The sequence below is a fragment of the Brachyistius frenatus genome, unplaced genomic scaffold (assembly GCF_029030835.1).
Source record: "Brachyistius frenatus isolate BFR_SWC_R1_liver_20210118 unplaced genomic scaffold, ASM2903083v1 Contig_214, whole genome shotgun sequence".
NCBI classification, from domain to species: Eukaryota; Metazoa; Chordata; class Actinopteri; family Embiotocidae; genus Brachyistius; species Brachyistius frenatus.
This window is the reverse complement of record NW_027210813.1, coordinates 1-68,288: the sequence shown is the minus strand read 5'-3', so window position 1 is coordinate 68,288 and position 68,288 is coordinate 1. Positions and strand designations below refer to the sequence as shown.

The window sequence follows — 68,288 nt, the reverse complement described above, 5'->3', positions numbered from 1 at the left end:
AGAGGATGTGGAGGGAGGAAGAGGAGGAGGGAAGAAGAAGAGGAGGTGGAGGGAGGAAGAAGAGGAGGTGGAGGGAGGAAGAGGAGGAGGGAAGAAGAAGAAGAGGTGGAGGGAGGAAGAAGAGAATGTGTAGGGAGGAAGAAGAGGAGGTGGAGGGAGGAAGAAGGGGAGGTGGAGGGAGGAAGAAGAGAATGTGTAGGGAGGAAGAAGAGGAGGTGGAGGGAGGAAGAAGAGGAGGTGGAGGGAGGAAGAGGAGGAGGTGGAGGGAGGAAGAGGAGGTGGAGGGAGGAAGAAGAGGAGGTGGAGGGAGGAAGAGGAGGAGGTGGAGGGAGGAAGAGGAGGAGGTGGACAACCTTCATCAAGCTGAAGTGTTGTAATGTTTCTATGATGAAGCTTCCATCCAGAGATGAAGATCATGCCTCGGGGCTGAGAGCTCACCCTGCTGATGCTGATGTTGTTGTCGTCGTGCTGCAGGCGGTACAGACGGACGCTGGACACCGTGGAGTAGGACAGCCAGCCGCCGCATGGAGACACGGCGCTGCAGCAGATGTGGTCCTCGCCCTGCAGGGGGCAGCAGAGAGTCAGCGTCGAACAGGACACTAAGACAGGTGGAGGAGAAGCGGAGGTCTCTGTCGGACCTCCTGGATCCACTGCTGACATCTGAACAATCAGCTGACTGAAGCCGTTTGGATCAGCTGGTAATTAACGGTTCATAAAAGTGTTCGTAGCTTCCAGGTCTGAACAATGAGGTCGTTACACAACATGAACAGTTAAACATGAACACACCTTCCTCTTCAGCTGGATCAGTTTCTCTGGTTTCCTCTTCACAGTCAGAGACTCTCCAGGTTTTCCTGTTGACACAATGAACAGCTGCAGTTAAACTACCATCCCATAATCATCACTCCTCCTGCTGTTTGGTAACTTGAGTGTAGCTGGTTTACAGCGTCTTTGAGTATCCTGGAAATATAAATAAAATCTAGTATTATTATTATTATTACTATTATTATTATTATAATAATGTGACTCTGTCAGTAGTTCTTCTCTCTGTGTCAGTAGTTCCTCTCTCTGTGTCAGTAGTTCCTCTCTCTGTGTCAGTAGTTCTTCTCTGTGTCAGTAGTTCTTCTCTCTGTGTCAGTAGTTCCTCTCTCTGTGTCAGTAGTTCTTCTTCTCTGTGTCAGTAGTTCTTCTTCTCTGTGTCAGTAGTTCTTCTCTCTGTGTCAGTAGTTCTTCTTCTCTGTGTCAGTAGTTCTTCTCTCTGTGTCAGTAGTTCTTCTTCTCTGTGTCAGTAGTTCTTCTTCTCTGTGTCAGTAGTTCTTCTCTCTGTGTCAGTAGTTCTTCTTCTCTGTGTCAGTAGTTCCTCTCTCTGTGTCAGTAGTTCTTCTTCTCTGTGTCAGTAGTTCTTCTTCTCTGTGTCAGTAGTTCTTCTCTCTGTGTCAGTAGTTCTTCTTCTCTGTGTCAGTAGTTCCTCTCTCTGTGTCAGTAGTTCCTCTCTCTGTGTCAGTAGTTCCTCTCTCTGTGTCAGTAGTTCTTCTCTCTGTGTCAGTAGTTCTTCTTCTCTGTGTCAGTAGTTCTTCTTCTCTGTGTCAGTAGTTCTTCTCTCTGTGTCAGTAGTTCTTCTTCTCTGTGTCAGTAGTTCCTCTCTCTGTGTCAGTAGTTCTTCTTCTCTGTGTCAGTAGTTCTTCTTCTCTGTGTCAGTAGTTCTTCTTCTCTGTGTCAGTAGTTCTTCTCTCTGTGTCAGTAGTTCTTCTTCTCTGTGTCAGTAGTTCTTCTCTCTGTGTCAGTAGTTCTTCTTCTCTGTGTCAGTAGTTCTTCTTCTCTGTGTCAGTAGTTCTTCTCTCTGTGTCAGTAGTTCTTCTTCTCTGTGTCAGTAGTTCCTCTCTCTGTGTCAGTAGTTCTTCTTCTCTGTGTCAGTAGTTCTTCTTCTCTGTGTCAGTAGTTCTTCTTCTCTGTGTCAGTAGTTCTTCTTCTCTGTGTCAGTAGTTCCTCTCTCTGTGTCAGTAGTTCCTCTCTCTGTGTCAGTAGTTCCTCTCTCTGTGTCAGTAGTTCTTCTCTCTGTGTCAGTAGTTCTTCTTCTCTGTGTCAGTAGTTCCTCTCTTGTTTTCCTCACCATGTCCGTCACTGTCTCCGAGCCTCCACAGCTCCAGATGTTCGGGGAACTGGAAGAGCAGCAGTCCGGCTTTCTTCGCACAACCGACCAGGCTTCTCTGGAGGGAAGGACGGACAGACGGAGGTGAGCACGTTGCCATGGTAACAGCAACGACCGTACAGGTGATCTCTGACATCAAATAACCGTCTGAAGCGGACTCACGTGTGGGAACGTGATTTTGCGCAGCGCCGCCTCCTGCGTGTTCTTCTCCACTTTGTCCAGCAGGGGGCGCACCACCAGCTGGGTGTCCATCCCTGAAACAACAACACACCCATGAATGACCTGGTTTCATGATCTCACGCCACACGGACGGACACACGGCAGCTTCCTCACTGACCTCCCGACACCACGGCTGTGTCCGTGTGAGCGAGCGCACGCACGTCGTGCGAGTGGTTCTTAAAGGTTCTGGTTCTGACCCAATCCTTCTCCTGCCGGTCCGCCGAGGACGACAGGAACTGGAACTGGACGACGGTTCCCTCCGACGTCCCGGCGATCACGCTGCTCTCGTCCTGTCGAAGAGAGACATCAGTGAGGAGGACAAGACTGGGACCAGGACCTGGAGTCACAACAGAAGCCGGACCTGGAGCCAGACCAGGACCTGAACTAAGGTCCAGACCAGGACCTGCAGCGTCGTGTCTCACCTGCGACACCGACAGAGCCAGGACGTCCCACTTAGTGACCAGGTGAGTTCTGACCAGCGTCCCGGTGAGTCCGTCCCAGACCTGGACCTTCCCCGCCGAGTCGCCGCTGACGACGGTGTGGTCGGACAGGAAGAGGACGCTCCACACCACCACCTCCCGGCTCCGGGACGTCCCGACGCCTCTCTCCACCAGCAGCCGGTGGGTGGCGCGGCCTGAAGGGAAGAGACACACGTCCACATGTTGTCCTCTGGAGTTTCGTCTCAATGCTCTGTCCCGTCAGGACGGACTCACCTGTCTCCACGTCAAAGATCCGGATCATGTCCATCATTCCGGCAGCGATCAGAGAGCCGGAGGGATGCCAGGACAGAGACAGGATCCGACCTGCAGGGACAGAGACGAGAGACCGTCACCGCTGTTCTTCCTGTGACGATAGCCGGGTCGTCCTCAGAACCTCTTCTCACCTTTCTGCCTGTCGAGGTTCTTCTGGAACTGGATCCTGTCCTCCAGGACGTCGAACATCTTCACTGTCCCGTCCTCACAGCCGACCTGATGCAGAAAACAGATTTAAATCACAGCTAAAGGACCGGTTCTGGTTCTGGTTCTAACGCGGCAGACGTCTCTGGACTGACCGCCAACTGCGTCCCCTGGTCGTTGGTGCCGAGGGTCCAGACGGGTCCTCCGTAGGCGTCCACGGTGTAGCGCGGCCGCTGGTTCTCCAGGTCGTACTCCGTGATCTCCCCGTTCAGACCGGCGCTGAAGAGCCGCCGGCCCGCCCAGCACAGAGCCTCCACCGCCCGGCCGGCGCCGCCCGGGATCACCTGGGCAGAAAAACCCAAACGGGTTCGAGGTCAGATCCTCCAGGTCCCCAAAAAAACAACCCGGAGACTCTTAAAGGCTCAGACTGTCACCATGGTAACCAAAGTGTTCTTGATTATCCGATCTGGTTTTTTAATTTAAAGTGACAGAAAATATTTAAAATAAACGTCATCGGGACTTTCTGAAACCACAAACCGACATATTCAAACAGTTTGATCAAATATTCACATTAAAGACGCTGATAAGGAACTTATTTAAATGTCTGTTCCGATTATCAATGATTTCAAGGTTTGTGGGGAAACGAAGGTTCGGCTGTCCGGTGCAGTCGGAGTCGGTTCCGGTTCCGGTTCCTCCTCGCTCACCTTCTCCTGGAAGTAGTTGTCGGAGGAGTTGAGCACCTCCACGGCTCCGTCGGCCCGCGCCGCCGCCAGCCGCTCCGTCCGCCGGCTGAAGGCCACCGCCCGCACGGCGCTGGGCGTGAAGTCGAAGAACCGAACCCGGTGCACCCGGAACTCTCCCATGATCCGCTGACGACCACAAAACACAACATCACCGGGCTGACCGGACCGGCGGCGGCCTCCGGTCACCGGGCCGACCGACCGGCGGCGGCCTCCGGTCACCGGGCCGACCGACCGACCGGACCGGCGGCGGCCTCCGGTCACCGGGCTGACCGGCGGCGGCCTCCGGTCACCGGGCCGACCGACCGACCGGACCGGCGGCGGCCTCCGGTCACCGGGCCGACCGCCCGGTTCCCTCACCGGAAACTCACCGGGAACGTTTGGACCAACCGGCAGGTCGATTCATAAAAACTACCGTTGTTCCGGAAGTACCGATGAAGCCCGTAAAGACTCGTCTACCGATGAAGATGAAGATGAAGATGAACTGAAACATTTTTAAGGCGCGACACCATTGAGCCGGCGGGCCGCCATCTTTGTTTTGATCCAGAAACGGAGGCGCATCTTTTGGGAAACGAGTTCAAAATGTTTAAATACTCAATGAAGTGACAATTTTTTCACGCGGATAGTTTGATAAGTCTTTGGATATTCTGAAAAAACAGTCAGGAAACCGCTGCTTGTTTTAAAAAGCTTCCTGTCGGTTAACTAAGTTTTAGAAACCTGCAGGTTTAGCTCAGTGACCGGAACTAACTGAACTAACTGAACTAACTGAACTAACTAAACTAACTAAACTAACTGATACAACAGTCCACGAACAAACCAGAACTCCGCCCACTTCAGTAACATCCGGTCATCGATATTAAACCGTATTTACCGTCGCGTTTCTTCACAGTCGCTCAACTTTCTTCTGTTTTACCGACACGCTTGAAAACAACGGGACCCACGTTGATGACCCTTGAACCGGAACTGAAACTGACTAAGAGCAACGGAAGTACGTCATCACGTTGAGCGTACGCACAAGCAGGCGGGAAATAAATCCGGAATGTAAAACTCGGTGCTGGTTTGTGTCGAAGCTGCTCGTTTGGAGCATTTTAACGTTAATATTCTGATAAATAATCGATTTATTCACGTTAATGTTACCGGACACTGTTTGTTTTCTGACGGGACGATGGTTCAAATAGTCATCAGGTGAGAACCGTAAACTTGACCTGTTATTACCCGATAATAAATGTGTTGTTAGCAGTTCATACGCAGAAGTTAGTGAGTTTAATACAAGAATCAAAAGGTAAAACCTCAAGTTGTATTTATGAAGTGCGTGAGTGGAAGTTGGTGCATGCCGAACTGAAAAGCAACACGATTGGTATTAAACATGTTCCTATGTTTTACATCATGTCTACTTTCACTCAGTGTCCGTGTAAACGGAGGAAGTTCACGATATTTGAATGGAGTTTGGTGCGTTGACGGAATGAAGGTGTTTACAGTCTTAAAGTCTGGAAAAACTTTGATTTCAGTTTCCTCAGAAGTTATTAAAAAGTCTCACATTTCACATATAAAGGTCTTAAACATATTTCCAGCCTGCTGGAGGCAAAACATGAATTATACAAAGTTTTAAATGATGTGATTTAACAAATAAACCTGACTTGACTTTAAAATATACTCAGCGTTTTTAATATTTTAAATTTTCTTCTGATAAATTGTTGTCAGGGCTGATGATAATTTGCATAGTTTGGTCAGAACACCTGTCGTACTTACAGTACAAATAAAATACAGGAAAACATCTTCTGTCCGACTAACTTATCAATAACACTGTTTGTTGTTGTTTGTTTAATTTGTTGCACTGTTTTGTTTTGTTTAATTTAATGTTATGATTTTTTTTATATTGTATATTGTACATTTTTTTAATATTTAATATTTTTGACTACCCCTATCTTTTATTCTGTTATTTGTATTGATTTTCCCTGTATCCCAAAATATTAAATTAATTATGAGTTGTCACAGTTAAGTAAACTTTATGGTCGGAAACCTGCAGAAACTCTTCCTGCCTGTTTCTCCTGCAGAGGCAGCGTGGACGGCTGCAGTCCTCCGGAGTGGCTGCAGGTGGAGCTGCAGGGAGAGATCATGTCCAGACACAACTCTGGTCTGGCAGGAAACGTGATGGGAGACCTGCTCTACACCAAAGAGGTGCACGACAGACAGAAAAATATCATTTAGATATTTGATGGAAGAATCCTGGACTGGAACCGGACTGAATCTAATCTGTGTACAAATGAAACGGTCCAAAAATGAACCCACTGCTCCGTCCCGTTCTGTAGCTCAAACAAAAGTCATTTTTTCAAGTTTTTAAGTTCACTCAGTGTAACTGCTCTTCTTACTCCCTCCACCAGGGGGTGCCGGTGCTGATCGTCGGTCATCACATTCTCTACGGGAAGCAGGTCAAACTGGAGAAGCCCTTCGCAGTCCTCACCAAGCAATCGAGCCGATCGCAGGATGGCGACGATGCCACGCAGGTCGCCATGGAGACGGACCAGCAAGGACTCGCCTCCACGTCGTACTCCGTGTACGCGCTCATTAAACGGAAGCTGATCTTCAAGACGCGCCCCAAACCCATCATCACTAACGTACCAAAGAAGGTGTAGCGGAGCTCCGCCTCTTTAACGACTGCACGACGACCCCGAGAATCAAACTGTTTGAGATGAGTAATAAAAGCTGGGATGTCAGTTTGATGTCTCAGCGACAGGAAATGGAAAACAGAGACTCGTCATCAGCTCGAGTGTTTTGAAAATGCAGATCGTTGGTTTGTTGACTTTGTTCCTGGATTTTTCTGCCGGCAGTTTTTTGTTGCCAACACTTCAAATGAGGCATCAGTGGGCGGGGCTTAATGGCTGCATTCAACACCCAAATTGGAACTTAATTTCAAAAATATCTGCAAAAGAGGGAGGAGGTCGGGGCGGACAGATGGATCGACACAACGTGTATTTAAAGTTCAAGCTCTTCATCAATAACAATTAAAGATGTTTTTGTAACGCTGGTTGTTGCTTTTTCTGTCAGGAATATTGAATATCGTAAAGAAATAGTTCCGATTTAAAGTGACAGAAATATTCTGCAACCTATGTGTGTGGGTTGCCGTGGTGACATCTTGCCGCAAAATAAAAAATGTTGATCACAACAATCAAGGACCTGACTAGCTGGCACCGCTCGGTACTCCAATCAATAGTTAGTTCATGTTTCTGAGCCCAAGCGCTGAACGATTTCTACTTTTTAACCTGCTTATTCTCAGTAAAGTTAGAAAACCACGACTTTTCCACTCGGACGCGGTGAATAAATGTGAATTAAAATTACACAACATGAATCCGTTTTAAACTTCAGAAATTAAAAGTTTACTGAAACAACTGTCAAATATTCATTAGAAACAGCTGAAGGTATTTAAATATCTGATATAAGAGTTGGAGTTAACAACACTTCAACATGTCGCCAGAATATTTACAGAGTGTGTGTTTGATGAAGGAGTTTCCCAGCAGTAAAAAGTTGGAGTGAAGAGAGCGATTCATTGAGCTGTGGTAAACCTGCAGCTCCTTTTACACACACACACACACACACACACACACACACACACACACACACACACACACACACACACACACACACACACACACACACACACACACCCTCTCATACACACACTTACACACACCCTCTCATACACACTCACACATGTTTGTAAAGCGGTACGTAGAGCCGTGTGGTTAAAGTCGGCTCAGTCACTTTAATCAGTGACTTCAGCAGTGAAACTCTTCATCTGTTCAGATCAAATAAACTGAAGCGCTTCAATAATGCAGCTTTTCATTGACAGATTCTGTGAAGACGTTCGTATTCACAGGAAACTTTAAAAACGATTAACTATCCTTTACAGAGATCTTAAATATCCTGTAAACAGACAAGTTATGATGTCAATCACAAGTCTTGGATGTTGGAAAACAGTTTGGAAGGTCAAAACGGTCAAAATGGTAAATTTTTTGAAAAAACTAAACACTTATTTATAGAATATCTATATTCTTTAATCAGTAGTTTTGCAGATTTTTTTTTTTTTTTGCACGCGTTGGAAATCCATCCCGCCGGCGTAGCTACGTCGTTACCACGGCAACTCTTGCAGATAGGTCGTTGATTTCTGGACAGCAACAATTCGGATTAGCCTGCAGTCAGAACAAAGCCTGAACACACCGGGGAGAGGAGGACAACGAGGGACAGACCATAACTAATAACTAAATCCTCTGGAGAAATAAACGTCTTTGAGGATCCTGAAAAGTGCAATGTAGATCAAATTTATTATTATTATTATTATTATTATTAGATAGAAAATGTCTGGGTGGATAAAGTCGTCTCCTGATAAATCAAACAGTAATGTGTCTCTTCCATCTCATCATCAGAAAGCTAAATTACCTGAGCAGGTATTTCCACATCCCAAATATCATTTAAAATGTCGAATAAGCTGATGTCCACAAACATGAATTCTTCAAACTGTATTTTTCTCTTTAACTGAACGTACAAACACAGAAAACCAAAGACTGAACCAGAACATCGTGAAGGAAAAAGTCCACGTTTAACTCACGGAGAGGTTCAGTGTTCACGATCAATGGGACGATTGTTTTCAGGACAGGAAGCATGTTTCATGATGGTGGACAAATTCCAGCATCCTGTGATGCCCAGAGACAGAAACAGCAGAAGAAGAGGAAGAAGAAGAAGAAGAAGCAGAAGAAGAAGAAGCAGAAGAAGAAGAAGAAGAAGAAGAAGAAGAAGAAGAAGAAGAAGAAAACAACATGATAGGAAGTTAAAGAGGAAACGTCCACCACTGAAACACTGAAACAGACGAAGAAGAAATCTCTTTGGTGTTCAGTCTTTACTCTAAACAGACCGACATCTGGCGTAGAAACGTTAAGAGAACGGCATCCGGTAGGAAAACATCCGCTACGACAAAATCAAGTTTTGGCACCTTTACGACATTAAAAAAAAAAGTCTGTGAATGAAAGAACGACTCACTGGAGGCTGTCAACGGAGAGTTGGACCGACAATAAGTTAACGACGCTCAACAGTACCACGGATACACTGCGTGGTCGGAGAGTTCGTAGAGTTCGTAGAGTTTGTAGAGTTCGGAGAGTTTGTAGAGTTCGTAGAGTTCGTAGAGTTTGTAGAGTTCGTAGAGTTCGTAGAGTTTGTAGAGTTCGTAGAGTTTGTAGAGTTCATAGAGTTCGTAGAGTTTGTAGAGTTCATAGAGTTCGTAGAGTTTGTAGAGTTCATAGAGTTCGTAGAGTTTGTAGAGTTCATAGAGTTCGGATTGTCTGTAGACGGAACAGAAGCAGCTGATTGTGCTGAAAACACTCGAGGACAGACTCCTGAAAAACATCCACACGAGTCCTCTCAACGTTCCCTGAGGAGTTTCAGGTCACTGCGATGCCTCCCGTCTCCACCGGGGGAGCAGCAACACCTTCCTCACATCACGGATTCAGACCGTTCGTCAGACACCTCATCAAATGTGCATTGAAATCGATATAGATATTAATATGGATTTGTTTCCTGTGCTGATGAATCCCAAAAAGAAAACACAACTGTAGCTAACGTACGTTACTTGTATTTGTGTATTATCTCCAGTCCTTTTTGTTGTTTTCCTTCTTCTTTCATTTTTGTACTCAAACCAACGAGATCCGGTTTTCGAGTCTTTCTGACGCGACAGTTCCTGTTCAGTTTTCTTTGCGTCCGTTTGAACACTTCAGCATCTCTTATTTCGGTTAATTCTCTTGAACATAAAGAAACTGACTTTGTTTCTTTTCTTGCTTTATAATCATTTAAAGAACCACAGTTTCACCACCGACCTGTGGCCATCGGCTACCTGACGTGGTTCTGGGCGGGTGGAGGACCCCCTCCGGCCCGGTTCAGGTTGGGTTTGTTCAGTGTGAAGCACCATTGATGTAATCGGAGAGCTGCGTGGATCCGGTCGTCTTTGAGTCTCAGATTCACACCTTTGTAGCACCAGTGATGAAGACGTGTTCCCGGTTCTTCCCTGCAGCAGTTCACCGGGTCAACACGGACCTCGCTGAGTCCAACTCAGACGTCCCAGCAGCCTCTCTGGGTTTACGCCTCTGCGTACGGCAGGTGATACCGCTCCTCCCTCTTGTTGCACCGCTTGGCGACGATAGCCAAGTAGAGCACCAGCAGGATGAGCCAGTAGCAGGCGTAGAGTATCGTCCCCGCGATCAGCAGGGCTTTCTCCGTCTCACTGAACGGCTCCTGCGTCTCGCAGTAGACCGTGTAGGCCACGCCCCCCAGCAGCAGCACCGCCCACACCGTGACGGGCACGGCGCCGATGAGGTTGACGACGATCTTCCTGCGGCCCGAGGTGCCCCATCCGGCCTTGTTGATGGTGAGCAGGGCGAAGATCTTAGCGGGCAGCAGACTGGACATGTAGAGCAGAGAGTAGAGCGACATGAAGATCATCACCAGGCTGCCGCGCAGGAAGCAGGCGTAGGTGGCCTTCACCATCCCGACCAGCTGCACGGTCAGCAGGAAGAGCAGGATGTTCCACAGTCGGCCGCGGTAGAACAGGTGGATGACGGTGGCCACCAGGAAGAAGGGGAAGAAGCCGGTGACCACGGACTCGTAGGTCATCCAGAGACTGTGCTTGTGGAACCACAGGGCGTTGTAGAGCCACTCGCGGAAGTACGACTTGCTCCATCGAGTCTGCTGGTTGAGCCAACGCAGGTACTGGGTCGGCGTCTCCGTCTGGCACTGCGACCGCGCCGTGAATTTGGTCTTGTAGCCGAAGCTGAGCACGCGGTTGGTGAGGTGCCGGTCGTCGCCGAAGCTGCACTTAGAGCCCAGGAAGGTCTGGTGGTACCAGGGCTCCAGGAAGCGCTGCAGCAGCGAGTTCCTGTACATGCCCAGTGGGCCGCTGATGCACTGGACGCAGCCGAAGTAGGACTGGCAGGCTCGCTCGATGTTGAAGGCCATCCAGTACCGCACGCTGCTGAGGAAGGAGATCCACGAGTCGTACTTGTTGAGGATCTGGAGGAGGTGCAAAGAAATGCGTTAAAGATGGAAAGAAAAAGGAAAATCTTACATCGACTGCAATGGTTTGTCATTTTTAGCTCCAGGGACCAATGAAACTAAAAGGTTCCTTCAACTCTGGGGTCTAAAATCCCGTAAAGATCAGTAGAACTAGTCACCAGATGTTTCAGAAAAGAAAGTCCGGATAGTTCTGTAGAGTTTCAGGGTTTTGGGTGATGAAGTCCTTCCTGACGGAGATCCCTGATGCTGTGAGCTAAAAGTCCTTCTGGGCGGACGATTCCTGAGACTGACTCAACGTTTAAAGGTGATTCCTGTAAAAACCCGGTTTGTCGAACCCTCGTCTCCGGGCGATGAACCCAACCTCCCTGACCGACCGCCGGACTTCGTCACGACTTACACGCCGTCTTTCAAACGTTTTTTTATGACTGACAGAACTTTACCTGCACGTCTCCACCGACTCCGCCCACCATCGGATCATCCTCCAGGATCTTCAGCATTTCGATGGTACAAGCTGGGTCCAGAACCGTGTCCGAGTCACACACCTGAGACACACACACACACACACACACACACACACACACACACACACACACACACACACACACACACACACAGGTTAGAGTTAACGGGTCGGACACACTGAAGCAGCGGTCGGAGAGACTGCAGGTGTTGCAGAACATCCAGGAGAGAAATGAGAGGCTGCTGACGGAGATCCCAGCTGCTCCACAGCCTCGGGTCAGCTGTGGACATGACCTTTGACCTCCTCCCTGCAGGGACACGGAGGGAGTGCAACAGCTGCTATGAAGAGCGAGGTCATCGTCTGACCTTTGGAATGCAGGTTCATAAACTCTGATGGACTTTCAGTCTGAAGATTTACATTTCCTGATTTAAGGTGCTGATTTACGGCGAGGTGAGATACCCAACGACGCCCCCTGATGGTGGTCACGGTGGTGTCCGCAGATCATCGAGCCCTCAATCAACCTTCAAAATGACTTTTTAAGGCCTTAAATCCACCTTTCAAAGGTCTTAAAACCACAGCAGCCATAGTAGATGAGCTTTAGGTTTCGTTTTCTCATTTTAAAATCTTGGTCAGATAAGGAGACGTAGCGCCACCTCAGGCTGGTTGCAGCAGTAAAAACAAAAGATGAATTTGAAGACTTCTTTCAAAACGTTCTTGGCAAAGGTAGCTTCCTAACGAGTCAGCTGTTTATCTGGGGTAACGACTTTTTGGGCAAATTTAGCAGCTGATTATAAAGTTATCGATAACAAAACTTTAAGGACCTTCTGATTCCTGTAAATGTCTCATTCCATTTGGTTTAATCACTCGTCTAACATTACTCAGTGCTACTTATTGTACTAGTACATGACCTTTTTACTTTATCCTCATTTTTACTAAGAAAGGAAGCATTTCGCTCATTGGACAAAAAATATGAGGCATAAAAGAAGAAACTAGCGTTCTGCCATGTACGAACCAGGAAGTGTTGCCGCAGTGTTGTTGGCATCTTAAAATGATTAACGCCGTTTGATTCGTGAGGTTTCGTGCTCTCACACGTTGTGTAGTTGGACTCAGACAGAGTCGATGCAAACAGGGTTCAGTGTCCAGTTTTAAACGTGTTCGTTCACTGACATCACATCAGACCCAGCTGGCTGAAAGACGTCCGGTTGCAGCGAGCAGCTGGAGGTCGACGGGCTTCGTGTGATGTGATTAAACAGTTCACAGCTTCACTGGTGGATCAAGAGGTTTTTTTAAGTTTTAATTCGGAGGCTGCAGCCGAGATCCTCCGTTAATTTAACGTGAAAACTCTCTGAAGGACGGACGCTCGTTCAGCAGCAACTACAAAGTAAAAGTTAAACTGTTCCAGGTCTCGGCTGACAAATGCTGCATCCTACATTTCCCATAATGCAACACAAACACCTGTGTGTTTTAAACACAGGCTTTCCTTTAAAGAGTGAAGTCCTTTCACATCATTGGGGTTATTTTCTCCATCTGTTACCGGGGGCGACGTGGCCCTATAACCTGAACAGATCTTGTTTTTTACATGCGTATTGATATCTGTGTGGGCGTGGCCTCACCTGCACGTAGTCCACGCTGTCCCCCAGCGCTTTAAAGGCCGTGTACATCACCTCCCTCTTGCCCCCCCACTCCTGCATGATGCAGGAGTAGCGGCAGCCTCTGACCAGCCGTGCCGCCCGAGCCGCCTCCTCCATGTGCACCGTGCTCCGCCCACCGCCTCCGACTCCTCCTCCTCCACCACCGTCGCTGTGGTAGTTCCCCTTCCACACCATGCTGCCGGCCTGGTCGGCCCCGCCCATCACCTCCTGGAAAATGTCCATCATGTAGCGGTCCTCGGGCCGGTTCCCGTCCACCACCAGCACCACCTTCAGGCCCGGGAAGGAGATGCGGCGGATGCTGCGCAGGCACTTCCTCAGGTAGTCCGGGTCCTCCTGGTAGGCGGCGATGCAGAGGGCGGCGGAGCGGCGGAGGTGCTGCGGCCGGGCGGGGCTCCTCATCCGCCGATGCTCCAGGAAGGCGAAGAGGCTCTGCAGGAAGAGGTGGAGGGAGAGGAAGGCACCATAGAGGCCGAAGGAGAGGTGGTGCTGCTCGGTGTGGATGAACTGGTAACCTTCATCACAGACAAACTCAGATTAGAAAAACAAGCGCGTTCACCTTCATGCAGGTGTTTCTGTGTGTGATGGAAGTTAACCTGTGACGTAGGCCAGCAGGATGGTGAACAGGACCACCGCTGCAAAAAGGGTGGTGACCACGATGTTCAGCGCATTCCTGCAGCGAGAGGGCATCTGGGGGCGGAGCAGGAAGTGAGGTGGCCGCAGAGGTGAGAACCAGGAAGTGAAGGGAGCAGGAGGCGGGATGCGAGGAGGGAAGATGAGGTGAGTAAATGGAGGACACAAACTCAAACCTAATTTTGAGAGGTTAAGATTCCACCTATGGGATTAAATGAGTCATAATATTCTCATCTTTCCTTCACTGATTAAACTTTCTCTTCTGCTGCAAATCTTTCTTGTTTCAGTTTTGAATTCATATAAACTATATAAAAGTGCTCGTAGCTTCGGTTAGCGTCAGACATGTTGAGGAAGTCGTCATACGTAGCGAGAAAAGGTACAAAAAACCTCCACGTGGTCAGAAAAGTCCAAATTAATCTGATTCCACTGAAATTTAGTTTCCGTTCTCTCACAACGTTTGTCGTCAATTTACTTTCAGAAGAAGTTATTTATTGCAAATTCCTCAAGTATTCCACACCAGTAGCTTCTGAAACGGCTGCACACACAACAAACCAATATGTTGTTCTGCACACGTGTCAGGCGTGTTGTTCTGCACACGTGTCAGGCGTGTTGTAGGAGGTCTGCAGGGCCTCTGGACTCTCACAGAGTCATTTCCTTTTTCCTTCCATCTTTACTGTCGCTATGGTTACAGCCTCTGTGCTCCTACTGGTCGAATAAAGAAAACTGTCAGTAGCATCCATTGTCGTCCACTATGATCAGCAACACGGGATTAAACCATCAGCTCATCTTCAAACCACTTCGGGATATTTTTGATGGATTCCGATACTTCGAGAGTACGTGTTATTCTTTGTTTCCGTTTCCATCATTACTTTTAGCTATTTACTTTTCGATAACCATTTAACCCATTACTTTGTGGATATTTATATTTACAGCTAACTTTAATCCAGTACTTTTACCTAACATGTTTCCTTTGGCTAACTATTTACTTTTTCCCATAAATATTTAATCCATTACTTTTGAGTAACTATTTTTAACGAACCTTTCAATCGACTGCTTCCAGCGAACTACTTGGATTTTGCTGCTCTTGTGACACCTTTAGGTGTATTTTCATGGACCAGGCTGCAGACCTTTTTAAAAATTCTATATTAATCCCTATTGTTGTTTTTTCCCCAAATTAGTTGATAAATGTCGGCTACATCCAGTAAAAGTAAAAGTCGCCGCTATGGTTCCTGTAGCTCCTGTTCTGATGTCTCTCTGGGATTTTGTACATTATTATTCAGTTATTGTTCTCCTACTAATACAGCTGTTGTTGTTGTTACTACTGATGCTAACAGTACTACTATAACTACTCCTACCGCGATCAGTACGACTCCACAACAACCACCGGGACCCCTGCTGCCATACAACTGTCCTCCCATCAGCCCCCTGCTGCTCCTTCTTGCCTCTCTGGGTTAATAGCTTTAATTAAAGGCCAGGCGGGGTTTGGCCAGCGCTCAGGATCAGTCCTAACGAACAATTCTGTCCTTTCATTCATGAAATTACCTCCTGCCCCCCCTCCCCCAACCACTCCTCCACCCCACCTGGCCCACGCTGGAGGCACAAACTCATATTTATATTTTGCATTCAGCTCTGTGGGACTGACAGATTTATCTGACTGGACGTACAGATTTACATCCTGGCAGCGAGTTGTTTGTTCACCACGGACCTGAACTCTTCGGGGGAAACCGTCTGTGGGACATTCGAGGTCCTGACAAAAAGGGGAATTTTGCGAGTAGAGGTTTTGGATCACATACAAAACATTTTTCCTCTCAAGCTTTGTTTTCGTGTGTCATCACGGCCATTTAGAGGTTCTTCACAATCTTTTCCAAACCAGAACTTTGTACTTGTCCCAGTTTCTCTAAAATCAGACTCTCCTTTTCTATGTAGCTTTTTCTTTCCAAGTTGTGTCTCCTGCCTGAATAATCTGGTGACACTGCTGCTGTAATTTGGAGCATCAGTCAGAATCATGAAGTCAATTTAAGAAGAAATGTGAAATGTCTGAGTTGGTTTACCCAAATTACAAATGAAATGAGTGTTATTTGTTTTCAAATCGATTTCTTGTTTTTTTTCCATCCTTTATATTAAGATAACTATATGGGACCTGTTGTCTCGTACCTGAAGACACTTCCATTATTCATCCATCAGTTTAGCTGACCAACTTTAACTTTTTAACCAACAGCTCTATTTATCTGTCACTTTGAACTAATCCAAATATATCTATCTCGACCATTAGATTTAGCTAACTATTTACTTTTAGCCAACCAATTAATCCACTACTTTTAGACTATTTATTATTTTTTGCAATGTATTGCAGTGACCTCTTCTGTTTCTCGTAGCTGAATGTTTAGATTTCTCTACTTTTTTTTTTTTTTATTAAACTGGGTCGAAGACGTTTTCTTTTGGTTCCAGTTCCCCCGGTTGGTTGGGAATCACCGGTGTCCCCCTGGGATCTGTGTATGGATCCCTTTTTGTGGGGTGGGAGGGGGGGGGGGCATAGAGGGCCAAAGAGTAAAGAGCTCCTGCTCAGTATGTGATCCACGGTGGATTATTTAGCAGCAGGACGAGGCAGCGAGGTCGGGACGCCCCGGGGGCCACAGGCCAGATAACAAGCAGCCAGTAACACTGAGCATTTGATTAGAGGGCCGCGGTCACCAGAGGGGGTGTTGGCAGGTCGGGAGCTCGGATTAGGAACCGGGGGGGGACACGACAGGTGCAATTAGCCCCGAGGTTACGTCTGCCGGGCTATCGGGACGGCAGCACAGCGACAAGTCTGTGTTTCATCGGGCGAATTCTGAAGAGTGGAATCAAACTTGAACGCACCGACCGCATCTACCGGCCTATTAAACCAGTTTATGATTCATAACCTTTCTGGACATCGAAGCGGCGTTCATTAAAAGGCACGTCATGCTAATTAGAGGCATAATTCAGCTTGACTCTGAGTTTAGAAACTGCCGAGCTGCGGTTGGAAAAACGAACCTTTCACCAACATCTCAGGAGCAAGTTTCTACTTGAACAGAAATCCACAGAAACCAACGCCGTGAAATGACACATCATCAAAACTGTGAAAGAGGAGAGAAGGTAAATAAAAATGTGTCATCACCTTGTCGTCATAAAAAAATAAATCCTGCAATCTTCAGTATGAAATCAATCCCTCTGGGAAAAAGTCACATTTCTGAAGTGAAAAAAGGACATTTCTGAGTCTTGAAGTCCTCACAGACTCTTTATGTTTCACCCACATGTCCAGAGTCACTGATTCACCAGGTCCACCTCCAGATCCACGTTAGGATCCACCAGATCTTCATTTTACAGAGGATTCAGGATGCAGGGAAGTCCAAACTGTTAAATGAGCCACTTTAGGTACAAAAAAAAAAGAATCTAGAATAAAGAAAAATTACACAAATCAGATGAGTAGGAATATTCCCAGTCGGCCACCTGAGAAGGATTTCCTGCTTTCAGGGCCTGAAGCTGGTGGAGTTCAGGTGTCAGAGGTGTGACTGAATGATGGTTTGGCCTCAGCACAGGAACTTTTACGTAGCTGAAGGAGGAGGGAGGGGGGGGGGGGGGCTATGTTTGGCAAAAGAGTATTGGGTGAAGCAGGAGAAGCGGGGGGGGGTAACATGTGATCAATGCCTTATTGTTAACCTCATGAATGACATCATGTTTTCTGATGATTCATGAGTAACTGTAATAACTGAATATTTTTCACACAATGGACAAACTAAACTGTACTCGGTAGCCAGCCCCTAGTGGTCCTCAGTGGTACTACAATCTTAAGGCACTTTCCACATTTCAGACCTGAAGACTACGAATATTTGTATATACAGTGAGTTCATTACTAATTATAATTGTAGTTAAGTTTGGTATTTGAGCCCAAAGATTTATGACAGAACAGCTGCATTACAACCACAGACTGTTTCTAAAAGAGTTCGTAGCTTCAGGTCTGTAAAATGGTTCCGATCCAGAAGTGTCTTCAGCTGCAATACCAGCGAGTGCCACTAGAGGTCGGCTCCAAAAAGCCTCCGGCTCCATAGACTCCCATTCAACTTCTCTCATCAAATCCAAAGTGAATAAAATGTGTCCATCAGTTCTCTCGGTGTTGTTAGCTAAAGTCACTCCTTCTTCTTAGTTTTCTGGAGGTCCATCTGAAAATAATCCCTCATTCATTAGAAAAGAAGATTCAAGAAGACCTGTTTTTGGGGGCGTGTCTGTTTGATTGACAGGCCTGTGGTGCAGTCAGGTTACAGCTATCGGTGGGCGGGACGTAGTATCGTCGGGTTTCCGATCAGATCGGTCCAACGATGACATCACTGATGGTTGATGACGTCACTGCTGATTCTGATTGGTTACAACCTGGAAACTTTTTGAATGGGAGTCAATGGAGCCGGAGGTTTTTTGGAGTCAGCCTCTAGTGGTCCTCGGTGGTATTGCAGATGAAGGCACTTCTGCATTGATCTCACTTGTCAGACCTTTTCTACCCGGTCTGTGGTCGACCGGACCAAATAAGGTTGTAATAACAAAACTACTGAGTGTGTTCAAATGAAAAGTGAGTTTTATTACTTTATTATTTATTATTATTACTAACTGTGGCTATAATCCCAGTTGAGCAGCATGTCTGCTTCACCTCCTCTCTGTCCAGGAGGAGGCTGTCGGACACCAGCAGCTTTGTGTAAAAGGTCCACTGATGTCGTGGAAAATCAAACAGGAGTGCGTTTTCTTTGGAGCCTTCAAACAGGCTGATTCCTAACGGCTCTGGAGGCTCTCCATTCTCTGAGTCACTTTACAGCAGTTAGAGGAGAAAGGAGCTGCAGGACTGGACCTGGACCTCCTTCAGCCCTGTTCAAGACATTATTAGCAACTCTACCTCACACTGCAAACATCCACACAAGCCTCCGCTGTCTGAACGCTCATTATTCCACTTCTTCCTCAAACTTTCCAGCCAGTTTGTGTCCCTGAACACGTTCCTGAATACTTTATTATCCTGCTGAAGCTTCAGTCTGATCACATCTTCATCCGCTGGACTTCTACTAGAAGGTTTAATCTCATCTGTTGGTGGTAGACAAGTGTTGGTAGATTAAATTGAAAGTCTTACCTTCCTGATCCACTGGACCCTCCGTCTCCGTCTCCCCCCCAGATCTGGGTGCGTGCGTCGGGCCGGGACGTCCAGCCCTCTCCTCCCCTCAGACAGCGCTCTCCTTGTTCTGTCCCCCTCCTCCCTCCAGCTCACACTACATCTTTATTTCAGCTTCGCTCGCTTAATTCAGGAGATCCCACATCCAAAAATACAGCAGGCAGCTCAAACCGCCAGCCTCGACCACGTCTGAGAGCCAGCCGCCTCCTCCTCCTCCTCCTCCTCCTCCACCTCCTCCTCCCTGTATCTCCCCGGACTCTCCCAGGGCATGAAGCCCCCCAGCTGAGAGGTGATCAGAGGTGCTCGTCCGGCAGCTGCTGCTGCGGTGTCTGCAGGTTCTGGGTAGCAGCTCGTGTTCCTCCGGTGGGGTCCATCCCACCTCCTGGTTCTGACCGGGAGCCGCGGAGGTCTGAAGGTGACGACGAGGAGCACAGCAGGAGCTCGACCTGACGTCTCCTTCGTCCCCGGTCTCTCTGCTCCTCTTCCTCCTTTGCTCTGCTGCAGTGTCGGCTCCTTCCTGCAGCCTGACTCCTCCGTCCCGCCTGGCCGGCTGGCAGCTCCACACTGCCGAGCGGCTCCTTCACCCCCCCTGTCCCCCTCCCCTCCCCGGACTCCCGAATCTGCTCCTCATCTCTCTGCAATGCAGCCAGCAGCAGCTCCAACAAGCCCGGGGACTGTTAGAGGAGCTGCTCTCCTCTCCTCCTCACTCAAAGCATCCTTTATAGGCTTATTTAACTCCTCTCCTTCCCCTTTTCCTCTCCTCCCCCCTTCCCTCTCCTCTCCCCTCCTCTCCTCTCCTTCCTCTCTTCTCTTCTCCTCTCCTCTCCTCTCCTCTCCTCTCCTCTCCTCTCCTCTCCTCTCCTCTCCTCTCCTCTCCTCTCCTCTCCTCTCTTTCCCCCTTCCCTCTATTCCCCTCTCCCCTCCCTCCTCCTCTCCTCCCGTCTTCCTCTCTCTCTCCTCTCCTCTCCCTCTCCTCTCCTCTCCTCTCCTCTCCTCTCTCTCCTCTCCTCTCCTCTCCTCTCCTCTCCTCTCCTCTCCTCTCCTCTCCTCTCCTCTCCTTCCTCCTCTCCTCCTTTATGGGCTTATTTATCTTCCGTCCCTCCCTCCCTCTCTCCCTCTGCTCCCCTCCTTCCTCCTCTCCTCCTTTATGGGCTTATTTATCTTCCCTCCCTCCCTCCTCTCCCCCTTCCCTCCCCTCCCCTCCTTCCTCCTCTCCTCCTTTATGGGCTTATTTATCTTCCCTCCCTCCCTCCCTCCCTCCCTCCCCTCCTCCCTCCTCCCTCGAGGCTGAGCTGCTGACATCCTGCAGGTTCTGGTTGGACAAAGTGCAGCGTGTCTCTGAGAATCGATGGTCGTCTGTCGGCTGAAACACGGTGAAGTCAGATCATTTAAAATCAAACATTTATGTCCGTCTTCATCGTCTCTGACACACCAGGAGATCTAATGACCGTAAAACACCTCTCAGGGCTTCAGCACCTCCTTCCACACAAGGTGAAGGTTAAACATGGGAAAGAATCAGTAACTCACTGAGTAGAAATGGTGTTCCTCAGGGTGATATCCTGGGTCCACTTCGGTTTTAAATGTACATTATTTTTCCACCTCAGTACTTTTTAATTTTAAAATGTCCCGGGCTCCACTTCAGCTCCGTCTTTGACTAGTCTTCAATCTGCTTTGGGCAATGTCCAAGAACCACTTCTTCAATAATTAAAATCAGAATAAAAAAAAACAAGTGCAAACATTCGCCACCTCTGTTTACTTCCATTAAACCATAAAACTTTTCAGAAATGTCAGTTATGATTTAAATTCAACACTTGACTCAAAAGTAAAAAAACAAGCTTGGTTTTAAGTTTTAAGCCCGACTTTCCTTCTCAAACCGTAAAACTAACATTTGAAACAAACTTTCATGACTGTAAAGAACTAAAAATATGAATCTCCCAACTACTTAATATCTCTTTTACCATTAAAATCTTGCAGCTACACACCCTGGATGTTCCCTTTGTGCCCACCAACCAAGAGTTCATTAACCTTCACATTTATACATGACTGCACTTCTTAAAAGGCAGAATGAGACGTGTATTAAAATCATCTTCCTTGTAACATTTCAGTATCATTAACAACCACAAATAATATATTTTGGAGGAAACGGTTGCTACCTTGTTGGTTTTAGTGTTTGCATATGTGGATGTTGAGGAGGACATGTCCGGCTGCCTGGTTCGGGAGCCCGACTCCTCTACCTGCAGCAATAAGCTTCAAACCTTTTTAATAAAGCATATAAGTAGAAGAAGCTGAAACATCCCTGCTTCTGACTGTTAGCTTGTTAGCAGGGCGCCCAGCTGGTCCAAAGTACCAATGACCTTGGTCAAAATGCTGAGCGGGTTAAAACTCTCTGATCCAATTTAGCATCCCATTTATGGTTTTTAAGCTTTCTATTGTTGCTCTCAGAAAACGAGGCTGATGGTGAAACCTGCCTGAAACGGGGAGCCGTGTTTCATCCCGTTCACAGAGAGGGTCGTCCTCCTCGCAGATGGAGGCGCGGCCGCCATCTTGACCTTGATTGGAAGGAGGATTCGTGGCTGCAGGCAGAAATGATTTTCCACAAACGTCCTCTGGGATTTTCACGTGGATCTTCTGCTGCGTCCTTCAGCTGTCGGCACAGAAAATAATCATCTCAACACCTCAGAGGACAACCACTCCGCCCTGGTAGCAGAAACATGTGATATGTTGCTTTGAGCTATTTATTACGTCTATCTAGTAATACTCAATACTTTTAGATTAGCACTTAATATCATCTTTAACAATTTTTTACAAATCATTAAATCATTAATCTTTTCATCCCATATTTTATTTATTACTTTTAGTTAACTATTACTGAGATAAGTATAGATTACTTCTAACTACTGCTGTTGGCTAACATGCTTATATTTGAACTGTATTACTAACTTTTAGGAGAGAACAGAGTTTTCCTTCTCATCCAGTTTTGTTTTGTGTTCTCCTTCAAAAACAACCGTTGCACAGCCGGACTGTGAAACTGTTTTCAGTCGTCCATCTACGACCAAAATAACCGCAGGAGGCCTCATTCTGAAAACATGAAGCCGTTGGACTGGAAGTGTTTCTGAGCTTCTGATGACTCGGCGGGAAACAGGAAATAAACCACTTGGAAATCTGTAAAGGATCATTTCTGTTTAATCCTTCTGTAAATAAACTTCATAACGAGTTAGAAATAAAAATAGAAATATGGAGTAGATATTTAGTGTGAAACTTCCTTTTGTTGGTGTTCTTCTCCTGCAGCCCTTAAAGGACTTAAAGGATCCGTTCGCTCTTTTTAATGCCTCATAACCAGCGTCTGAGATCAGATCATCCAGCAGTGAGGTGCTGCTAACAGAAACCTTCTCTAGAAGCTGCGTAGCGCCGCCTGCCACGGCGACACCTTGACTCCACGCCGGGGAGAAACATCCACGGACCGCACACATCTCCGCCGCTCCGCCTGTTTGCTGCTGTCGGTTCACACGGGGAGCGGCGTGGAGGTCGCGTGGAGGTCGCGCCTCGGACGCTCCTCCACTCGTCGCCTTAGAGGACCAAACAAAAGAAGGAATGTCTGGTTCCTCCGTCGGCCGTGAACGGTTCAAACCCGCTGAACTCCGCGTGGCCTCGTTCACAGGAAGCAGGACGGTTTATTGTTCCGGCCTCCAGCTCACGTTGAGGTCAGAACCACAGAAGAAGAAATCACGTCGTCGACGGACCGCCGCCGTGTTTTCAAAGACGTAAAGACGAAACTCTGATCGGGTCCGACGGGCTTCAATCAGTTTCTCTACTGACGTCAAGGATGGAGTCTGATGGGGACCATCCACCTCAGCACCACCCGACCTCCATCCACGAGGCTCCTCAGCACCGCCCAACATGTTGGTCAGACACTAAACTGAATGTTATCTAAAAGTCACTATTAGAACAGTATTTTTCAGCAGTTTAATTCATCATTAATAAAAAAAAATTATAATCTAAGAAACAAATCCAGTAAAATATGTTAAAAAGTTTATTTGGGAAAGTTGGTGGGACAGTATGAAACATTGGAGAGTTTCTTCACATTTGTTTCTGTTTATCGACTGCAGCTTTCAAACCTCCGTATTATCGAATTCATTTAATTATTTATTATTATATAAGATCCACGTTCGAGGAGAATCGAGTCCTACGGCAGGACAACAATCTTCTTCTCCAGCTTCTGCTCAGGGAAGATGAACCTCCTCATCACGTCGTCCAGCTCCTCCAGAGCCAGCTGGGCGTGAAGCACGGCGACCTCGTCCGGGTCGGAGCGGACCGCCCACTTCAGAGCCCGGTACAGGTCCAACAGAACGTCTCTGAGAACCTGGAGGAGACAGACAGAGGACACTGGAGCTTCCACGTAGGACTGGATGAATGTTACTTTGTCTAATATTTCTGCTCGAGCTGAATGTATGTACGCTGGTCACTTCCTCAGTGGGCGGAGCCTCCAGTCAGCTGACTGAGTGGCAGCAGCGGGTCAATTCTTCTCTGAATGATTGTCTTTTTGAGCTCATCGTCTGACAGATGTAATTCTTTATTTCTGCAGTAACGACGCCGGAGACTCGATGAACTTAGTTTCATCTGTCCCTCGTTGTCCTCCTCTACCTGGTCTATTTAGACTTTGTCTCTCAGATCAAATCTTTAAGACAGACTGTCTGCACTGTTTTGGATTTTGGTGCGTCCAGATTTAACCAATCTGTCTGCATGGGTTGCCGTGGTAACGACGTAACTACGCTGGTGACACGAAAGCAAAGCGTCAGCAGACAGGTTATTTGTATATCTGTCCAGAAACCATCTGGATGTGACAGGAACCCCCCCTCCCCCATAACCACCATCTCTTTGTCCTCACGGTTGACTCTAACCTCTGTGTGTCCATCCCTCTCCTCTGTTCCCAGGTCCCTGTGTATTATTAGCTCCCCCCCCTCCTCCCCCTTCCAGCTGTTCCAGTAATGACAGGACCTGGACCGGGACCAGCAGCAGAACAGAACCCTACTCGGGACAGCGTCTCAAGAGCCCCCGGAGCCGGCAGGGCGGACGCAGGAGATTATAGAGGTGGTTCATTAATACGGAGATAAATAACTTATCAACGGTTTGTGACTTGAGTTTATGAGACTAAAAATAAGACATTTAATAGTTTGGTCCTTATGATACAAGTGTGATGTTGATGCTCCACTGTTTCTATTTTCAGAGGTCAAAGAGCGGCGACGAGATCAGATGACGTCAGGTCGATGTGGTCGAGGATCTATGAACAGCTGAGCACAGACGGTGAGGAAACTGTGAGAAAGACTGAACCTTAGTGAGACTCAGTCTTTAATCCCAGCGACTGGATTACAGGTCATTTACAGAAGCCACGCCCCCTCAGGAAACACCTTGAATGTCAGGATTCAGTGTTTAAAGTCTGAAGAACAGCTGGATGACGTGGGATTCGTCTGACTCCAGAGGACCACCTGAACACCTGAAGACCTGAACACCACCTGAAAATCACCTGAAGACCACCTGAAGATCACCTGAAGACCACCTGAAGACCTGAACACCACCTGAAGATCACCTGAAGACCACCTGAAGACCTGAAGACCACCTGAAGACCACCTGAAGACCACCTGAAGACCTGAACACCACCTGAACACCACCTGAAGATCACCTGAAGACCACCTGAAGATCACCTGAAGACCACCTGAAGACCTGAACACCACCTGAAGATCACCTGAAGATCACCTGAAGACCACCTGAAGACCTGAACACCACCTGAAGACCACCTGAAGACCACCTGAAGACCACCTGAAGACCACCTGAAGACCTGAACACCACCTGAAGACCACCTGAAGACCACCTGAACACCACCTGAAGACCACCTGAAGACCTGAACACCACCTGAAGAACACCTGAATACCACCTGAAGACCTGAACACCACCTGAAGACCACCTGAAGACCACCTGAAGATCACCTGAAGACCACCTGAAGACCTGAACACCACCTGAAGACCACCTGAAGACCTGAACACCACCTGAAGACCACCTGAACACCACCTGAAGAACACCTGAATACCACCTGAAGACCTGAACACCACCTGGAGACCACCTGAAGACCACCTGAAGACCTGAACACCACCTGGAGACCACCTGAAGACCACCTCATCCTTCCTCCTCCGTCAGTGTTTTTAATTTGAATAATTGTTTTTTCTTAATGGTGGTGAAATCTGTCTAAATTTGAGTCTCTTGTGTAGCTTTGTTTTTTACTCCATAAATAAGATACATAGAGTGTATTATTCCAAAGACACTGAGGTGTCACGACACAGGCAGCAGTTATATATTTAGACTTCAACACCTTTAATTTTTATCTTTTATAATAAATTATATAAATAAACAACCTTCTAAGGAGTCCAATGCTTTATAAGACGTGGAGATACCAGTATGCACGTACATATCGCTGGTTCTACATTATATATTGTACATTTTTATATAAAACGGATGATGCAGCAGCGTGTTGCCATAGTAACGCCTACCTGCGTGCTTTTGTTGCTGAGGCCTCGCAGGAGCAGCGTAACGACGTGGACGGCAGCTCTCCTCACCTCGGCCTCCTTCTCTGTCTTTATCAGAGCCGTCAGACACGAGCTCAGCTGCACACAAACACACACACACACAGTCAGATGAGCTGCGCACACACACACACACACAGTCAGATGAGCTGCACACACACACACACACACACACACACACACACACACACACACACACACACACACAGTCAGATGAGCTGCACACACACACACACACACACACACACACACACACACACACACACACACACACACACACACACACAGATGAGCTGCACACACACACACACACACACACACACACACACACACACACACACACACACACACACACACACACAGTCAGATGAGCTGCACACACACACACACACACACACACACACACACACACACACACACACACACACACACACACACACACACACACACACACACACACACACACACACACAGATCAGAACTCCACAAACACACACAAATGCTTGTGGAGTTCAAAGTTTTCATCACCTTCAACAGTTAAAACATTGAAAACTTTCAGATGAATAAGTGAGACAAACAGAAATCACAACCAGGACCTGTAATAGACTCAATAAGGCTGAAACGTTAAAACATTTAAACTAACTACAACCACTAAAATACCATTTTATTAAAAACAGAGTCCCAACTTTAGAAACAGAAAGTCTGACTTATAATTTAGAAAAAAATTACAACAGTTTTAAGATAAAAAAATGAAGCTTTTCTTCATGTTTCACATTAGCAGTCAGAATTAAACTAAATATTATATCAGTTTTTTCACTGTGTTTGTGGAAGACTCAGTTTGTTGGAGGAAAATCCCTTTTTTTTCTCCACAATTAAACCACAATAACTCACTTAAACCTCCAAAAATTACATCGAAAATTTTGCCGCAAAATCAAACATTTTTGATCCCAAAGAAACTCCTGGAAGGACTGTTTTGACCTTAAATTATTACTGTGTGAACGTTTTCAAAAACTACAGTTGAAACTAAGTTAATTTGATTTAATAATATTTGTAGGTCAAACCCTTCTAAACGAATGAATTATAATGTGTTCTTTAGTCTCTGATGACCTGAGTTGTGCAGCTGCAGTGAACTTATTCCGTGTTTTTAGCGTGGCACACGTTAGAGAGCTGCAGACCTGCTGAGCTCATCACCACGGTTACAGCAGATCGATTGACGTATTGGTCGGACATGAAAACCCAACGCGGGTTCCGTCTGCACGCGCTCAGAGTCGCTCGGCGCGCAGCAGCTTCCTGAATAAGCATCCTGTTCCTCCAGCTGACTCTGCTGCTCCTTCATGCCAGCAGCTTTCCTCCAGCAGCAGGGAGGGAACACGCAACACGCGTGTTGATCACAGTTCAGCAGTATTTCATCACACCTGAATCCACTTCTCTTTTACGCTTTAACTTCTAATCTGATCTATTTGAAGTGAAATGAAGCTGGTGGCTGGTCTCTGAATTTGATATTATTTAATCTATAACATGAGTTCATATTAACTCATCATGTCCTTTGATTTATAAAATCATACTCTGTCTGTTTTTCAGTATTTCTAATGATGAATTGGTTATTGGTTGTTAACATGGCTGAGTCTCTGGAGGAGAACCAGACTTCAGCTCTGCTCTCACCTCCTGAGCCAGCGGTCCCAGAGAGTAGTCCAGTCTCTGACAGAGCTCCCCCAGGTTGGACAGGCTGCTGGCTCGGACACTTCGGTCCAGGTCTCTGGTTCCCTGCAGGAAGACGGCCACCAGAGGACGGCCGAGGTGAGGCGCCAGTTCCCCTGGAGGAGGAGGAGGAGGAGGAGGAGGAGGAAGACAGGTTAGTGCTCAGGATTTAGATATCATAGTCTGTATATAAAAGTGTTGGTAGCTTCCAGTTCTGAAAAATGGTTCCGATGCCTTAAGCTGCAATACCACCGAGTGCCACTAGAGGTCGGCTCCAGCAGTGACGTCACCCATTGGAGTGACTTTATCTAACAACACCGAGATAACTGATGGACACATTTGATTCACTTTGGATTTGATGAGAGAAGTTGAATGGGAGTCTATGGAGCCGGAGGCTTTTTGGAGCCGACCTCTAGTGGCACTCGCTGGTATTGCAGCTGAAGACACTTCTGGATCAGAACCATTTTACAGACCTGAAGCTACAAACTCTTTTATGTCCAGTTAATAATCTACACATACAGCATGATTGTCTTCTCTTCAGTTTATGTAGAGACACAAAAAAAAGTATAAAAAAACATTATAAATTGTATTTCCTTGGCCCCACTGCCCCCCCTCTCTGTGGGACTCAGACCATGTCCTCCTCAAGATGTAGTTGGGAGACAGAGTGCAGCTCAGTAACGCGTCCAAACACTCACAACAAAAAACACGTCTGGACGATGTGAGCGAGTCGAGTAGCGGTCGTAGCTACAGAAAGAGCTTTAATCCGTCACATCTTCACACAACACTAACACTGTTGCTGACGGTGCAGTCGTCCTCTCACACCAGCTGGGTTGTTGTTGTTGATTGTAGGCGACGCAGGAAGACACAAAGAACAGAGCCGGCTCCAGCTGCTCCTGCCAGGCAGCAGCGAGGGGAGCCAGAGGCCGGCCGGCTGCTGGTAGTAAGACCTGCATCACTCCTGTGTGTGTGTGTGTGTGTGTGTGTGTGTGTGTGTGTGTGTGTGTGTGTGTGTGTGTGTGTGTGTGTTAGCATCTTGCATCCAGTCCCCCCTCTCCCCCCTCGTGTTGGTGTGAGTCAGCAGGAGGATCAGCCTGCGTCATTACTGCTCTCATTAACATGCAGCACAGCTGGAAGAGCAGATGTAACAGAGGCTCCGATCCGTCCACACATGGCTTCCTGTACATAAACCCTCTGAACGGGATGAGGTGGTGCAGCGCTGCATCCCTGCACACTGCAGGAGCTCACAACCAACGCAGAGCTGAACACCCACGTACCAAACGTTCAGTCCACCGGGCCAGTCCATTAAGAGAACCTCCTTATTTACTGATGACGGCCTGGCAGAGGACGAGTGTTGGCCGCTCGGAGCTCCACACAAACACAGCAGCTCTCTGGGTGTCTGTGCAGAAAACTCAAGCTCCATCCAATCTCCCAGCGAGGATATAAACCCCCCGATTGTTCCTGGAAGTGGTACGATGGCTGTCTGGCACATTAAAGCAGAGCTGGGGGTGGGGGGCAACAAACCCAAACAGGGGTTTCTATGAGGGACAGGTTCTGACACACAGGGTCCCTTCTGACGGGGGTCTGCAGAGAAAACAAGCCGGCACTGTGGCTTTTGTGCTGCAGTGGTTTTACACTGATAACCGTCCACCGCAGGAACACATGCATGTAATATGTGTTTGAACACAAACAAGCACATATTATGGGTCATACAGACTCAAAGTCCGACTTCGGGACACTTTGATGAGTTGCCTGAGAAAACAACACGCAAACCTGTTTCCAAAAAAAGTTGGGATGATGTGTAAAATGTCAATAAAAACAGAATGGAATCACTTGTAAATCATATAAACCCATATTTAACTGACCAAATACCAAAGACAATATATCAAATGTTGAAACTGAGAATTATTTTTTTGGAAAAATATCTGCTCATTTTGACTTTGATGGCAGAAGACTGGAATAGTTGTGTAGCGCGTTCCACCAGGATTTTTTTTTTTTAAAGCATCACACGTTTCCAGTCTTCTGTCGATCCTGTCCCAACTTTTTAAAGACATGTTGCTGCCATCAAATTCAAAATGAGCAGATATTTTTAATAAAACAATGAAATCTCTCATTTAAAACATTTGATATGTTGTCTTTGGTCTATTTGCAATTAAATATACGTTTATGTGAATTGAAAATCATCACACTCTGTTTTTATTCACTACGGCATCCCAACATAAAGCCGTTGTGGTTAAACAGGCAGACATCAAGCAGACAGTGTTCGTTTACAAGCCGGTTTTTGTCCACATGATGAAGCCAAGTTTAGTTTTCAGCCTCCCTTTAGCTCTATTTTTGGTCTCCACCCGCTCCTGAGAGAAATACCTCCCTCCTTAGAAAGAGATATCAGAAGGGTGTTGATCTTCTTATCTCATTCTTTACATGAAAGCAGACGTATTTCCCTGAAAATGCTGAACTATCCCTTTAAGTAAAAACGACCAGCAGGTGGCGCTCACCCATCGCCCTGCTCGCCCTCATCAGGACCTCTCCCACTTTCAGGCGGGTTTCCAGGGAGTGCTCCTTGTTGGATGAAGGGAGCGAGGGTCCGCCCTGGAAGTCCTGCAGGAGCCTTTCCAGGATCCTGTCGGGGTACGAGTCAGCCAGAGCAGCCAGACCTGAAGACCAAGAGGTGTAGTCAGTCCATCTGCTTCCAATATTATCTGTTTCATCAATGTTAGCCAAGCTGGACGCTTCAGAGATTGATCAATAAGTTCAGAGGGTTCCTGAACGCAGCACGGTGATGCAGCACGGTGATGCACACGGTACAGGAAGTAACGACCTCCATGAGGAAGTATTCAGAGTCGTCTTTTCACCATCATCATCACAGAGTTCCTCACGCTGGTACGAGAACATTAGTGATGTCACCATGGAAACCTGAAACTGGAGCACAGAAACAGCAGATTTTAGGGAACAAAATGTTCAACATGTGTTCCTGAGCCCATGCAGTAATTTCCACAACAGAAACCCAGCTGTTCTGATGACATCACGTTTCAAGAGGGGCGGAGCTTCACTGTCCAAGACCGAAGAAGGATGTCAGGAGACACCAGGTGGGGTTTCTTTGGTTGTGTCACCGTGAATTCGTCCCCCAGAGTCAGACTGTCAACACCGAGTTCCACCGGGACCTTCGGAGCTTCTGTTCTGGTTCTGACTTCTTCACGAAGGTTGTTGCTTCCTGCTGCTCCGTGTGCAGCACCGTGCTGCGTTCAGGAATACTCTCTGAACTCATATTTTACCTTGAATGGCCGACAGGTAGACAAATGGGTCTTCATGTTCCAGGTTTTCTAAGAAGAGCTGAAGAAGACAAAGCGTCAGCACACAGACTGCTGGACGATTATTATAACTTCTGTTTGAAAAACATCAAAACCAAAGAAGATCAATACTGACACAGTCTGTACACATTAAACACAACTATCAAAGGGAATAATCCAAATAAGGATAACAGATGTGAGGGGGGGCGGGGCTTTAGGTTCAGGTGAAATATGGCGGGCTGACAGAACATATGGAAGGTGGGCTGAACAGTGACCAGAAATCAATAAGTGTGTTTTGTGCTGTAACAGCAGGAGGTGTCAGGGAGGCGTCTGATTACAGAGAATACTAAATGAGCTGCCGTGCTTTGTGGTCCGCAGCACCTTAACAAGCCCCGAGAGACCACCAGGTTCCCCGCCGGGTCCCCGGAGGACCCGGTCCAACCGCCTCATTAATCAAACATGTCCCAGGAGACACGGATAAAAACTCACTGATGTCCACATACAGTACATGATGCAATAACACACCGGACCGCGAGCAGAGAACATTCTGGTCCCCACCGTAAGGACTTTCTCCTGGGCCTGGACGGCCTCTGGGTCGCCGTGTTGCACCATCTGGGTCAGGACCCTCAGGGCGAACGCTCTGGTTGGCACTTCCGGGTCACACGCCTCCAGAAGCCAATCAGAAAGAGGCTTGGCAGGAGGACGAGGGTCGCCGGAGGTAAAGGTCCCCCCTCCGCCTCGTGGACTTCCTGAGACTTTGCTGACCGGTGTCTGCGAAACGTTCGCTTCACTGTTGTTCTTTTCTGTTGTTTCAGTGTTTCTAGAGGGCTGAGGAGGACCAGGACCAGAACCAGGACCAGGACCAGGACCATGACCAGGACCAGGACCAGAACTAGGACCAGGACCAGGACCAGGACCACAACCAGGACCAGAACCAGGACCAGCCGAGTGGAGGTTTTCAGGCCGGTAGGCGCCATGAGTGGCGATGACAGCTCTGAGGTTGGACGCCAGCTCCTGGACGTCCCCCTCCGGGTGCTGCTGCGACAGCGTCTCCAGAGGAGGCAGCAGTCTGGACATGGACGAGTAGTCGTCTGCACTGAGCTGAGAAATAAAAACAGAACATGTTTATATCCTGTTAGGATGTTTAACATCTCTTTGTTCGCACATGCTCACAAACAAACCTCTCTGTACACGGACATCTGCAGATCCTTAAAAAGTCTTAACGGGTCTGAATCTTACAATTGAAGGCAATAAAATGTCATAAAAAGCATTTTTGTTGAATGTAATGCACCACAGTGAAGGACAGTAAACTGCATTAAACATTATAATGTTTTAACAGGTGTGACTTTGTTGCTGTTTTAAAGAGAAAAACTGCAGAACATCTCGGGCCTCTGCAGCCTAAAGTTACCCATGATGCCGTTCTCTTTGAATGTCTGCAGAGGCGTTCGCTTTTTTATTTTTTTAATTTTTTTTTAGAAAGGCATATTTCCTCTGTGAGGTTGTTCAGCAGGATGCTGCCATCGTCTACGTCATGTTATGGATCTATTTCAGTCTCAAGTTCACAGGGAAACGTGAAGAAAAAGATCATTGTTGCACGTAGGTGATACAAATTTATTGTCAATTGTAAATTTCACAGGATATATTATATATTGCTAAGAAAATTTCACATCAGTGATATGTATTGCTTTATGAATGATGTGCATAGGTTATATGAATATATAATGTACAGTATAGTAGAGTAAAAATGTACCGAAAAAATAAATATAGTACAAAATAAAATGTATATATTTATATATACTAATAAGTAGTAAGAATATTCTATTAAATATGATATAACCTATAATAGATACAGTACCTGAGGTCCAGACAGCAGAGTGGCCACCAGGCCCATCCCCATACTCAGCGTCTGGCTCTCTATCGGGTTCCCAACATGTGGCCTGGGGCCCCGATCGAGGCCCAGGCAGGCCCTCCGGAGCAGGGCCACCGTGAAGTCCACCACCTGCAAAAGCACACAGAGGTTCAAACATGTCGGATGTGAAACAGAAAGGAGGATGTAGAGTCATTGAATGTAGTTTTAAAAACCGGATCTCACAACTTAAAAATAAGAGTTTATGAGCAGAGAGGAAGCAGCACGCGGGTTATTTTTACCCGCCAGCGTGACTCGGCTCGGCTCGGCTCGGCGTGGCCTGCTTCCATTACAGCGACTCCCCCCGGACCAGCGAGTTTAAAACACACTTCAGGGACGCCGTCGTCCTTCTCGGAGCGTTTTCACAAGTAACGTGCAGTTTTTCTGTCTCGTTAAAAAAATGTCTTGAAACCATAACGAGGTGAATTTGGGACGCAGAGACGGTCAGAACCAGGACAGACGGGCCGAACATGCTGCTGCAGAGTTTAGTTACTCTTTTACTTTTTGTCGTCAGCTTCATGAGGTCGTCGCCAGGAGGGTTTCAGTTCACAGCTGAGTCAGAAGTTACCTGCTGGCACTGTCTTCTTTCTTAATGTCCACACAGATGCTAACACAGATGCTAATACAGATGCTAACACAGATGCTAACAGATGCTAACACAGATGCTAATACAGATGCTAACACAGATGCTAACACAGATGCTAACAGCTGAGTCATAAGTTCAAATAAGTGTTCGATAAGTGGAGTTTTAAATATCACTAAATTAAAAAAGGTTGCAGCACGTAGTTTAGTTCTTCCAGAGATTTAAACCCACTAACTGCCAGATAACAGACTAACTGTTCGCTAACTGAACCAACGGACATTAACATTAGCTTGTTTAGGCTAACGTTAGTGCATTAAGCTAACTTAACACAACAAAAGTTATCCACACGTTAACATTCTCACGTTTAGGCTAATACAGCATCTAACATTGTTTGTTAAAACCACAGACTGTAGATTAAAAAAAAGTTTAGGCTAATGTAGCAGCTAATGTTAGTTTGTTTAAGCTAATGTAGCATGTTAAATGTTAGAAGCTGCCATCATGACCCAGTTTATCAAAACATAAAGTTATGTGCAGCAGTTTTATTGAATTATTCTCTGAAGGAAAAGCTGCTCCACATGTGGAAACTCCTTCAAAATAAAAGCCTCCAGGTGGTGACCTCATGAAGCTGTTATCACAGACAGAGGAACGTTTAAAGCGTTTTTACACAACTTCACGTGTTACCTGACAGCGTTAATCTCTCTGAGTCCAGACCTTCGACTCACCTGTGTGGGTTTTCTCAGCAGCTCCGTGTGCTGCAGAGACTCGACCATCACGGCCAGAACCTGCAGCAGAACCAGTCTCCGGGCTCGGCTCTCCGCTCGACCCAGCACCTGCTGCTCCACCTCCAGGAGCGTCATGGCCGATACGTTCGGCTCGTCTTCGTCCTGCGTCTCTTCGCCTGCCACCCAGCTGGTCAGGTCCTGGAAGAGGAGGAGGAGGAGCGTCAGGTGATAATCTACACATACGACACAATCCTGAGGCAGTCTTGAAGTCTGCTTCATGTGAGTCACTTTTACAAGCACACAAAATTGAGTCCTGGAGTTCCACAGGGTTCCTTACTGGGGCCGACACTTTTCACATTGTACATGCACAAACGTTCACCGCTATGCAGATAACACCCGGTTATATTTATCTATGAAACCAGACTAAATAAATTTCTACCTCAGACAAGTGATTGTATTTGGTTCTTCAACCACATAGTTCTTCTGGAGGATTTTGTTTCGGCCTCCAGCTTCACTGAGGAACCTTCGAGTCTCTTTAAACAGGATTTGTCCTTTAACTGACACAGATCCAGTCTGTCGGTTCTTCCTCTCTGTCCTCCTCTACCTCTACCTCTACCTCTCTGCAGGTATCTGGATCCGCATGGTTCTGATCTGCAGTTTCTGGACCCACCAACCTGCTCAAAAGAAGACCAGCTTGAGTCTGGATTGTATTTAGAAATAACTGAGTAACAGATCAGTTCTAGTCCAGAGATTTTCCAGTTTTAGGTTATCCCATCAGATAACCTGGCGGGATACCCCTCCTGCCCCCCGCCCCTCACAATCTGGTCCGATGCGTCCCCGTCTTTACCTGCAGCAGGTCCAGGAAGAAGTCTCCCGGCAGGTCGCAGTCTGTGAGTCCAGCCAGCAGCTGCATCAGACAGTCCAGCCTCCACTGCTCCGCCGACAGCTTCTCGTACAGCTGGTCGTCTTCATCACTGGGACACATCAGAGAGAGACCAGTTAACCCGACAGTCGGAGGCTCATGTCGGAGGTTCTGTGTGCTCGGTGGCGCCACCTGCAGCTCTCTCTGCAGCTCAGTTGGGCTCCTCCGTCGCTGCCGGGGATGAAGTGGAGGTCTGCCGCCACCTCGTTCGTCCGGCCCTGCAGGCCCGAGAGCCGCCTCAGTGCCGACAGAGCGTCAGACGGCTCGGCGTGGCTCAGGTACCACAGCAGGACCTCCTGACAGGGGGCGCTGTGGAGCACACAGGTACTTTAACCCACAACCAACAAACCATATCTGGAACAAAACATTTTAGTTTACTGAAAACTCAATGACCATCCTGTACTTTAACTAACTTTTCCAGGAACCTGAGAGGTCATAACGGTCTATAAACCAAATCAAACTTTAATTGAAGTAAAATCTGAGTTAACAGCTTTTAAGGTGGAGGAGTTTTTTTTTACCGGAGGTGGGAGACGTTCTTTTTGGTGAAACAGAAGAGCGTGAAGACAACAGGAAGGACGTCTTCCAAAGCTTTGAGGAGAGACGCCGATGGACAGTTTCCAACCACCCAGACCTGACAGGAGACACAACGAGAGCAGCGTGGAGAAGATTATACAGCAGGAAAACTACGGTCCACAAAACCTGCATCTACAGAACCGGGACAGAACGCCTGGTACCGACGGTTCTGGCTCGTTTTCCTGACAGCGGCCTGTTTCTGAAACTTTTTACATTCAATTTAAATCGCTCATGACTCCGCCTACACTGATTGACAGGAGGCGTGGCCCCCAGGCTCACCTCCAGCCAATCAGAATGGGACCGCATTCATAATGAGTACCAGCTGTATCTGTAGACTTCAGGGTGGAGATGAACGTTTAAATGGTTCCCATCCTCACCTTGTAAACGTCCTCGACACACCGCGTCAGCTCTGACTCGTCCACCGCCGCTCGGGAATCACCGTCGACTGGAAAACACAAACGAACACACAAACAGCTTCACACACGCGTGTACGACATGACAACGTCCTTCCAGGAGGAAAAACTAAATCTGGTTTTGCAGATTTACTTCTTTTTTTTTTTTACATTTTAATATTTTTGTCTTATAAAAAACACAAACTTAAAACCCACATTTTTTATCTTGTTTTGTTTACAAACTTTAATGGCCATTTTTTTTTTCTAATCATTTTTATTGTCTTAGCATTTTTTTAATCATTTTTAATACTAATTAAACTCTCCAACTCTCCGTTCTGTAATAAAACCTAACGTGGAGGTGAGGATGGAGGCGTGACCGTCACTGACCGGAGGAGGAGGTGCAGCGGTGCAGTGGAGCCAGCACAGGAGCCAGCAGGTATTGCTGGGCGGAGCCGGGCCTCTCCTGCACCACGGACAGCGCCGCCCTGGTGGCCACGCGCTGGAACTGCTGAGCTGTCAGTTTGTCTTTGAAGTGCAGGAGGTCAAGAATCTAAACAACAACAACAACAACACAATTTCAGATTATTTATTAGAAGAAGTAATACAAAAATGCAGAGTTTAATTTGTCAATATTGTTTCCAATCTGCCTTTTAAATGTGCACACTCAATTTAAAACGAGTTTAAGGTCAGGGGTCGAGTTGATATCCGTCAGGTCGTCGTTATGGCTCGTCTGCGTCTCCAGGAAGTGAATGTAAGTCATCGTGATGGAAACACGGCTGACCTGAGGACAGACGTGTCTGAAGTAGTCATCTGCTGAGACAGACTGCTGAGGGCAGGCCACCAGGATCCGGGCCACGGCGTCGCACTTCCTCCAGTCTGACTCGCCCCCTGCAGGACAGAAACGACACTGCAGTTCGGTGGAGATACGTCAGACAGAACTCCACTTTATTAGCAGCAAGGAAGTGCTTCCTGTCTGAAGTAGATGTATTCTGGGTCTGTTTATCATAAATCAACATTCGTAATTCACCACATATCCAGAAATAACTTCTCGTGGGAGTTTTGAATGATTGTCTTCCATCTCTGACATTTAAATTTAGGGTATTTTTGCAGGTAATGCAGCTTTTAAATCACCCAGAACATTTTAATAGGCTTTAAATCTGGGTTTTGTCCTTTGTGTCGATCAATAAGAACGTTTTAATCACTGGAACGACATCTGGAAACCTGATTGTAATCGGATGGATTTGTTGGGGAAATAAATATGTTTTTTCATTATAAAAATTGAGGCAAAATGTTAGTTTTATGTGTCTGGATCAAATGTTTGCAACTTTAAATTTCCACATGACGTTCTGGTTTCTTCAGTCTCCGCCCCCTCTCACCTGCTCCTCCCTCCAGGACGGCCCTGACGACGGCCTGCACGCCGTGAGGCTGCATCAGACGCTCAGACAGCAGCCGACCGCACAGACGCCTCAGCCAGGCCGGAGCGGATCCCAGACCGGCCCGGCTGCCGGAGCCACCGGAGCACCCGGCCGGACCCGACTGGATGGATGGAGAGCACAGGTACAACAGGTGAAACACAGGAAACAGGTGAAACACAGGAAACAGGAAACAGGTGAAACACAGGAAACAGGAAACAGGTGAAACACAGGAAACAGGTGGAACACAGGAAACAGGTGAAACACAGGAAACAGGTAAAACAGGTGGAACAGAGCCAGATATTTGTCTCATTAGTCTTTAGAGACTAAACTGGACATAAAACTGAAAGAACACAAGTCCGAAGTCATTCTGAAGACCTCCTCCTGCTGGATGTGTCGACTCTGTTTGTTTTAAATTGTTAAAATATGATGAGACATCATTATTACAGGCTCTCAGCTCATTGTGCTGCCCCCCAGTGGATGGAAATCACTCACTGCAGCTTTAAAGTTACCTGATAGTGAGACAGAATTCAAACATCTCTTTTTCCTCACAGCAGGAGATGATAGAAAAACAAAGCAGCTGTTTCCTCAGAGTTCATCTGAAGCTGAAACCAAACCTGTGTAGATAAAGCACCTGTCTCGGGCCCCCCTGCAGGGTCAGCAGCTCCTTGACGACCATCGGCTGGTAGACTTTTGCGAGGAGCTTCTTCAGGGCGTCCCTGCAGGTCCGACGCTCCTCGGCACCGAGCGGCTGCAGCGAAGGAGAACCAAACAACACGTGACCTTTATTTCTCCTGACTACCTGCATCTTATTATGGGCTGTCTGGCCTTCACAGCAGTGACTCTGACTACGGCATCATTCAACATCATGACAGCCCTGCTGACTGGAGCACGTCCTGCTGTTTAAATAAAGACTGAATGATGAAGCCTTTGTCTCACTGGGGATGATAAAGATGATGAAGATGATGAAGATGACACCAACCCTCTCCTCCTCTCGGTGCGGCTCGTAGCCCAGCTGGCTCAGCGCGGCCATCACGTCCCCCAGATGTCGAGTGAACAGCAGCGTGGCGAGAGACGACAGCTCCGCCAGCTGCAACAGGACGGTTGTGGTGGTAAGAAGGCGGCGTCCTCCTGCAGGCTCCGCCCCTCCGCGGACTAGTTTCTCCACCATTGTGCCGAAAGCCGACCTGCGGCCCAGCGGCACGCCGACCCCGGGGGCCAGGTACGGGCAGAGCCCCAGACAGACCACGAACTGCAGGGCGGCCGAGAGCTTCTTCTGCTGGGCGACACTCAGGATGTCGGGCGGGAGGGGCGGAGCCATCTCAGGAGTGCGCCATGTGGCCGCGGAGGGGGGCGGGGCCTGCTGGAAACGCTCCAGCTCCTCAGAGAGGTGTCGTGTCAAGGTTAGGAGCAGCAGGAGACACTCCTGCACGAAGCTCCACGTAGCGTCCTCGGCATCGCTGCAGAACCAGCCGGCCGCCGCCTTCACCTCCTCCCTCCTCTTCCTCACCTTCTCAAAACCGCTGTCACCATGGAGACGCTCCAGCAGGAGGGACCTGTTGGCCCCCAGAGCGTCCAGCAGGGCCTTCTGGGGGGGCGACTGAGCATCATGTGGCGACGCCTCTGCAGACAAACACACACGACATCACACGGCGGGTGAATCATCCTGTATGACCATCATCAGCTAATTAGGTAGGTAGGTAGTTAGGTAGGTAGGTAGGTATATACTTTATTAATCCCCGAGGGGAAATTTTTTCGCCACAACAGCATACATACAGGAGCAATAATAGAAACAATAGAATAAAATAATAATAGAATAGAATAATATAATAGAAAAGCAATAAAATAAAAAATATAAATATAAAATATAAAATGCACAGTACATACAGTATATATACAGTACATTAAATATCTATATATATTATATACAACAAACCAATAAACACAGTCAACATATATATATATATATATATATACATACGGTACAGTATATATCTATATATATAATATACATATAATATACAAGCAAGAAACCAAGAAACACAGTCAACAGTGTTTTTGTACTGTGATGGATTTTGCCAGAGGTGAGTTATTGTAAAGTCTTATGGCAGTGGACAGGAATGATCTCCTGGATCAGGAATGATCTCCTGTATCTGGAATGATCTCCTGGATCAGGAATGATCTCCTGTATCTGGAATGATCTCCTGTATCAGGAATGATCTCCTGTATCAGGAATGATCTCCTGTATCTGGAATGATCTCCTGTATCTGGAATGATCTCCTGTATCTGGAATGATCTCCTGTATCAGGAATGATCTCTTGTATCAGGAATGATCTCCTGTATCAGGAATGATCTCCTGTATCTGGAATGATCTCCTGTATCTGGAATGATCTCCTGTATCAGGAATGATCTCTTGTATCAGGAATGATCTCCTGTATCAGGAATGATCTCCTGTATCTGGAATGATCTCCTGTATCTGGAATGATCTCCTGTATCAGGAATGATCTCCTGTATCAGGAATGATCTCCTGTATCAGGAATGATCTCTTGTATCTGTATCAGGAATGATCTCTTGTGACACAGCGGAGCTGGAGGAATCTTTAGAGAAAGTGCTCCGCTGTCCCTGCAGCAGGTGGTTGAGAGGGTGGACCGGGTTATCCAAGATGGACAATAGTTTGATCAGCATCCTCCTCTCCACCACCTTTTCCAGACTATCTAGTTTGTAGCCGATGATGGAGCCGGCCTTCTTAACCAGCTTGTTGAGTTTGTTGGTGTCACCGGCTCCAATGCTGCCCCCCCTCCACCCCTCCATCCCCCCAGCAGACCCCAGTGAAGTACAATGCACTGGCCACAACAGATGGTAGAACATCTCCAACATCTTGCTGCACACATTGAAGGATCGAAGTTTCCTCAGAAAAAAGAGTCGACTCATCACCTTCTTGTAGACAGCATTGATGTTGGTCTTCCATTTCAGTCTGTTGTCATGGAGACACCAGGTACTTGTACTCATCCTCCCGTCCGTCCCTTATACACCTTATACATCCGACCACTGCAGAGTCATCAGAGAACTTCTGCAGATGTCTTGACTCTGAGTTGTTCTGGAAGTCAGTGGTGTAGAAGGTGAACAGGAAGGAGACAGAACAGTTCCCTGAGGAGCTCCAGTACCACTGACCACCGTATCAGACAGCACACTGCACAGCACACAATTAATGCAGCAACCAGAGTCCACGTCCTGCAGGGGGACCAGAGTCCACGTCCTGCAGGGGGACCAGAGTCCAGGTCCTGCAGGGGGACCAGAGTCCACGTCCTGCAGGGGGACCAGAGTCCACATCCTGCAGGGGGACCAGAGTCCAGGTCCTGCGGGGGGACCAGAGTCCACGTCCTGCAGGGGGACCAGAGTCCAGGTCCTGCGGGGGGACCAGAGTCCAGGTTATCTACTTTTATTTTAAAGTTGTTAAAAAGTGGACGAAGCTCCCTGTTAATGTAAGCTTTGTTTTACTTGTGTTTGATGATTATTATTTATATGATGTATTTTTGATAGAATAAACATTGTGATGATAAATTTACATTAAAATGCAGTTTTCAGTGAAAACACTGCCCACCTCCTCTCACTGCTTTACTAACCACAGATAACCCAGATTTATATCAGAGCTGAGTGATTTATAATAAATCAAATATCACAATGTTTTTCACCAAATATTAATATTACCAACTATAACCACAGACTGACTTTTATTGGTTGTTTATTTTATTGTCCCGTCTGTTAAACCTAAAGATATGAAGATCTGAGCAGGTTTTTACATTAACGGGGAGCTTCGTCCACTTTTTAACAACTTTAAAATAAAAACCTTGTTTAAATATGTTAAAATCTCCTGTGATACTAAATGTCTGGTTTACATTTGATTTAAACTGTTGTAATGCTCCATTTTCATTTGATGAGGCTTGATATTAAGTCAATATTCCCACTTTATCTGACAGCCTGAAACATTTGGTGAAATAAAGACACTTCTACTTCAAAAATCATACTACAAAATTGTCATTTTAGACATTTATGATGAATTTATTTACGTTTCTTTTCATTTTTTTCATCACTTTTTAAACATAAGACTTTGAAGCTATTTAAGCACCAGAAGACTTCGTCCACATGATTAAAGGGAAGTTTTCACTAAAATCAGACTTCAACTTCCAGCCTGTCTCCTCACAGAGCTGCAGGTCCAATGACAGGTTCGTTTTAATTAAAGCCTCCAAACTAGAACAGACGTGAACTTTTATAAAAACATCTGATTACTGTTAACACCTGACAGTTTACTGTTAGCTTCGTTAGCTTCGTGCTACCAAACTGTCCGCTCACCAGGAGGTCTGCTGAGGATGTTTATCGCGGCGAGGAAAGCGGAAGTCATCTCACAGTCTGTTTGCTCCACTTTAACACCGAATGTGATTTACAGCTGCAGTTTTTGATGTAAACCGGAAACACGTTGATCCTTCGGTGCAGTTTTCACGCTGTTGAAGCTAAAAACAGCCCAAAATGGCGCTGAAACATACGTCAGCACGCAGCGTCCCTGCGAGGATGTGATTGGCTTGACGTTCCGCTGCATTCATGGTGCTGCTAGAAATATCGGAATTTTCAAGAAAAGAGTTGGAGACTTGTTTTCACTCGTGTTAAAATATATTCGTTTTTTTATTTTTTATAACCAAACGAACACTCAAGTAGAAGTACAAATACAAATACTACAGGTATAAAATACTCATTTACGAGTAAAATGCCTGCATTTAAAACGCAACTTAAGTAAAAGTTGGTGTTTCTTATCAGAATGTACATAAAGTAACCACAGTAAAAAACACTTACTATGCAGTTAAACAGTCTCGGTGTTAAATTAGTGTTGGAATAAACCTTTTATTTATTCAGTTAGGTAGTGTAGTCCAGTGGTTCCCAACCTAGGGACCAGGCCCCTCCAAAGGGTCACTGGATAAGTATGAGTGGGGATGAAGTTGAGAGTATGCTTCACACACTCATTATTCTTTTAAGTTGGATTTTGGCTAGTTGTGGATTTTAGAAAAATACTTTTGTTTCCTTAATGTAAAACCATATTGGTAAGCCTTACATTTAAAGGAGGTGGTATCTAAATGTAACTACATAAAAATAAAAAAATAAAAAAAATTAAAGTTACAAAAGTGTCTTTAAAAAAAGAGTCAAAAAAATAAAATAATAATAATAATAATATTTCAGACATCTCCCTTCCCTCAAAAGATTATGAGGCAAAATAGGCCTGTTGTGTCATCTTGACTTCTTGTTCCAATAATGTCTCAGCTTTGAGCCGAAGTTCTAAACCACCTGCCGTCCAACAGGCTGATAAATGTGCACCAGAACCAACAAAGAAAAGCATGACTAACATGTTTTGAATAACCTGCCAACACAAAACAGACAAGATGTTGCGAAACAAAGACACTTGAAGACCAGCTCTCAAAGCAGGAAGAAGATTCGAACATGAAGGTCGTTTATTGATTCACAGGCAGATAAAAGCAGCAGTGAAACCTCTGGAACATGAGACCTGCAAGACAAAGACCAGAATCAGTGAACCGTCATCAGATACCGAGTGAAGTGATCCTCATCAGAGATCTTCAGTAGACTCCTACAACTGGACCTTCAGGACCTTCAGGACCTTCAGGACCTTCAGGACCTTCAGGACCTTCAGGACCTTCAGGACCTTCAGGACCTTCAGGACCTTCAGGACCTTCAGGACCTTCAGGACCTTGGCTTTGTGTGGAGGTCTTGCTGGTGTACTTGCATACGTTACATTTGCTTCTACTGATGCGACTGATTGTTCTCCAGTTGTTAGTCTTACTCCATATATTGCCATGGAAACGGAAATCGCACTAACAAGTTTTATATTTTGAGAGCATGAACACATTCAGATTACATATTTTATGTAGTTGGTAACTTGTATAATTGCAATATAACACTTCAGTTGTGACAATATTCACGTTAAAGCACACCCTCGAGTGTGATATTGCTTAAATCTACCAGTTTAACTTTAATGGTGGGAGGAGCCAAGCTAAATGGTGTTAGCCACCGCCGGAGTCATTGTGCTTTCGGGTTGTGGTGAAGGCGATCTCAAGAACGCAGCGACTGAATTTCTTCAAACTTGGTAGGAAGATTAACTTTGTACCAAGTATCAGCTTTGGAGGTCGAAGGTCACTGTGAAACCAGAATGACTTTCTTTTGTGAACACCATCTCAGAAACGCCCTTAGACCTTAAGATCTGGCACAAAGGTTTACTTGGACTTGAGGATTAATGGATTAGATTTTGGTGGTCCTCAAGTCTGTCCTACTTCCTGATTGTGACTCCGATATGTCAAGAACACCTTGAGGGAATTTCTTCATATTTGGCACAAATATTCTATTGGATTGAAGAATGAAGTGAAAAGAATTTAGTCAAAGAAAGTTTTTGTCCATTATTGAGCATAACTGAGGAACCAATGGGGAGACTGAACCTATTCGTCCTTGAAACTGGTTGTTAAAGGTTTTCTGTGGTCGGGTTGAAGATATTCCACATTTGAGAATTTGAAGCATCTTTGCGGCAACAAGTTCAGACCGACTCGAACTCGACCGGTCCGTGGAGGCGGAAAACAGCGAGGCGGTAGTTTAGGTCTTTAACGATGCTGCGGTTTCAGCAGATTTAAAATAAATTCAGTCAAGTTGGTTTGTTAAAAAAAACCCGACTTTATTGCCACTGTGGATTATACAAGGAGAGCAACGATGAAAGATGAGTACTGACGTCTGAATTAAATACCAAAACAATTCTTTTTCTGTACTCAACATTCAGCTACAGAACAGATGACTGACAGGGCCTTCATCATCATCATCATCATCATCATCATCAGAAAAACAATGGAAAACAGCAGTTGTATTAAAGCAAACTTTAATTTTATTAATGCAAACTGTATTTACATGAGAACATAAAAACAATCACTGACTTCATGCTCTTCAAACCAACAAACACGACGGTGAACTTCCTTCCGGCTCGGGTGTGACGAGGGTGTACAGCGGTGGCCATATTGGCTCTATAGTCCCGACCCATGGCGGCTGTTAAATAAGTGAAGGGAGGCGTTAATGGACGACTTTACGTACAGTATTTACAGCCCGACGTTCAACAACACCGACAAGCTGGCTCGCGGGACGACGTCTCAGCGGCCACTTCCTGTCCTCCACAATAAAAGCTGTAGTTTCTAACCGACACCGAGCCGTTTCGCTTTGGCTGCGAGGAAAATCAACGTCATCGCAGCAGGTGGAGCCACGAACCAATGAGAGTAGACGTACAGCATCACGTGTACATTATTCACAGTTTTCTGAAGATTTAACCTTCATGAGACAAACGACTGACGAGGAAATCATCTGCAGATCAACAGATTCTAAAGATTCTTGTTTGTTTCTCCCTGCAGCCATAAGAGAGGCGCTCGGCGACGGTGAGGCAGTTAAATATGTACAACCACCGAGGTTAAAAACAGGGGGCGGGGTCACCATGTCGTTATCATACAGGGGGGAGGGAGGGGGGGAGACAGGACACACTACAGCCGACTACGTGATCCTGATCCTGGACTCTTCGTCTTTTACCCTGATCTACTAAAAACGGCTCGGATGGTTTCTGGATCTACGATCAGGGTGCGTTTGATTTCTACTAACATACAGGCACAGTGGGTGGAGTCAGGTTTGGGTCTGAGGGTGCGTTTGTTGAGGGTGCGTTTGTTGAGGGTGCGTTTGCTGAGGGTGCGTGGAGAAGAACATGAATAGAAAGACGGGGGGGGGTTAAAAAGATGGATGCTGCATTTCCTGCGCGCCGCCGCCTCACTGCCGGTTGCTCTTTATCCTCTCCAGACGCTTCTTCAGGTCGTCCAGGTTGGCGGCCGGCGACGCCGAGCGGGTGCTGGCGTGCGTCGGGGAGTGCGTGTTCTGCTCCTGCTGGTAGAGCTCACGGGACTCTTTCAGCTGAGACAGCTTGCTGTGCAGCATGTCGGTGGACGACGCCACAGACGGCTTCGACGACAGCAGCGACGAGATGGACGGCCGCTGCTGGGGCTCGTCTTCACTTCCTCCCACACCCTGCTGCTGGAGGAGGAAGAGGAGGGGGAGGAAGAAGAGGAGGCAGAGGAAGGGGAGGAGGGAGAGGGAGAGAGAGGAAGAGGAAGAGGAGGGGGAGGAAGAGGAGGAGAGTGAGGAAGAGGAAGGAGAAGGAGAGAGAGGAAGAGGAGGAGAGGGAGAGGAGAGAGAGTGAGGAAGAGGAGGAGAGAGGAAAAGGAGGGAGAGGAAGAGGAGGGGGAGGAAGAGGAAGGGGAGAGGAATTTCAATGAGTTCAAAACAGCAGCAGAACTTTGAACATTATTATTTTACATATTAATGAAGAGTGAACGAAGAGGATCAACTCCAGTGTTACCGTCTCTTTAATGACGTTTGTCAAACATCCACGCTTACCAATATTACGTTCTACCAGGTCTAGAGACGAGTCTCAGCGTTCTACCAGCTCTAGAGACGAGTCTCAGCGTTCTACCAGGTCTAGAGACGAGTCTCAGCGTTCTACCAGCTCTAGAGACGAGTCTCAGCGTTCTACCAGGTCTAGAGACGAGTCTCAGCGTTCTACCAGCTCTAGAGACGAGTCTCAGCGTTGTACCAGCTCTAGAGACGAGTCTCAGCGTTCTACCAGGTCTAGAGACGAGTCTCAGCGTTGTACCAGCTCTAGAGACGAGTCTCAGCGTTCTACCAGGTCTAGAGACGAGTCTCAGCGTTCTACCAGCTCTAGAGACGAGTCTCAGCGTTCTACCAGGTCTAGAGACGAGTCTCAGCGTTCTACCAGCTCTAGAGACGAGTCTCAGCGTTCTACCAGGTCTAGAGACGAGTCTCAGCGTTCTACCAGGTCTAGAGACGAGTCTCAGCGTTGTACCAGCTCTAGAGACGAGTCTCAGCGTTCTACCAGGTCTAGAGACGAGTCTCAGCGTTCTACCAGCTCTAGAGACGAGTCTCAGCGTTCTACCAGGTCTAGAGACGAGTCTCAGCGTTCTACCAGGTCTAGAGACGAGTCTCAGCGTTCTACCAGGTCTAGAGACGAGTCTCAGCGTTCTACCAGGTCTAGAGACGAGTCTCAGCGTTGTACCAGCTCTAGAGACGAGTCTCAGCGTTCTACCAGGTCTAGAGACGAGTCTCAGCGTTCTACCAGCTCTAGAGACGAGTCTCAGCGTTCTACCAGGTCTAGAGACGAGTCTCAGCGTTCTACCAGCTCTAGAGACGAGTCTCAGCGTTCTACCAGGTCTAGAGACGAGTCTCAGCGTTCTACCAGGTCTAGAGACGAGTCTCAGCGTTCTACCAGCTCTAGAGACGAGTCTCAGCGTTCTACCAGGTCTAGAGACGAGTCTCAGCGTTCTACCAGCTCTAGAGACGAGTCTCAGCGTTCTACCAGGTCTAGAGACGAGTCTCAGCGTTCTACCAGCTCTAGAGACGAGTCTCAGCGTTCTACCAGCTCTAGAGACGAGTCTCAGCGTTCTACCAGCTCTAGAGACGAGTCTCAGCGTTCTACCAGGTCTAGAGACGAGTCTCAGCGTTCTACCAGGTCTAGAGACGAGTCTCAGCGTTGTACCAGCTCTAGAGACGAGTCTCAGCGTTCTACCAGGTCTAGAGACGAGTCTCAGCGTTCCACCAACTCTAGAGACGAGTCTCGGCTATTTGCAAACTTTTGAGCCAAATAATGATGAAAAATCCTTTTATCTTAGACTTAAAGTGCTTCAGGTGATATCTCATCTTTAAATCAGTGCAACAGACCAGTTGTCTTGTCTTGTGTTGTGTTGTGTTGTGTTGTGTTGTGTTGTGTTGTGTGTAAACTAACCCTGGAGGTGTTTTCCAGTCCTTGTCTCTGTCGGAGGATCTTCAGTCTCTCGTAGTAAACGGCAGGTTTCAGGTCTTCGTTGCTGCTGCTGAGACTGGAGTCAACACCGTGCTGTGGGATCACTACACACACACACACACACACACACACACACACACACAGGTGTTAAAGACTCCTCCCCCCAGTGGTGCCCCTCCCCCACGGCCTGCCTCCAGTCGTACCTGTGGAGGTCTGGATGCGAGCCTTCCCCTCCCTCTCGGACTCGATCATGCGAAGGCCTCGCTCCACGTAGCTCTGGAAGAACTGCGAGGTGTTTTTGAGGAAGGGCTCCACGTCTGCGTCCGAGTACTTCTGTTTGTACTCGTACAGCTCCGTCAGACCCTGAAGAAGGTTGGACACTTCAGCTCGTCTTCTTCACGCTCGGTTTCAATTCATTATTTTACAAACTGAATAAAATGACTTTCAGACCTCTTTAGTGTTCTCCTTGGAGCCGATCTTCTTGAAGATTTCAGACAGGATGTCGCTGACCTTTGCCTTCGACATCCGATCGTCCTGCCAACAACAAAACATCAACAAAACGCCACAAAAACATCAACAAAACGCCGGTCATCAGATTTACAAACATATTTCACTCAGAATCTCAATGTATGTTAATTGTTGATTCTTTTATTTGCCGCTTCATTTTAAAAGTCACCTCCAAAATATCAAACACAGACGTACAAAAAAACGGAAGTATCAATCTTGTATGTAGCGTGTGCTGCTCACCATGTATGGCTGTATGTAGCGTGTGCTGCTCACCATGTATGGCTGTATGTAGCGTGTGCTGCTCACCATGTATGGCTGTATGTAGCGTGTGCTGCTCACCATGTGCAGGCCGCCCTTCTCGTTGCCGCGGTCGCTCTTGACTCCCGACATGTTTCCGTGGTGTTTGAACACCCTTCTCAGGTGAGCCTCCAGCTCCGACTCGTTACGATTCTCGATCATGGACAGGTGGTCCAGGATCTGTTCATCCGTACAAATCAGGACAACAACAGTCAATCAGATTGAACATCGTTAAAATCTGACGCTGGATCAGTTCTTACCAATAACAAATGTTTTACATCTTAAACCTGCAGTGAACCTTTAAACCAGAGGACGAGCTGTGTGTGTGTGTGTGTGTGTGTGTGTGTGTGTGTGTGTGTGTGTGTGTGTGTGTGTGTGTGTGACCTTGGTCCCGGTGAGTTTGCACAGAGTGTGTAACAGGGTCTTCAGCGTCCTGTGCGGCACGTCGCTCTTCAGCTGCTTCAGTTTCTCTTTGGGGAAAACCTTCATGAAGTTGTGGACATCCAGCAGGATCCGGTCCAGGTTGATGGTGTTGATGGTCTCCGGCAGGAAGCGGATCAACCTCCACAGACACTGAACACACACACACACACACACACACACACACACACACACACACACACACACACACACACACACACACACACACACACACACACACACACACACACACACACACACACACACAGCGGTGTCAGTTTAAACGAGCCTCCGCAGCAGGACGGCAGGTTCTGGTGTCGGGTCTTCTTACCTTTATCACCAACTCGGAGAACATCGGAGAACCGGCCGTTGTGACCAGAGTGTCCTGCAGAAGAACCAGCAGAGCGCTGGGGGGAGGAAGGGGAGTGGAGGGAGGGGAGGAGGAAGAGGAGAAGAGGGAGGAGGGGGGCACCAGAGGTGTTAAAAACACTGTAAACACCATTTGTATTTCTTATTTCCAAATGAAACCTCCTCTGGGATCCGATCAACGTCCTCCACACTGACCTGATCATGTTGGTCTGGTCTGAGGACTCCAGGACTCGGATCACCAGCAGGTTGACGGACCTGATGACCTGCTGTCCGTCCTCGATGTCCTCCACTCTGCTGTCCAGCAACAGCGTTATCACGCCGTGCATCAGGTCCTTCAGGACACCCATGGACGCCTCTTTGGCCAGCGACTCGATGGAGAACAGCTGCAGACAGGAGACGTCGTTAGTGTCTCTCCGTCACTACCACGACCGGACCGGACCCGGTCCAACCCGGCTCCTAACGCGCGGCGACTCACCGACAGGATGTTGCCGATGATGCAGCTGTACAGCTTGATGATGTCCTTCTTGTCCAGCCGGTCGTCGGCGATGTGCGTGCTGTAGATCAGCCGCAGCTGCATGAAGGTGGCGATGAGGAACTGATCGATGTGTCCCGACATCACCTCGGCTTTGTCCTCCTGACGCAGCACCTCGTCGATCTGCAGAGGACCAACCACACCAGGTCGTAAAGACACGGACGGGACCGGACGTCCCCCCGGTGATCAGCGCTCTGCGAGCGTCGTACCTGCGCCAGCGCCTGGATGCTGGTGTTGATGTCGCCGCTCGCCACCTGAGAGATGACGAAGTTGATGGTGGAGGCCGTGCTGTTGTGCAGGTCGTCGAACTGCGGAGAGACGGATCGCATCCTTCGAACACAGAAGCACAAAGACGGTTTTAAACCAGCCGAGCTGCGCGAGGCGTTCGCTGCCGGTCGGACTCCGGAGACTCCGGCTCTCCTTACTTGCGCTCGGGGATCATGATGGGCTCCAGCAGCTCGTCCAGCTTGTGCTGCACGAGGTCCGGCAGCTCGCACACGCGGCTCTGGTCCATCTCGATCATGTCCAGGTCCAACTGGAACTCCTTGGGGATGGACGGGTGGGACGACTCGCTGTGCTGAGCGTTCTGACGGGCTTGGCTGGACGGACAGGGGACAGAAGGACACGGTCAGGACGCCGTCTCATCGATCAGTGCCGATCAGCTCCAGAACCGACTGACATGAGTTTTAATCTGCGAGTCTGGGAGTCGATGACATCACCTGGATGTGGAGGACGATCCTCAGAGTTTAACCAGAGGAGGAAACGCTCCAGTCCATTTTATACTTGAAAAACCGTCGTTAACCAAATTTAAAGGGTTTCAAACTTCTTCAACAACGATCTGAGGTGAATCAGTCGATCAGATTTCAGAAGTTCTGTCTGAACTGGGGCCGATCAGCTCTGATCTCCAAACAACATGAAGGGAAAGATCCACATTTAAAACACACAAACTCAGAGACTGATGACGAGTTCGCACCTCCAAAACACACCGGAAACGATCAGACCGACTCAAACTAGTCCCGAGACGTTCAGGCACCGCTGGGAAATTATTCGTTTCACTGATTCTTAAAGGGAACAGAAGGAAATTAAATTTACTGAATTTTAATGCTGAGATTAACGTCGCGAAAACAAAATATCACCAATGTGAATTCAACCTTTTCTACTGATCCTGAAATAACTTTACGAGCATCAAATCTTCCAAAAGCAGACGAGTTTCGCTCTATTTTAAGACTGTAGGTTTTATTTTTAGCTGACAGCTGTCTGTTAAATAAATAAAGGTTGGACCAGATGTTCTAATTATATCCTTTATTCTGTGGTTGCGCCCTCTAGTGGATCCTCCAGTAACACGCAGAGTTCAGCAATAACAGTCCTGACCGTCAACGTGAGCTTTAAGAACAGGAACATCTCCGGCCTCAGTCACATGACGTCACGTGACGTCACATTTCTACCAAGTCTGTTGGAGGAAGTTGAAGAACCATTGGACGGATGTAAATGTTTACAAGAAACAGGAAGTAGGTTGCAAACGACGCCGTGGATTCTGGGCTGGCTCGTTGTTTTTCGATCTTTGAAATGTTCATAAAGTTAAGGTTGTACATAAAGTTGCTTTGAACTTTGAGTTACTTTCATACTGAAGAAATCTGCAGGTGTGACAAGCGTCTGTCTTTTATTTTCTTCCAAACTAATAGTTGTCATCGATGATAATCCGGTTTGAACTACACCTAACTTCCTGTTTTTAAGACCACCTGATGCAGCATCTTTGTCTAAAAAACATCTGCAGCAACATTTCAAACCCCAAAATCTGGTCGGAGAATCTGAAAACACCGACGACCATCTTCTCCTTCAGAATGAAATCTCTGGACTCAAACAGCATTCGGTCCAACTGATGAGGAATTACAGCGGTTTGTTAGTGTGAGACGGAGCGGAGGACAGTTCACCACACAGGGAGGACAAGGAGGACAGAGGGAGGGCACTTCACCACACAGGGAGGACAAGGAGGACAGTTCACCACACAGGGAGGACAAGGAGGACAGAGGGAGGGCACTTCACCACACAGGGAGGACAAGGAGGACAGTTCACCACACAGGGAGGACAAGGAGGACAGAGGGAGGACACTTCACCACACAGGGAGGACAAGGAGGACAGAGGGACACGGACGGTTAAAGGTTTGAACGTTAGTCTGGTGCTTCGGCTCGGAGGAACAAGAACAGAGCGTTTGTTCCTCAGCAGGCGAAGAAACAGAACTAAAAGTCAAACAGAGCTTCATGAAGGACGAAGGTTCATTCAGAGGAGCTGACAGGACAACACGCAGCAGAGAGGAGGAGGAGTTGTACTCACATCCTATACGTGCGATACATGATTCTGCTCCGGAAAGGAAGGCAGGCAGAGCCGAGAGGAGGAAACCACACAGGAAGAGAGACGAAGGGTTAAAGAGACAGACAGAAGAAACCCGGCATGCAAACACAGAGGAAGAGGAGGACAGATCGGTGTCATGGAGTCGAAGATCGGTCGGTCACAGCAGGACGAGGAGACGGAGACGGGAGAAGACCGGAGGACAGAACGGTTCACATGCTCACAGGAAACAGACGGAGAAGTCGGGGTTGGATACGAAACGTTACACCTTTAAAAACCTCTAAACGGGATGGAAACTGTTTGTTTACAGCAGAGAAAATAAAAGGCATAAAGTTTATGCCTTTTATTTTGAAAGCTGAATTCCTAGAACGGTTCAGGCTCTGAAATGCTGCAAACTAACTTACAAAATAAATAAAACGTGTTCACGATGAACTGAAACTCAGCATTAAATCCAGGAAATATAAAGAACTGCTGCCGTTCTCCGTTTCTTCAGCCGTCTGCTTTGAATGACCTTTATTGAACTGTCAGTGGACACAGTGGGCGGGGCTTCTGTTCAGTGTGATGTCCCCTCCACGTCGCCTAGCAACGGTGTGCCTTTAACCAATTGAACGTGAGTGTAAGGTGCACACAACTTTGCAGTTCCATCTGATATTTGAAATATCAGTATTGATGTTTAGTTTTTCACTTGTAAGATAGAAGTTTAAAACTTTAAAATACGACAGATTTATTAGCAGCTCAGGAACCTGGAGTCCAAAGAGAAGCAGTGATTTAGTCTCTCTTTGATCTGTCTTAACCTCCAAACTTTGTCCACCGTCAGCTATAAGTTGCAAAATAAAACAGCAGTTATCTGTTTAAAAGGCAACATCTGATTTCTAGATTGTGTGCTTCAATGACTAAAGTTTAGCGTTTAACTTGCATATTTTCCCTGATGTCCTTCAGAGCTGGACATGCAGTGACTTCCTGTCCGGAGGTGACTCGGGGACCTACTTGAGCTTGTTGGGGTCCTCCTGTGAGGGCTTGCGGAGGAAGGTGGCGTTGGGGTTGGTGGGGTGCTCCCTCTGAGTCCTCTCCGGAGCGCTCTGCTTGGCCGGAGCTGCCGGAGTCTTCTTGGCCGAGCGCTTGATCCTCTCCTCCAACATGCTCATGTCCTTCTCCGACAGCTGGAGGAGGAACATCAAACTACAGATTAAACTGATGCATTTTATCCATCAAATACAAATAAAACATTTTTAACGATCGCATTTTTGACAGGAAGTTGTCTCCGTCCGTCTCACGTTTCCGATGAGCTTGTAGACCTGCTCCCCGCAGACGTTGTAGACGGCCACCACCGTGTTGAGCGCAGCGTTGCGGACGGACGTGTCTCTGTCCCCGATGTGGACGGCGATCTCCTTTAGACACTTGGCGGGAGTCGGCTGGCACACGTTCATCCCGTAGCCCTCGATCAGGCAGCCCAGCTCCTCCAGACACTCTGAGGACACCAGAGGAGACGCAGCTATGAGGACAGTCGTCCTGCTGCAGAAGACAAAGGACGGTCGTGATGTGAACACCTACCAGCTCTCTGCTTGGAGTTCTTGGACTTAGTTCCCTCCATGAGAAACGGGAAGACCTTGGACGCCGGGTAGACCTTACACAGCATGGCCAGGATGGCCCGCACGTCTTTACGGACCACGTCCTTCGATTCTCCTACCTGAAGAGAAGGAGGAGGAGAAACTCAGCAGAGATAACAAAGCGTGCCTCATCTGATTGTTCCGAGTGTGGCGTGCTCTGACCTTCAGGATGACGTAGGGCACGAAGGAGTTGGCCTCGTACTCCGTCAGGTGGTAGTTCTCCCTGTTGAGCATGGCGAACAGTAGCTTCAGGTACTCCAGAACCTTCATCAGGACCGTGGTGTTGGTGTCGAAGAAGCGCAGCGTGAACCACTTCATGATCAGGTCCAGGCAACTGATGGTGGCATCGCTCTCCGTCTCCAGCCTCTGTAGGAGGACACACACCGTTACACAAACACACAACACAACACAACCCGCCTGCAGAACGAGGACCGGCCGATACCTCGATCATCACTCCGATGGCCTTCACGTGTCTCTGGAAGTCGAAGTGGAACAGTTCGTCCTGCAGCCACTTGGCGAAGCAGGTGGACATCTGAGTCTTGAGTTGCTCCACGTACTCGTCTCGAGGAGTGATGAAGTTCCACTTCAGGATCTACAACACCAACAGGTCAAATGATGTCACATCCTGTCGGGTTACTGGGATCAGTGACTGACAAGTAAAAAAAAGAATAAGGGCGTCCATCATATCCACTCGCTTCATCCTGGACGCTTCGCAAACCAACAGCAGACGACCCGCTTGTTTTTTAAACGTACCTTCAGCTGCTTCTCCTCCTTGATCCTCTGCTCCTTGGCGTTGGGGACGAGGACAAAGATGGGCCCCGACCTGTCTTCATCATCCTTCAACCCTTTGGCTGCAGGCTTCTTGCTGGCTGCACCCTGAGGACACGGAGAGGACACGGAGGACACGTCACGGTGAGTGAAGCAGCCAAACGGCGTCTGACTGTTCGTCTTTGATTGATCAGAGGAGGAGCACGAGTGACGGACAGCAGAAACAAGAGTGTTACGTTGAAAGGATGTCAGTGCAGGTTAACACGGACGGTGCAGAAACGCAATCATGCAGTGGAGTCGCCTGAAGGCGTCACGTGACCTGTCAATGTCACCAGTGAACACGCGCACGCTGCACATGATCTCAGTGCACATCTGCATGTTAGTGATTAGAGACACAGGATTAGACCGAGCCGCCGCCGGCCGGCTCACGGTTCATATCTCTCTCTGGTGTGTCTGATCGAGCACACCTGTCGCACATCTACCTGTTGACTGCCAGCAGCAGCCTTCCCTTTGCTGCCCGGCTTTTTACTACCGTTAGACTCCTTGTCCTTGGAGGGAGGGGGAGGGGGAGGGTCCTCGGGAGGGGAGGGAGGCTGGGTGAGTAAACAAACCACATCATGTTTACACATCACGGTAAGAAAAAAATGACATCAAGTGATGTGCACGGACAAAAAAGGAAAATAAAAACATGTCAACAACAGGATGAGAACAAACAATTTCTATTCAAGTGTTTCAAAATACAAAACCACAAAACTTTGTTAAAATGAGTAGAAGAACTGCGTCTGTTTAAATCCAGCTGTGATCAGAAGTGTTGTTTTCCTGTGTGGAGCCGGAGAACAGAACCAGGACCTGAACAGGACCTGATCCACACAGACGTACCTTCTTCGCCGCTCCTCCTCCTCCTCCTCGGATCTTCTTCCCTTCAGGTTTACCGTCAGGCAGGTCGTCACCAGCAGGCTGAGAGCGGGAGGCTGAAGAGGACAGACGGACGACAGCCAATCAGCACAGAGAGGATCTCCTGTCACTGCATCTACTGTCACTCTCCATTTACTGTTATGGTGTATTTACTGAATATTCACTATTTATTCATTGCTTATTTAACTTGTATTTACTGTTCATCCACTAAGTACTTCCCCTTTATTTACCCTGTATTCACGGCTTATTTCCACCAACACCTGTTGGGTGTCTGTGGTTGGAACAGGTGTATAAAACATTTCTGGTTCTGTCGGACCGACCTGAAGCCGCTCTGCTCGGCTCCGCTGATCCTTTCCCGCCTCCCGTTTTGGCCGGAGCTGCAGGTTTGGCCGGCATCACTGCTCGGGCCTTTTCCAACATGGCAACCACCTGGTCCTTGGATGCGGGCTGCAGGGAGACGAGGACATGAGGACATGAAGACAGCACTAAGAGCCGCCTCAGAGTGTGACACCGTCAGTGAGAGCTCCGTACTTTGAGTTTCCCCGCGGCCTTGGACATCTTGTCGTGTCCCAGGTGCATCATGAAGGTGGGCAGCGCGTCCTGAGCCTTCTTCCTCACGTCTCCGTTTCTGTCCTCCAGGCAGGCGTAGAGCTGAGGGACGCACAGCATCAGGTCCGCCGGGACCGTCCTCAGGGTGGGCAGCTTCTCCGCCAACCAGCCCAGCAACTGGAGGACGAAGACAGCGTCAGTACGCGTCTCTGACTCGTCCCTGAACGGAGACGGGTCGGAGTCTCACCTCCTGTCTCAGGAAGGGGTTCTCCCTCCTCAGCTCCTCGGACAGGTCCTCCCCCTCCAGCCACTCCTTCATCCCCGTCTGCTCCACCCAGGCCTGCAGGGTGTTCATGGCCGCCGTCCTCACATTGGTCTGCGGAGGGACAAAGAGACACGTCGGTCACAGTGGACGGAGAGATGCTGTGTGTGTGTGTAGGGGGTGGGGGGGGGGTTACCTTGCTGTCTCCCAGCACGGTGATGATGGGGATCCCCAGAGCTTTGACGTGCTGCTTCAGACCGGGTCCCATGGCAACGGCCAGCTGCTGCAGGATGGTGAGAGTCTGCTGCACCTGGAGATGGCGACAGGAAGCACCGCGGTCACACCAGCCATCGGACATCCTGTTTCCTCTAAACTACTGAGGCTGTGCCTTCATTTTACTGTTCTTCAAATATACATTTATTAAAGAGATGTGACAATTCAGAGCTGCTGATATCAGATCCTGGAAATAAACCTGAGAATAAACTTCATGAGTAAAGTTCATGTAAATAAAAACACGTTTGCAGCTGAAAGATAATATAATCTAATATAATATTTTTCTGTATTTAGACCTCAATCTGAACTAAAATAAATAAAATATACGAGCAGATATTCCCTTTATGGTTGAGAGGTCCAGTGCAGAGTCGACCTCTCTAACATGACCTGAATATATTTACAGTACAAGGTTTCACTATAAACACAGATAATTAAAGAAATACCCAGTATGGACTTCAAATTAAAAGCCTGTGAAACAGGAAGTGATTTTATTTTGTTGACGTTGTGTTTCATGCAGCTGAGCCAGGCTTCAGGATTGTTGCTGCATATCTGACAACCAAAAAATGAATATTCACACCAAACATGGAAATGGACATGTTCTTTCTCAGGATTTCTTCAAATCCAGCTGATATTAGAAATCAGTTATTTTTTTCCGATCGTTCTGAGTGCAGCACCATCAGTGAACCCGGCGGACTCACCAGGATCTTGTTGGAGTCGTTGAGTCGGCCCTTCAGCGCCAGCGGCAGCTCTCCGATGTTGGCGGTGACGAACTTGGCGTCTGAGATGACGGCCGCCGCCTCGTCCAGACCCTCCTTCCTGATCTTCCAGTTCTTATCTTCAATCTTCGACACCAGGTCGGACGTGATCTTGTCGCTGATGTCTGTCCGGGGCAGCAGGTCCATGATGTCCTGTCCTCCTCCTCCTCCGTCTTCGTCCTGCTCGTCCCCGTCGTCGCCCTCCTCCTCTGCAGCCTTCTTGTTGCATCTGATGGGAGCTGGAGGCGACTGGCCCTGCATCTGTCAGCGACACACACACACACCATCAGCCTGAACACTAACATGGAGAGGAGCCCGTTTATTTCAGGCCTGTTTCATGGTTAAAGACGGAGACGGAGTGTCCACGGTGTCGCGTGTTCTCTGGTCTTCACCTTCTCGAACTCGACGTCGATCTGAGCGAGGAGCGCCGGCTTCTCATCCTCGAAGAACATGCGTAGCGGAGCTCCCATGTAGAGGTACATGACTCCCAGCAGGGCGATGGCGGCCGTGCGGACGGCGGGGTTGGTCGCTCCCAGAGCCGTCTTCACGTTGTTGATGAAACCCTTCACGTTGATGCTGAGGAGTGGGAGAGGGGGGTCAAAGGTTAAACCGGTGCCTTTCACATCGGAGATGTTCCGGCTTTAAACTACGACAAACATGTCGGAAATCGTTACGTCCGTGCGGGACATGCTGGGAAATCTGAGTGTGGGCGGAGCCGATGGCGTTTTGTCCCCCTGTGATGTCAGAATCAGTAAAGTAGCGACGCCCTCAATTTTCACCACGTTTATTGTTTACATCAGGTGAATCAGAATGTTCTAATTCTATCCTTGTTTCTGTGGTTACGCCCTCTAGTGGATCCTCCAGTAACACGCAGTCTGCAGTTTTGAATCAAATCTTTTCGGAGTGAACATCTCTCTCTGCAGCGCCCCCTTCTGGGTGGAAGCAGCGTCATGAACCAAAACTACAGTCTGTATCACACAGAATCATTTACAACATGTCAGCTAAACATATTTGAAATGAGAAGTTTATAAAAGCCTCTTTCTGTTTTGTAATTATAATTATGTAATTATCTAAACCGGAGTTCATCATGTGGACATTAAACATCTTTTAATTGATTATTAAGATGTTTTAGCTGCAGAGAGGAGATGAATACATCAATGGCAGCGAGCTGTGGAGTGGAGACAGGAAGTTACCCGGTGAAGCCAAACTCCTTCATGGCGTTGGACAGCCAGTTCAGAGTCTCTGCCTGGTTCTTGGGGTTCTTCTGGGCGAACGCCATCGACACCACCTGATGGAAGGAACACAGACTGTGTCAGCGCTTCAGCAGCAGCAGGCTGACGTACGATCTTCATGTACGATCTAGAGAAAGAATTCAGACCTGCTCTGCGGTCCACGGCAGCGAGCACGCCACACCGATCGCCGTCAGTCCCTCTTTGGCGTTTCCGCCGCACTTGACGTCTCCGACTTTGTCCACCAGGCCGTCCAGAACCACGGAGGCCGACGTCCGGGAGAACTGTCCCCTCTGAGCGATCAGAGCCACCACGTGCAGCTTCATCTGCATCACCTGCACAACAACGACAGGAGGTCACATGATCAGGGGAGGAAGCACGTCCGACTGACCGAGCGACCGTCGCTCCGCCCCGAGATCCTCCCGGTCCGGTCGGGTTGAGTTACCTGGAAGTTGGTCTCTTTCCAGCCCGGTTTCTTGGCCAACATCCGGACTAAAGCCTGGCAGGGCATCGCCGCCTTGTCCAGGGTCTCCACGGCCTGGAAACACAGGACGGTACTTTAAACACACACTTCATATATTTACTGGAAAACCAGAGCTCATGATTATTATTAGTTATTTTGTCTATTAAATGTCAGAAAACAATCCGTAATTATGACCAATTCTGATAAATGTCTGTCAGTCGGCGGTGAATCATTCTGTAAGGTTCAACGTAAAAATCATAAATTTATGACCCAGGAAACAAGAAAAGGATTTCACCTTCTGGAACTCCTCCATACTGGCCAGACGCTCCTTCCAGTTGGCCGAGTCCAGCTGCTGCAGACAGGAAGCAGGAAGTACACCTGCTGCAAGGTCCTCGCACACTTCAGGCTGACGCGCGCACAAACACACAGGACACGTTAACATGCTGATGAAGATGACACTTCACTCTCAACTTAATATCTACGATCACTACGGGCTGCAGGGCCGGATTCAATTCAGCTTTCAGTGATGTGTTGTAGTGCACCAGTTGCACCAGCAGAGGTCAGTCACGACACACAGCTGCTGAGCTGAGGAAGAGGGACGTTCAGGGTTCTGATCCCACGGTCCGGGTGAGGAACTCGTGATCAGGTCGGCCACGTGAGCACGAGACCTCCGAGATCTCACCATACGCTTGTCCTCTCGGCAGAGACGCCACTTCATTACGTCCACGAGACATTTAATGAAAACGCATAACGATCCTTTACTTTTATCTGTTTTGTTCTGCAGAACATCTGGTTCTCCTCTTCATCGTCTCTCAGACGAGGAAGCTCTGCTGCTGTTTGACGTCTCCCAGTAGTGTCAGTGGAAACACTGCCATGACAACCAAACCTGTCTGCGTCCCTCCGACTGACATCAGACGCTGATTTTAAAAAGGCCTGAAGGGTTTCTAATCTTAAAGACTCTGTGAGCTCATCAGAGGACTTCCAGACTTACCGACAGCTCCGTCTCCGTGAACTCTTTGCTGTCCGACGTCTTCTTGGTTTTCCCACCAGCTGCCGACGCAGGTTTTCCTTTCTTAGCGGCACCTGCTGACGACTGCAGACAGCAAACACAGAACGTTAAAACTGAAGACTCTTCATGTGAATAAATGTTCAGAAATTCATTCAGATGTTAAGTTGCTTTTGTTTTGCTGCACAGATCTCCGTCTACCTTGCTGGCAGCGGCACTTTGGGTCTTCTTCGGTGGACCAGAGGATTTGGGTGGAGCTTCAGCAGAAGCTTTAGCAGCAGGCTTCTTGTCTGAAGCTCCGCCTCCTGCACCCTTCTTCCCTCCAGCCAGCTCCACTTTATCAGCGCTCTCTTTAATCTGTCGGGAGTGAAAGGAGGATGTTACCGACAGTAGAAACAGGAGGAGGAGTTTTCTTTTGTCCCGGTCCGAACCGCTCCTCTCACCTTGTCCAGTTTGAGTTTGTCCAGGTCGGTCAGGAATGGGTTCACCGCCTTCTCCCCCACCACCTTCATGGCCGTCCCCAGAGCCTCGAAGGCGGCGTCTCGGACCTCTGGCGCCGAGTCGTTCACTTGCTGAGATGACAGGGAGGAAAACACAAAGGACACTTTTAAAAGGTGGTTTTCACCGTAAACCCTGAAGTTATAGCATCATCACTCATAATCCGTCTGCAAGGAGACACCGTAACACAAGTTTGTTTCCGATCATGTTAGAGACGCTCATGGCAACTCGACTGTCATCCATCGCTCGAACAGACAAACACGCCGTCGAAGTCCTGAAACCGTCTCCTCGACCCCCCCCCCCCCCCCCGGTTCTGAAGGTGTTCAGTGAGGTTCACCTTGATGAGAGCAGCACACAGAGGCTTCAGGACGCTCTTGGGCAGCGTGGCCTGCACGCAGTGTCTGAAGGAACGAGCCAGAAACAGTGACGCCTGCTGCTTGATGGACGGGTTCTTGTTGTCCATCACACCCAGGACGTCCTCCGACAAGTTCTGAAGGGTCGTCTGCAAACACACAGCAAACGTGACATCATTTAAAAACCACGGAAGAAATATCAATCCATCAGTCGGACCGGGAGGCAGCAGGGGGCGCTATACACAACAACAGTTATGGAGTTAGAGCGTCGCCACAGACCTGAGCGTGACCTTTAACCTCTGCACGGGTCTGAACGTGTACTCACGGTGAGGAAGATGGCGTCGATGGCCTCCTGCAGGGCCTGCACCACCTGAGGCTTCTTCTCCTTGAACTTCTCCAGAATCGTTGGAACCACCTGAGAAATACCAGTTAGTCCAGTTAGTGAGGAGTTCTGCTTCGGTTCTGGATGTTCGATCCACGTCGGCGCAGGGCCGAGCGGTTCTGGTGACCCACCTGTCCTGCATACGTTCCAAACTTCTTCCTGAGACCGGCTGCCAGCGCCGCCAGACATTTAGCCGCCAACGACACAAGCATCACGTTGGCATCTTTCCCCACCACCTGGAACACAGAGTAAAGTCACATGATCCCCACCAACCCATCCTATTGGACCAGGACCAGAACCTGGACCAGGACACCCCCTGACTGTAAGAGCTCGTTACCTTCTTCAGGGCTCTGACGAGGTCTCCGTAGTCTCCGTTCTCCAGTTTGGGGTTCTTGGTCAGAACCTCGATGGCCTCCAGAGCTTCTTTTCTTTCCTGCCACTTTTTAGCTTCCTACAGATCCCGACAAAATAAAAGCACAATTCTTACGTTGGACACTTGATGTTTTGTCTCCGTTTAAACAACCTTTTACATCTCTAGAGGATACTACGTCCCGCCCACCGATAGCTGTAACCTGACTGCACCACAGGCCTGTCCATCAAACAGACACGCCCCCAAAAACAGGTCTTCTTGAATCTTCTTTTCTAATGAATGAGGGATTATTTTCAGATGGACCTCCAGAAAACTAAGAAGAAGGAGTGACTTTAGCTAACAACACCGAGATAACTGATGGACACATTTTATTCACTTTGGATTTGATGAGAGAAGTTGAATGGGAGTCTATGGAGCCGGAGGCTTTTTGGAGCCGACCTCTAGTGGCACTCGCTGGTATTGCAGCTGAAGACACTTCTGGATCAGAACCATTTTACAGACCTGAAGCTACGAACTCTTTTATATCCAGTCTGTATTCAGGACGTTAGTTCTGGTTCCGTAGATGTTCTCTGGTCCGTTAACGGACAGATTTGAGGCTACAAAGTTTGATAAACTTACGATTTTCTCGTAGAAGTCTTTGGGCATCTTGGACAGAACCTCCACGGCCTCCAGCAGCTCGTAGGGATCCACCGCCGCCACCGGCTCATCCTCGTCGTCTCCTGGAGGAGGAAGAGGAGGAGAGAGCAGAGTGTGACTGCGACTCCTCACCATGAAGGATGGTTAGCAGCAGGTAGCAGCGAGACTCACCGTCAGACTGATCGCCTCCTTGAGCTTGTTGCTCGAACTTTGCCTTCAGGTCTTGCTGGGAGCGCAGGAAGCGGGTCTGCTTGGGAGGAGACGACGGCAGCTTCACCCACTCCTCCTCCAGGTCCTTCAGCTGCAGGGACGGAGAATAAAGAACAAAGAGGTTTCCTTCAGTCCGGCGGGTCTCTGACAGCGGAACATTTAAAGGAGCGTCACTGTGAGCGAGTCCCACCTGCACAGAGTTGATGTTCTGCAGCGGCGGCCTCAGAGCGTCTCGGATCCACCTGTAGATCTCTACTGCCAGCAGCTTGGCTTCGTCTCTCACCGCCTTCTCTCTGGACTCGAACTGTTTGGGCAGAACCTTCACGACGGGCTTCAACGTCACGATCTTCGACCCAAACTCACTGTGGGAGGACGAGGACAGACGGATAGTGCTATTGACAGACAGACCGGCTGACAGGAAGAAGAAGTACCAGGAAGACTGAGCGGTGGGCGATATGACTCCAAAATAATATTACGGTATATCGTGGTACTTAAATAATAATAATAATAATTTCAACAAAATAAGTGTTATAGATTTTGTCTGCATAAATATAATATTACACCTTCAAATATTCAGTAAAAACCTTGAGTTTCTGTTGTTTACAAACTAAAGTGAGATTTATAAACTGCAAACACGCTGTCATACAGTTCCTCTGTAACAGTGTGACGTCATTACGTTAACAGGTTGGAAAAGTGACTTTAACGCGATATAAAGTTTTTCTATTGTCTGAAAAATGATCCTTGTATTATCATGAATGATTTGATATAACACCCCGAGTCAGAGATGATATCAAACTGATATCAAAGAGTTTTTGTTTGTTCTCTTTGCAGAACTTCAGACCGTAAACTGTTCTGGTTCTGATGAGAAAAGCTCTGCTGAAGCTGTTTGTGCTGAGAACAGGACATGAATAAAGAGAAACATGTCCTCTCCACAGTTTAACCAACATGTTCCTCATGTTTTATCCATATTCTCCATATTGGACTCCCTCTGACCCGACCAGAAGCGGCACCGACCTGAGAGCCCGGCGGAGCGCCTCGATGCAGGCCACCACGATTTTGGGGTTCTTGTTGTCGAGTCCTTTGAGCAGCTCGTCCTGGACCACCTCGGCCTTCTCGATCTCGATGTACATCAGGCAGATGTCCGAGCCCAGCTCTTTGGCCCGAGCCTTCGGCTGGTTGAACACCTTGCACACGACGCCCGACACCACCTCGCCGGTCGTCCTGCAGCAGAGGACAGAATTATTATTTCAGAACCATTGACCCGATCACATGATGCTGCTGATCTGTGTAGTGAAGGCAGAACTTGAAACCTCCTCATGGACCGAACCATCAGAACATGACGACCGGTTCTCTGCAGTTTATTCACTTGGATTTTATTTAGAAATGTTTGTGTACTCACTGTTTGCTCAAGTCTACAAATATACATCAGATTTTTGGTTTCTACAACAGTGAAGGTTCAGCTTTAATACGTTATTTCAATCAGCCCGACAGGAAATCACTGTCACAATAATCAACACAAGTTCAACACATCTCCACAATATTCAGCTCAGTGGATAAATTACTTCAAAATCAAATCAAGAAATGGAATCAGAAGTTGAGTTGTGATATTCCTGAGGAGTTTCCTACATTTACTATAGACTCATGAAGAAGGCCGATTTAGATTAGAGTTTAAATCTGAGTGATTTGAATTGAAATCTGATTGGATGTGTTTAATACGTCCACAGAGTCGCCTGCTAACTCTGCTGCTGTGATGACCGTCTGTCATCGGAGGACACTGACGAGCCTTTAAAGGTGTTTCATGGTCTCACCATCTGAAACAACAGAAGCCCTGCGTGGTTCCACATCAGAGCAGCCCGAGTGTCCTCCACTTCCAGCCGTCTTATAATAAACCTGCAGCTGAGGCCCTCGTTGCCACCGGGACTTACTTGGTGGCCACGTGAGCGTTCTCGACGAAGGCCAGCGCGGCCTCCAGGCCTTTGAGCTGAGCCACAGCGTTCGAGTCAGTGACGAACTTCTTAATGAGTCCCAGGTACTTCCCCCACTCTGGACTCTTCTCATCCTTGATCCTCTGGAACAACTTCAGGGCTTCTTCATAACCGTTCAGACGGGCTTTCCACACCTGCAGCGGACAGACAAAGTCAGAGCAACATCAGTCGCACTTTGTTCTCCTCTACAGGGTTCAAATGTCAAATTCCCTGTCTGGAAAAGAGTTTTTAAGATTCTCTGTCTGGAAAAGAGTTTTTAAACCCCCCTGGGCTGTGGGAACACCGCCTGCCAGAAAGCAAACACACAGATGTGCAGTGGCTCCTGAGGATGACGGACAGACGAGGTGACCTACATCCATAATGACTATACATCTTTTTTATACATCGTCCTCTCCTCTACGATAAAGACTGAATCTGCCCTCCGGACTGCAGCACTGAAACGTCTCCGCCCATGTTAAACACTCCCCAGCTGGTATCGGCCAGACTCAGGTTGAAATTGTGGTTCGATGACGTGCAGATTAAAAATGTTTTTTTGTCTGAGAAATAAAAAGAAAAGTTAAAGAGCAGTGAAACAGGAAGTTCAGCCTGCGGTCATTGTTGGAGTTCAACCACAACAACAATAATGAGCCTCAAATGAACCCTGGAAGGGAAGAACAATACCTGCAGAGAGGAAATACAACTTTCATCTGACTAAATAAATATCTCTGTACACATATGTCGCACCTGATTATACTCGTATTTCATAGGCTGAACAAACTTTGAACAAAAACATCCTGAAGCTGAAGAGAGAAGGTAGGAAGGTGACTGTGATGATCATCTTCAGGGTTATAAACAATTATTAAACAAGCTGACAATTCATTTTATGTTAATTTAGTAACCGATTAATAGTTTCAGTTTGGACTTTCATTGATGTTTGATCTGTTTTAATATGCATTCATTATGACGGGGACATTTAATTAGGAGGAAACAGCAGATTTCTGGGAGAAGGATGGTGAAGAGGATGAAGTGTAAACAGGAAGTGGGAGTCAAAATAAAATACATAATTATCTACCAAGTTTTCCCACGTTTACTTGTTATATGATAATAAATACCAGAGCAGATGATCAGGAACCTTTAACAGATGTCAGGAGTTAAAGTTGGTCAGCTCACCTTGTGTTCACATTTCTGGTCGGTGGGAAGCTTCAACCACTCGCTGTCGTCCCCCATGGTGGCCGGTCGGGGGATGGGCGTCCCCAAAGGTACTCAGCTGGAAGACAACATCACCACCATCATCATCATCATCATCACCATCCACACAACACACACTGCTGCTGCTGTCGAGATGCAGGATGTAATCCAGATCAGTGGACATAAAACTTCTCCAGTTGACTCGAGGATCACGAGTCCAACTTCCGTTTCTCATGAAACAAATCTAAACTCCGACTTCATCATAAAGTTTAACTGACTTATTAAACTTGCATGAAGTCATGTGGATCTAAAAATGCTCGGAAGCTGCGACTAAATGTCAAAGCTCTGCAATCAAATTACTATGTTTGATTTGATTTACTTGATCGACAGGTAATAAGAGTCTGAGTGAATGCAGTGTTCACATCACTTCTTTGACCGTCAGGAGAAATTAGACCTTCAGTGTGTTTGTGAGCAGCTGGAGATCAAAGCATCAAATCACACATCCACACAACATCTGCATAACATCTGCAACATGGATATGTTTCTAATACTCCATGCCAGACAGAGTTGTCAAAACCACCGTCGTATAAAAGACTGAACTAAAGTCACCGTCAGGAGCAAAACTGCAGAGCGAGGTCGACACCAGTCGTGTTCTGGGACGAAGAACAGCAGCACACAGCGTTTCCTCATCCGGTCATCTCCGGGTCAAATATGACATCAATCTCACAAAGCTCATTATGTGCATTAAACATGTGATTTTACATCCGCTGAGGTCCTGACGGAGGAACATGTGGACGGAGGAGACGTCTCGGCTGCACAGACGCTCCCTGAAGTTCAGCTGCTTCACTTCACTCAATAAAAGACACTCCAGACTGTGTCAAGTCGTTTCTACTCAGACTCGCTCTCATGCACTCACTTCCACTTGAAAGCACAAGCATGTGATTGTCTAATGCACTTTCAGGGAGGGACAACGGCTTCATATTTCGCATTGATCTGGGCGAGTCCAGTAAACAGGCTGCACAACGCCGTCAGCTGAACGCCCGTCTCACACTTCAAAAACACAAACCAGGAAAATTTTACTTTTCAGACAGTTTATAGACATAATGAGCAACAACAGTGTCCTAAAAATGCACAAAGAGCAGCCACAACAGTGTGAAACCAACACTAGAGCAGATGTTTGGGTGGAAAGGGTACCAAAGGCCATTAAAATAAAATGCTAATTTAATGTGACCTTGGTTATTTATGAGGCAAGTGAACAAACAAAGCACATGACTTGATAGTATCTCGCTGCAGGAGTCATTCTGCTGCACTTCAACCACCAAGCAGCACTTAAAACACATTAAGAAACGCTTCTTCTGCTGCAGCTCCTCCTCACTGAGTCCCTGCTGCTCCGTACAGGAACAAAACGCTGAGCAACTCACCAAAGACGTGTATTTCACTACTTTTTAACACAATATCTTCTTGTACAGTAACTCCAGCTCCCTCATGGATGGTTGGTCCCACAAATCTCATCTGGACGGACCACAACCAGGATAAACTGGAGCCACATCCAGTTTGTTATTGACAACGTGGTGACGCTCTTCTCAAGAAACCAGCTGAAGTTTCTTAAACACACTAAACTATGAGTGGAGGATGAAATCTAACAAAACTGATGTTCACCACGACACAGACGTCCTATTTGCAGCTGTTAAGGGAAACCTGACCTCCAGCTCTTTGCTATTGATCCGCCATTTATGGCCCCTCTTAATGCTGTTAGTGTGCTAGTCGTCTTCGATACAGCCTGAACTTTGTCTGGAACACAGCTTCTGGTTCGTGAAACCTTTATTCTATTCGTGAGGATATAAAATAGAGACATTTCACTGCTTCTTTCCCCCTCAAGACCACATTAGACCCAGATCTAAAAACCGCTTTATTCTAACAGGTCAAACATGATCATACAGAGACTAAAACACTCTTTAAAACAGTGTCAGATTACAATAAGGGACATGTCACTGCTATTTTCATATTTGGACTTCATCCAGATATAAAACTACTATTAGACTACTGAACCCTTTGTTTACAATACATTACTTCAACATAAATAAAACCACAGCTGATGTCTTAACACATATCTCTGGACTGACATCTCAAACACATCATCCAGCTGTTCTTCCAGGTGTGAGCATGTGCAGCAGGTAGTCAATAACAACAACAACAACAACAAGTCTGTAATATTCAACTTTGAAAATAAACACACCGATTTGAGGCGGAATGCTTTAACGTGTGCACACAGAGGTCAGCACCGTGTTATCAACACCAACTAAAGGGTAGCTTTACTACACACACTGGGAGCAGGAAGGTAGAAACCAGTTTAATGTCACTGGGAGCAGGAAGGTAGAAACCAGTTTAATGTAACTGGGAGCAGGACGGTAGAAACCAGTTTAATGTCACTGGGAGCAGGAAGGTAGAAACCAGTTTAATGTCACTGGGAGCAGGAAGGTAGAAACCAGTTTAATGTCACTGGGAGCAGGAAGGTAGAAACCAGTTTAATGTCACTGGGAGCAGGAAGGTAGAAACCAGTTTAATGTCACTGGGAGCAGGAAGGAAACCAGTTTAATGTCACTGGGAGCAGGAAGGTAGAAACCAGTTTAATGTCACTGGGAGCAGGAAGGTAGAAACCAGTTTAATGTCACTGGGAGCAGGAAGGTAGAAACCAGTTTAATGTCACTGGGAGCAGGAAGGTAGAAACCAGTTTAATGTCACTGGGAGCAGGAAGGTAGAAACCAGTTTAATGTCACTGGGAGCAGGAAGGTAGAAACCAGTTTAATGTAACTGGGAGCAGGAAGGTAGAAACCAGTTTAATGTAACTGGGAGCAGGAAGGTAGAAACCAGTTTAATGTAACTGGGAGCAGGAAGGTAGAAACCAGTTTAATGTCACTGGGAGCAGGAAGGTAGAAACCAGTTTAATGTAACTGGGAGCAGGAAGGTAGAAACCAGTTTAATGTCACTGGGAGCAGGAAGGTAGAAACCAGTTTAATGTCACTGGGAGTTTAATGTCAGGGAGCAGGAAGGTAGAAACCAGTTTAATGTCACTGGGAGCAGGAAGGTAGAAACCAGTTTAATGTCACTGGGAGCAGGAAGGTAGAAACCAGTTTAATGTAACTGGGAGCAGGAAGGTAGAAACCAGTTTAATGTCACTGGGAGCAGGAAGGTAGAAACCAGTTTAATGTCACTGGGAGCAGGAAGGTAGAAACCAGTTTAATGTCACTGGGAGCAGGAAGGTAGAAACCAGTTTAATGTAACTGGGAGCAGGAAGGTAGAAACCAGTTTAATGTCACTGGGAGCAGTTTTAATGTCACTGGGAGCAGGAAGGTAGAAACCAGTTTAATGTCACTGGGAGCAGGAAGGTAGAAACCAGTTTAATGTCACTGGGAGCAGGAAGGTAGAAACCAGTTTAATGTCACTGGGAGCAGGAAGGTAGAAACCAGTTTAATGTC

The 68,288-nt window shown here is 47.5% G+C and overlaps 5 protein-coding genes and 1 long non-coding RNA gene across 13 annotated transcripts in view; 1 reads left to right on the top strand and 5 right to left on the bottom strand.

The window, feature by feature from the left end:
- Window positions 1–4,950, bottom strand: part of utp4 (UTP4 small subunit processome component) — an 8,181-nt gene extending 3,231 nt beyond the window's left edge. Inside the window, exons 1-11 of the mRNA XM_069719391.1 lie at window positions 4,873–4,950; window positions 3,966–4,130; window positions 3,417–3,605; window positions 3,249–3,333; window positions 3,079–3,168; window positions 2,788–2,999; window positions 2,484–2,655; window positions 2,309–2,400; window positions 2,108–2,204; window positions 787–851; window positions 439–561 (exon numbers count right to left, since the gene is read on the bottom strand). Coding sequence (XP_069575492.1) covers window positions 439–561; window positions 787–851; window positions 2,108–2,204; window positions 2,309–2,400; window positions 2,484–2,655; window positions 2,788–2,999; window positions 3,079–3,168; window positions 3,249–3,333; window positions 3,417–3,605; window positions 3,966–4,124 — 1,284 coding nt within the window. The 5' untranslated portion in view covers window positions 4,125–4,130; window positions 4,873–4,950. The remainder of the gene's footprint in view (window positions 1–438; window positions 562–786; window positions 852–2,107; window positions 2,205–2,308; window positions 2,401–2,483; window positions 2,656–2,787; window positions 3,000–3,078; window positions 3,169–3,248; window positions 3,334–3,416; window positions 3,606–3,965; window positions 4,131–4,872) is intronic.
- Window positions 4,951–5,104: 154 nt separating this feature from the next.
- Window positions 5,105–7,019, top strand: chtf8 (CTF8, chromosome transmission fidelity factor 8 homolog (S. cerevisiae)). Its single transcript, XM_069719401.1, has 3 exons — window positions 5,105–5,186; window positions 6,056–6,179; window positions 6,383–7,019. The coding sequence occupies exons 1-3, from the start codon at window positions 5,167–5,169 to the stop codon at window positions 6,632–6,634; spliced, it is 396 nt and encodes a 131-aa protein (XP_069575502.1). The 5' UTR covers window positions 5,105–5,166; the 3' UTR covers window positions 6,635–7,019.
- A 1,483-nt stretch (window positions 7,020–8,502) lies between these two features.
- On the bottom strand, window positions 8,503–19,520 carry has3 (hyaluronan synthase 3). 5 transcript variants are annotated; one of them, XR_011311865.1, is made up of 6 exons: window positions 18,925–19,520; window positions 13,760–13,853; window positions 13,128–13,678; window positions 11,495–11,596; window positions 8,897–11,051; window positions 8,503–8,689 (listed from the first exon to the last, which is right to left on the bottom strand). XR_011311865.1 is itself a non-coding variant. In XM_069719392.1 (5 exons), the coding sequence occupies exons 2-5, from the start codon at window positions 13,851–13,853 to the stop codon at window positions 10,122–10,124; spliced, it is 1,677 nt and encodes a 558-aa protein (XP_069575493.1). In that variant the 5' UTR covers window positions 18,925–19,520; the 3' UTR covers window positions 8,503–10,121. The 5 variants fall into 5 exon arrangements, 3 of the variants coding, with proteins under 3 accessions (XP_069575493.1, XP_069575494.1, XP_069575495.1); XR_011311866.1 differs by having other exon boundaries at window positions 9,033–11,051; XM_069719392.1 differs by having other exon boundaries at window positions 8,503–11,051.
- A 3,455-nt stretch (window positions 19,521–22,975) lies between these two features.
- tango6 (transport and golgi organization 6 homolog (Drosophila)) lies at window positions 22,976–41,535 on the bottom strand. The gene is made up of 18 exons (XM_069719424.1): window positions 41,378–41,535; window positions 38,010–38,650; window positions 37,662–37,778; window positions 36,992–37,151; window positions 36,397–36,503; window positions 36,003–36,165; window positions 35,601–35,668; window positions 35,169–35,281; window positions 34,783–34,959; window positions 34,576–34,702; window positions 33,729–33,926; window positions 32,373–32,516; window positions 31,076–31,618; window positions 30,503–30,560; window positions 29,726–29,884; window positions 27,198–27,349; window positions 25,503–25,616; window positions 22,976–23,323 (listed from the first exon to the last, which is right to left on the bottom strand). The coding sequence occupies exons 1-18, from the start codon at window positions 41,424–41,426 to the stop codon at window positions 23,147–23,149; spliced, it is 3,267 nt and encodes a 1,088-aa protein (XP_069575525.1). The 5' UTR covers window positions 41,427–41,535; the 3' UTR covers window positions 22,976–23,146.
- LOC138633279 (uncharacterized) lies at window positions 23,942–24,893 on the bottom strand. Its single transcript, XR_011311871.1, has 3 exons — window positions 24,575–24,893; window positions 24,496–24,525; window positions 23,942–24,446 (listed from the first exon to the last, which is right to left on the bottom strand). It is a non-coding gene; the product is annotated as an uncharacterized lncRNA (long non-coding RNA).
- Window positions 41,536–43,734: 2,199 nt separating the features above from the next.
- Window positions 43,735–64,910, bottom strand: ckap5 (cytoskeleton associated protein 5). 4 transcript variants are annotated; one of them, XM_069719438.1, is made up of 43 exons: window positions 64,795–64,910; window positions 63,586–63,779; window positions 62,675–62,881; window positions 61,851–62,022; window positions 61,622–61,751; window positions 61,433–61,533; window positions 60,782–60,895; window positions 60,576–60,680; window positions 60,388–60,477; window positions 60,047–60,211; window positions 59,655–59,783; window positions 59,413–59,568; window positions 59,197–59,298; window positions 58,501–58,611; window positions 58,188–58,280; window positions 57,892–58,077; window positions 57,707–57,801; window positions 56,906–57,089; window positions 56,457–56,774; window positions 55,682–55,795; window positions 55,471–55,599; window positions 55,206–55,400; window positions 54,995–55,121; window positions 54,639–54,730; window positions 54,242–54,352; window positions 53,745–53,867; window positions 53,434–53,583; window positions 53,154–53,357; window positions 52,936–53,071; window positions 52,659–52,852; window positions 52,372–52,544; window positions 51,370–51,393; window positions 49,464–49,637; window positions 49,248–49,368; window positions 48,982–49,161; window positions 48,702–48,889; window positions 48,469–48,544; window positions 48,102–48,290; window positions 47,760–47,897; window positions 47,364–47,447; window positions 47,117–47,276; window positions 46,896–47,017; window positions 43,735–45,130 (listed from the first exon to the last, which is right to left on the bottom strand). In XM_069719438.1, exons 1-43 carry the CDS (start codon window positions 64,849–64,851, stop codon window positions 44,870–44,872), a joined length of 6,174 nt encoding a protein of 2,057 aa, XP_069575539.1. In that variant the 5' UTR covers window positions 64,852–64,910; the 3' UTR covers window positions 43,735–44,869. The 4 variants fall into 4 exon arrangements, with proteins under 4 accessions (XP_069575539.1, XP_069575540.1, XP_069575541.1 ...); XM_069719439.1 differs by having other exon boundaries at window positions 43,735–45,127; XM_069719440.1 differs by lacking the exon at window positions 51,370–51,393.
- Window positions 64,911–68,288: the final 3,378 nt, after the last annotated feature.

What these genes read in the sequence shown, in the direction of transcription:
- chtf8 (XM_069719401.1), top strand. Translation starts at nt 5,167, where the DNA reads ATGGTTCAAATAGTCATCAG. An exon ending in ATGGTTCAAATAGTCATCAG is followed by an intron (nt 5,187 to 6,055) that starts GTGAGAACCGTA and finishes TTTCTCCTGCAG; the next exon opens with AGGCAGCGTGGACGGCTGCA. An exon ending in ACCTGCTCTACACCAAAGAG is followed by an intron (nt 6,180 to 6,382) that starts GTGCACGACAGA and finishes TCCCTCCACCAG; the next exon opens with GGGGTGCCGGTGCTGATCGT.
- has3 (XM_069719392.1), bottom strand. Translation starts at nt 13,853, where the DNA reads ATGCCCTCTCGCTGCAGGAATGCGCTGAACATCGTGGTCACCACCCTT. An exon ending in ACAGCGTGGACTACGTGCAG is followed by an intron (nt 11,597 to 13,127) that starts GTGAGGCCACGC and finishes TGTGTGTCTCAG; the next exon opens with GTGTGTGACTCGGACACGGT. An exon ending in GAGTCGGTGGAGACGTGCAG is followed by an intron (nt 11,052 to 11,494) that starts GTAAAGTTCTGT and finishes CACCTCCTCCAG; the next exon opens with ATCCTCAACAAGTACGACTC.
- tango6 (XM_069719424.1), bottom strand. Translation starts at nt 41,426, where the DNA reads ATGACTTCCGCTTTCCTCGCCGCGATAAACATCCTCAGCAGACCTCCT. An exon ending in TCTTCCTGGACCTGCTGCAG is followed by an intron (nt 33,927 to 34,575) that starts GTAAAGACGGGG and finishes CTCCTCTTCCAG; the next exon opens with GACCTGACCAGCTGGGTGGC. An exon ending in TCAGCAACAAAAGCACGCAG is followed by an intron (nt 23,324 to 25,502) that starts GTAGGCGTTACT and finishes TGTCTCCTCCAG; the next exon opens with GTTCTCAGAGACGTTCTGTT.
- ckap5 (XM_069719438.1), bottom strand. Translation starts at nt 64,851, where the DNA reads ATGGGGGACGACAGCGAGTGGTTGAAGCTTCCCACCGACCAGAAATGT. An exon ending in GCGCTCCGCCGGGCTCTCAG is followed by an intron (nt 62,023 to 62,674) that starts GTCGGTGCCGCT and finishes GTCCTCCCACAG; the next exon opens with TGAGTTTGGGTCGAAGATCG. An exon ending in TCATCGGCAACATCCTGTCG is followed by an intron (nt 48,890 to 48,981) that starts GTGAGTCGCCGC and finishes TCCTGTCTGCAG; the next exon opens with CTGTTCTCCATCGAGTCGCT.